This window comes from Eschscholzia californica, unplaced genomic scaffold (genome assembly GCF_041429995.1).
Source record: "Eschscholzia californica isolate CP2 unplaced genomic scaffold, dmEscCali1.0.p SCAF_1, whole genome shotgun sequence".
Classification (NCBI taxonomy): domain Eukaryota; kingdom Viridiplantae; phylum Streptophyta; class Magnoliopsida; order Ranunculales; family Papaveraceae; genus Eschscholzia; species Eschscholzia californica.
This window is the reverse complement of record NW_028238198.1, coordinates 12,359,114-12,430,062: the sequence shown is the minus strand read 5'-3', so window position 1 is coordinate 12,430,062 and position 70,949 is coordinate 12,359,114. Positions and strand designations below refer to the sequence as shown.

The 70,949-nt window shown below is 36.9% G+C and overlaps 5 protein-coding genes, 2 non-coding genes and 1 pseudogene across 13 annotated transcripts; 6 read left to right on the top strand and 2 right to left on the bottom strand.

The window, feature by feature from the left end:
• Nucleotides 1-6,587: 6,587 nt before the first annotated feature.
• LOC147564197 (AAA-ATPase At3g28610-like) lies at nt 6,588-7,388 on the bottom strand. Its single transcript, XM_086667707.1, has one exon. The coding sequence runs from the start codon at nt 7,386-7,388 to the stop codon at nt 6,588-6,590; it is 801 nt and encodes a 266-aa protein (XP_086523833.1).
• Nucleotides 7,389-8,081: 693 nt separating this feature from the next.
• LOC147564196 (AAA-ATPase At3g28540 pseudogene) lies at nt 8,082-9,871 on the bottom strand (annotated as a pseudogene). Its single transcript, XR_015236782.1, has one exon. The product of XR_015236782.1 is annotated as an AAA-ATPase At3g28540 pseudogene (transcript).
• A 4,495-nt stretch (nt 9,872-14,366) lies between these two features.
• On the top strand, nt 14,367-30,980 carry LOC147564195 (alanine--tRNA ligase-like). Its single transcript, XM_086644279.1, has 23 exons — nt 14,367-14,601; nt 16,228-16,466; nt 17,639-17,779; nt 19,210-19,356; nt 19,763-19,915; nt 20,546-20,675; nt 20,946-21,042; nt 21,683-21,803; nt 21,988-22,047; nt 23,682-23,732; nt 23,855-23,950; nt 25,041-25,142; nt 26,156-26,278; nt 27,240-27,383; nt 27,472-27,543; nt 27,637-27,712; nt 27,831-27,973; nt 28,079-28,187; nt 28,535-28,722; nt 29,323-29,412; nt 29,527-29,709; nt 29,940-30,119; nt 30,646-30,980. Exons 1-23 carry the CDS (start codon nt 14,448-14,450, stop codon nt 30,718-30,720), a joined length of 2,874 nt encoding a protein of 957 aa, XP_086500405.1. The 5' UTR covers nt 14,367-14,447; the 3' UTR covers nt 30,721-30,980.
• A 1,197-nt stretch (nt 30,981-32,177) lies between these two features.
• Nucleotides 32,178-39,070, top strand: LOC147564192 (eukaryotic translation initiation factor-like). The gene is made up of 9 exons (XM_086644293.1): nt 32,178-32,576; nt 33,636-33,707; nt 34,833-34,928; nt 35,252-35,476; nt 36,419-36,516; nt 36,693-36,780; nt 36,878-37,228; nt 37,340-37,582; nt 37,766-39,070. Exons 1-9 carry the CDS (start codon nt 32,388-32,390, stop codon nt 38,819-38,821), a joined length of 2,418 nt encoding a protein of 805 aa, XP_086500419.1. The 5' UTR covers nt 32,178-32,387; the 3' UTR covers nt 38,822-39,070.
• Nucleotides 33,129-33,235, top strand: LOC147564194 (small nucleolar RNA snoR103). The gene has a single exon (XR_015231660.1). It is a non-coding gene; the product is annotated as a small nucleolar RNA snoR103 (small nucleolar RNA).
• On the top strand, nt 33,396-33,502 carry LOC147564193 (small nucleolar RNA snoR103). Its single transcript, XR_015231661.1, has one exon. It is a non-coding gene; the product is annotated as a small nucleolar RNA snoR103 (small nucleolar RNA).
• Nucleotides 39,071-44,649: 5,579 nt separating the features above from the next.
• MPS1 (multipolar spindle 1) lies at nt 44,650-56,477 on the top strand. 6 transcript variants are annotated; one of them, XR_015226224.1, is made up of 12 exons: nt 44,650-44,874; nt 44,958-45,015; nt 45,099-45,242; nt 45,331-45,390; nt 45,621-45,706; nt 45,795-45,852; nt 46,831-46,944; nt 47,141-47,333; nt 48,438-48,508; nt 49,118-49,329; nt 51,703-51,845; nt 55,124-56,477. XR_015226224.1 is itself a non-coding variant. In XM_086644329.1 (11 exons), the coding sequence occupies exons 1-10, from the start codon at nt 44,752-44,754 to the stop codon at nt 49,300-49,302; spliced, it is 1,092 nt and encodes a 363-aa protein (XP_086500455.1). In that variant the 5' UTR covers nt 44,650-44,751; the 3' UTR covers nt 49,303-49,329; nt 51,703-53,334. The 6 variants fall into 6 exon arrangements, 5 of the variants coding, with proteins under 5 accessions (XP_086500455.1, XP_086500461.1, XP_086500443.1 ...); XM_086644329.1 differs by lacking the exon at nt 55,124-56,477 and having other exon boundaries at nt 51,703-53,334; XM_086644335.1 differs by lacking the exons at nt 51,703-51,845; nt 55,124-56,477 and adding an exon at nt 49,397-49,627.
• LOC147564190 (uncharacterized) lies at nt 55,538-62,299 on the top strand. The gene is made up of 2 exons (XM_086644306.1): nt 55,538-59,795; nt 61,549-62,299. Exon 1 carries the CDS (start codon nt 58,052-58,054, stop codon nt 59,456-59,458), a length of 1,407 nt encoding a protein of 468 aa, XP_086500432.1. The 5' UTR covers nt 55,538-58,051; the 3' UTR covers nt 59,459-59,795; nt 61,549-62,299.
• The last annotated feature ends 8,650 nt before the right edge of the window (nt 62,300-70,949 follow it).

Sequence of the window (70,949 nt, the reverse complement as noted above, 5' to 3'; positions counted from 1 at the left end):
CGATATGGTTTCACTTTCAGGTAAGAACAGATCAAATAGCCACTACCAACCAATGGATCCATGAATGGAAAAATCTAGATGAAGAATTGACCCTACTATACGCCAAAATACTGTGGTTTATATGGAAAGCACGTTGCGAAAATTGCTTCACCACAAAGAAACAATGTCCGAAACAAATGATTGACAGGATAAATACCACCTCTATTACGCCTGTTAAGATTGAATCTATTATCACTAACAAATGCAGAGAAAAAACTAAGCAACAAACATGGAGACCTCCATCGACACCATTCATAAAACTTAACGTCGACGCATCTTTTTCCAATAACACAAAACCAGCCGGCATGGGTTGTATCGTCAGAGATGAAGACTCTGCTTTTATTATCGCAGCAGCGGACTCAGTTCGATGTCAGAATGCAGAAGAATGTGAAAGTATCGCCATATTACTTAGTGTTAAATGGGCCATAGAGTTGAAGATCACCCATGTACACATCGAAAGTGATAATCAAGCCCTCATACTTTTCATCAATGGTCAAAATTTTGGCCTTCACTGGCAATCCAAAAAGATTATGCAACAAGTAAAAGAACTCATAACAAATCTGATTGTATGATATTCACCTTCGTTCTTAGGGATTGCAACGCTCAGGCAGATGCGCTAGCAAAATGGGGTAGAAGATATGGTCATAGAAAAGTGTGGAATGTAATACCCTCTTTTATTCCTGCGTTACGCTAAAACTTTGTATTTGCTTGTTTAGTTATGTTATTTTCCTTCATAAAAAAAAAACTATATCAAGTACATAATGAAAGTGAAAGAGAACAATAGCGTATTTTGTGATTCAATGACTAGCTTAAGAGTTAAGTTTGGGAGGAAGCCAGCTGTTAGTTGGGGACATGGAGTAATCCTCCATAATCCAATCTATTCTTCTTTTTCAAAGTTCATGTGGAGAATAGTTGAAGAGAGTCACGTATGCATGTTAGAAGTCTACTCCACTCGGCTAAACCGAGTGGATTAGTCTATAGTTAGGAAAAGGATTCCTAGTATTATTAGGAATCCTAGTGCTATTAGGATTATTGTATTAGATAGAGTTTAGAGAGTTTTATATTTCTAAATTATATTTCTAAAACTTCTCCAATGTAAAACTATATAAAGAGATCCATGCATAATGTAATATACAAGTTGTAGTGTTAATAAAACCAAGGTATTTACCTATCTCTCTCTCTCACACAATCAACAACTCGCCATCATCATCTTTCGATCTTCAATCAAGAACATCATCAACCTCTCTCGGCTATAACCGAGAGCTTCATCCTTCACTCTCGGTTATAACCGAGAAGCCATAACATCACTCTCGGTTTCACCCGAGAGTTGTCAACCAATCTCTCTCGGCTGTTATACCCGAGAGCAACACCTCTCGGTTGCTATACCCGAGAGTGACATCTCTCTTCCTCTCGGCTCTCAACCGAGACAAGCTAAACTTCATCTCCACTTGGGTATACCCGAGTGTGTTCATCATTCAAAGGTACAACCTTTTCACATGGTATAAGAGCCTTCAATTTTTTTTTGAATCATGACTACTCCCGAAACTTCGGAAACTTCTCAAATTCACACTAATGTCAATAGTGGGCCGTTTGATGTTCACCATTCGGATTCTCCTACTACTATTCTTATCACACCACTTCTAACCGGTGATAATTACTCCTCATGGTCTCGAGGAATGTCAAAAGCTTTAAGGGCAAAAGGTAAACTAGGTTTCGTAGATGGAAGCATCGTTAAACCCACCGATCCTAATGAATTAGAACAATGGGGACGATGTAACGATCTCGTTTCTAGTTGGCTTATTAATTCGGTAGACCCACCGCTTCGATCATCCATCTTATATGATGAGACGGCATCCGATATATGGAAGAATCTCTTTGATAGATTTCATCAAACCAATGTTCCTAAAATCTTTCAATTAAAGAGAGCTATTTCTTGTCTCAAACAAGAGAATTTAGACGTTTCTACGTACTTCACACATCTCAAGGCTCTTCAAGATGAACTTAATTCCTTGCTAATCACCGAGCCTTGTATATGTGGTCATGGTCGCTCCTTGGTTGAAAGAACCAACCAAGATAGAGCTATGGAATTTCTTCAAGGTCTTAATGACCGATTCTCATCAATTCGGAGTCAAATCTTATTGATTGAACCCTTCCCATCAATCCTACGTATTCATTCCCTTATTAAACAAGAAGAGGTTCAACAAAATCTCATTACTCCTATGCATAACGACTCCAACAACGCTGCCCTTGCCGTTGGTAATAATGAATATAATCAAAACCGTTACAACGGTTCGGAAAGGCAACGCACAAAAAGACCTCGACCCTTTTGTGACAATTGCAAGATTCACGGTCATGATGTTACCTCATGCTATAAGATACATGGTTATCCACCCAATTATGGTCAACGCAATCGAAATCGCAATCGAGAAGACCCTAGGGCCAACTCGGTTTTAGATCAAAGTATGGGGGTGCCTACAGCAACTTCATTAACCAATGAACAATACCAAAACGTCCTTGCTCTCTTGGAACGATCCCAACAGCCCACATCTACTAATTCTAATGGCACCAACAAGGATCCTCTTGTCAACTTAACGGGTACGTATTCTTCCTCTTATCATCCTCCTTGGGTCATTGATTCGGGAGCCGCTAAGCATATTTGTTCAAATCTTTCTCGATTTTCTTCTTATTCCCTTGCACCACCGGATTTCTATGTTCGATTACCGGATGGTTCCCGAATCAAGGTTGATCATATTGGTACAATTTATTTCACAAATAAATTTTATTTACAAGATGTGCTTCATATTCCATCTTTTCAATTTAATCTCTTATCTATTTCTCAAATATCTAAATCACTTCGTTGTACCGTCCTATTTGACCGCAATTTGTGTGTTTTTCAGGACCGAACAACGAGGACGGAGATTGGGCATGGTAGTCTTCATGATGATCTTTACTTCCTTCGCACGGAGCGTCCCATCCTTTCGGTTTCAAGTTTAGATAGTTCTAGTCAAGAGTCTTTTCTTTTATGGCATTCCCGCTTGGGACATCCATCTTTTAGTCGTTTTCAATTTTTTAATTCTAAACTTCCATGTTTGAATCTTAAGTTTTTATCTAATAAAGTACCGTGCGATGTTTGTCCACTTTCTAAACAAACTAGGCTACCCTTTCCACTTAGTACTTCTTCTTCCTCTCATATATTTGAGTTGGTCCATGCGGATGTATGGGGACCTTTTCCGGTCCCATCCACCTCCGGATGTAGATATTTTTTAACCCTCGTCGACGATTTTTCACGTTGTACTTGGATTTTTCTTATGGATTCCAAATCTAGTGCTAGCAAATTCATCACTAGTTTTTTTGATTATGTCTCCACGCAATTCAATTGCAAAATCAAAACCTTAAGATCGGACAATGGATCCGAATTCATGAATACATATTTACAAAATTGGTTCATTGATAAAGGAATCGTACACCAACGTAGTTGTACTTACACACCTCAACAAAACGGGGTGGTTGAACGAAAACACCGCCACATTCTTGAAGTGGCCCGTTCAATACGCCTTCAAGCGAATCTTCCTCTCCTTTTTTGGGGGGAATGTGTGTTAACGGCCGTTTATTTGATAAACAAATTACCAACACCTAACCTAAAAGGTAAGTCTCCTCATGAAATCATACTTGGATCTCCTCCAAATCTTTCCCACCTTCGTGTGTTTGGTTGCCTTTGTTTTGCCCGAATTCCTTTGGTCAAAACAAAGATGGATGCCCGCTCTTCCGCTGGTATATTTCTTGGTTATCCTAGTGGACAGAAAGGATATCGTATTTACGACATCTCGACAAAACGAATTTTTATTTCACGAGATATAACGTTTGTAGAGACTCGGTTTCCGATGTCATCTTCTCCTCCGGTAGCACCGTCCTCTCATTACCCGACGCCACATCTGTCCATTGATGACAATGGAACTTTCGACTTTCCGGTCAACGTCCCTAAGGACACTGTCCAGACGACGAACAGCAGCTCGGATGAAGCTGCTGTTCCTGTCGGATCTGGACAGGATGACGAAACAGGGGTGCCTACAGACACCCCTGCTAGTTCTCCTTCGGGTTCTCTACAGACCACCCCTCCTTCGGGGGTGCCTGCAGAGTCCACCGAAGAGCTCCCTGATCCGGGAGCGCCTTCATCATCGGTGCCTTCCGACGCCTCCTCGTCGTCTCCATCACCGACCGTCGCTCCCGCTTCAGATTCGGCCGACGAGAACTCCGGTCGACCCAAAAGGGATCGCCGGCCACCAGCTCACCTTGCGGACTATGTATGTTCCAACACGAGTTTAATCAAGTATCCACTTGAAAATTACTTCTCAATCAACTCGTTTTCCACTTCTCATCAACAATTTCTCTCTTCGGTTTTAACGACAACTGAACCAACCTCTTTCACTCAGGCCATGAAGTCCTCTCATTGGAAAGAAGCCATGGCCAAAGAAATTTCGGCCTTAGATGAAAATAATACTTGGACAATTACAAGTTTACCACCTGGCAAGAAACCCATCGGTTGTAAATGGGTATACAAAATCAAATTCAAATCCGATGGCTCCATTGAACGCTATAAAGCACGATTGGTAGCCAAAGGCTACACCCAAATCGAAGGATTAGATTACAATGACACTTTTGCTCCAGTCGCTAAACTAGTTACTGTTCGTGTCCTTCTCTCTCTCGCCGCCATTAAAGGGTGGACTCTCCATCAATTGGATGTCAATAACGCCTTTCTTCAAGGCGACCTTCATGAAGAAGTTTACATGAAATTACCCCCCGGTTTTTCATCTCAGGGGGAGTCTAAAGTATGTCGTCTCCATAAATCTCTCTATGGCCTCAAACAGGCCTCTCGACAATGGTTTTCAAAATTTTCCTCCGTTCTCATCGAACGGGGCTTTTCTCAGTCTAAAAGTGACTATTCTCTTTTTACTTTTAGATCTCACTCCACTCAAATCTATGTCCTCGTCTACGTAGACGACATAATTATCACGGGAAATAATGATCATGCTATTTCCCAGTTGAAAATATTTCTTAACAAGGCATTCTCCTTAAAAGATTTGGGCCGCCTACAGTACTTCCTCGGAATTGAAGTATCTCGCTCTTCTCAAGGCATATTTCTATGTCAACGAAAATATGCACTTGACATTCTAAAAGATTCTGGACTAACCGCTGCACGTCCTTCGGAGTTCCCTATGGAACAAAAACTCCGACTCTCTCCAACCGACGGGATACCATTGGCCGATCCGTCAATTTACCGTCGTCTCATTGGTCGACTACTTTATCTAACGGTCACAAGACCGGACATAACTTTTGCAGTAAATAACCTCAGTCAATTCATGCAAACACCCAGTCAAGTACACCTAGACGCTGCTCATCGCGTACTACGATACTTGAAAGGAACACTTGATAAAGGAGTCTTCTTATCCGCAAACAGCTCTCTCCACATTACAGGATACTGTGATTCAGATTGAGCTGGTTGTCCTTCAACCCGTAGATCAACTACAGGATATTTTACAATGATTGGGTCCAGTCCCCTTTCCTGGAAATCAAAGAAACAACCTACAGTTGCCAAATCTTCGGCAGAAGCAGAATATCGAGCTTTAGCCATTCTTACATGTGAATTACAATGGCTCAAGTATTTATTACTTGACTTTGGAATTGATCACTCTAACCCGATGACAGTTTACTGTGACAATCGGGCTGCTCTCCACATTGCTGACAACCCCGTCTTCCACGAACGTACCAAACATATTGAGATAGATTGCCACATCGTTCGTGAAAAGATCAAAGACAACGTCATTGCCACGCGCTTCACCAGTTCAGATAATCAGTTAGCGGATATCTTCACAAAGCCACTTGGGGCAGAACCGTTCAAGAACATTATTGGCAAGTTAGGCGTTACTTCCATTCCCGCTCTAACTTGAGGGGGAGTGTTAGAAGTCTACTCCACTCGGCTAAACCGAGTGGATTAGTCTATAGTTAGGAAAAGGATTCCTAGTATTATTAGGAATCCTAGTGCTATTAGGATTATTGTATTAGATAGAGTTTAGAGAGTTTTATATTTCTAAATTATATTTCTAAAACTTCTCCAATGTAAAACTATATAAAGAGATCCATGCATAATGTAATATACAAGTTGTAGTGTTAATAAAACCAAGGTATTTACCTATCTCTCTCTCTCACACAATCAACAACTCGCCATCATCATCTTTCGATCTTCAATCAAGAACATCATCAACCTCTCTCGGCTATAACCGAGAGCTTCATCCTTCACTCTCGGTTATAACCGAGAAGCCATAACATCACTCTCGGTTTCACCCGAGAGTTGTCAACCAATCTCTCTCGGCTGTTATACCCGAGAGCAACACCTCTCGGTTGCTATACCCGAGAGTGACATCTCTCTTCCTCTCGGCTCTCAACCGAGACAAGCTAAACTTCATCTCCACTTGGGTATACCCGAGTGTGTTCATCATTCAAAGGTACAACCTTTTCACAATGCATACTGTATAGTCCAAGTTGCCCCGATACTACGCATTTTCTTTGCTATCTTTGAAGTCAATAAACTCCACTTCCTCCCCTGTTGTTGAACTGCCTTTCTCCTTTTTTGCTTCATCATCTTCGTTTTGCTTCTTTTCTTTCTCAGCCTTTAGTAGTGCTTGTTCTTCTTTCTTTTTCTCAAGAACTTCAATTAAAGTCTTCAAACAAGTTTCGGTCAGATCTTCATCAATGTTTTTAGGCATCAAATTCTCAGCAACATCAGCAGGAGTTATTTCAGTCTCACTAATCAAACACTTAATATCGTCGAACAAAATATGAGAATCAATATCCAAATAGTTCTTTGCCAATACCTTAAACCCTTCAAAACAACAATATGACATTTCAATATGCATATCCATTCTACCTCTTCGAATAAGAGCAGGATCGAGTCTTTCTATATGATTAGTAGTAAAAATGATCATTCGCTCACTACCACAAGTCGACCATAACCCATCGATGAAATTCAAAAGCCCAGATAGTGTCACTCCTGTCGAAATTTTTTGTTTCTCATATTTATCATCCTTATCATCTTTTTTGAACTTTTTGTTACGATCATTAGTAAGACTAATAGTACAATCAATATCTTCAATAACTACAACAGACTTATTCGATGTTTCAAGTAAAAGTTTTCGAAGTTCATTATTACCTTTGACTGAAGTCAATTCAAGGTCATAAATATCATAGTTCAAGAAATTAGCAATGGAAGCAACCATAGTAGATTTTCCTGTTCCAGGAGGACCATATAAGAGATAACCCTTTTTTTTGGAAATTGACCGATCAATGGTAGTCATTACATTTGGCATTGATACATCAAAGATGTGATAAACTCGATAACCGCCTATTCAAACTCTTACAAGACCGGACCTATAGCCCAACTAAATTATGGTCTAAAGCTCAACTACATTATTTATACCTAATAATCCCAATTCAAATAACCAAAGATTCCATCTTCTCTTGGATTCGAACCTGGGACTCGTTATTAAACACTCCGGCAATAAGAAGATGACTAGAGAAAAAACTGTTTGAACTAAAACTCATACACCACAAACCAAATTCTTAGTCAATCACTTCGTCTACTTTACCTCTTCTGTATTAGAGTTACTCATGATTTTGGTCACTAACATTGGGCCAAACATCACAAACCAACTATGAAGTCATTAAAGAGGGTTAAAGCATGGTGAAGTAGTCAAGTATTCTGTGCTTTCTCTATGACATCCTGGAAATCTACTACCATATATACCAAACAAAATTAGAAATCTATACTATAACTTCAACTTTGCACATGGTAGCAGAAACTCCTAATATAGATGAGGCACAAAGGAAGAGATGAATTCACTTCAAAAGAACAATTTGAAGAAATAACACTCCACCGCACCGGTAAAATAAACCTCAACTCTATGTATTCCTCTATCGGTAGAGTACATTGAATGTACAAAAATGGGTATACCAGAGTTTCTGTTATTCGTATAAAAGAATTAATATAACTTCTAAGAAAATTATAGATACCAGAGTTCTACTTTAACATTGATGAGATTGCAAGAACAAAAACATAAATAAGAGATAAACATTAAAGGGAAACGATAAACATAAAGGAATTCTTATCTAGGATATATTTGTTTCTTCTTTCGACTCAAATTTTTCTTCCTCTGGGTTTTCTTCTTCGCTTGGTCTCTTACATTATTACCTTCACTCCAAGTCGCCTCGACACTACGCATTTTCTTTTCTATCTTTGAAGTCAATAAACTCCACTTCCTCCCCTGTTGTTGAACTGACTTTCTCCTTTTTTGCTTCATCATCTTCGTTTTGTTTCTTTTCTTTCTCAGCCTTTAGTATTGCTTGTTCTTCTTTCTTTTTCTCAAGAACTTCAATTAAAGTCTTCAAACAAGTTTCAGTCAGATCTTCGTCAATGTTTTTAGGCATCAAATTCTCAGCAACATCAGCAGGAGTTATTTCAGTCTCACTAATCAAACACTTAATATCGTCGAACAATATATGAGAATCGACATTCAAATAGTTCTTCGCCAGTACCTTAAACCCTTCGAAACAACAATATGACATTTCAATATGCATATCCATTCTACCTCTTCGAATAAGAGCAGGATCAAGTCTTTCTACATGATTAGTAGTAAAAACAATAATTCGTTCACTACCACAACTCGACCATAACCCATCTATGAAATTCAAAAGCCCAGATAGTGTCACTCCTGTCGAAAATCTTGGTTTCTCGTATTTATTATCATCCTTATCATCTTTTTTGAACTTTTTGTTACGGTCAATTGTAAGACCGATTGTACAATCAATATCTTCAATAACTATAACCGACTTATTAGATGTTTCAAGTAAAAGTTTTCGAAGTTCATTATTACCTATCACTGAAGCTAATTCAAGATCATAAATATCATAGTTCAAGAAATTAGCAATGGAAGCAACCATAGTAGATTTCCCTGTTCCAGGAGGACCATATAAGAGGTACCCACGTTTCCAAGCCTTACCAATCTTCGTATAATAATCCTTTCCTTTACTAAAAGCAATAAGATCGTTGATAATTTGCTTCTTCTTGATTGGATTCATTGCTAGATTATCAAACGAAGCAGGATGATCTAAAACCACATGATTCCATAACACGGTCTTGGAATAAGAATATTCTGAACTGTTACAATACAACTTTCTTTTTCGATTTCTCTCTAAAAGTTCCTTCCCTTTTTCTATAACTTCATTCAAATATAACTCTGTGACTATATCGCGATATTGCTCGTGAAATTTCAGAACGAAATATCGTTTGTCATCTGATACAGTAGAAGAAGAAGAAGATCTGGACCCGGTTTCACGACTAGTTTTGGATACCCTCCAGAGTAACTTAACTCCTTGAAACTCATCAGTAATATCTTCAGAGTCATCCAGGGTAAGAATAAGTTTCTTGTTCTTCCCAACTTCAGCTTTGAGACGCTTTGCTTTTTTCGGAGATTTAGTACTAAGGTAGGCTTCAATTGTTACATAAGCTTGGTTTCTTTTTCGGTCGAAATCATCTGTGAATTCTTTGATGGTTATTATAATATCATGATCCCTGCTATAACCCAAAATTTTGTGAATATAAGATTCAATGAAGTCTCGAAGACGTTGAGGGATGAATTTTTCCAACATAGTGTAATAAACCATATAGGTTGCCAATCTTGTTCCAACTTCTTTGAAGATCTCCCCCATCCCCATTATTGACATCTTCAAGCTCTTGCTTACTTCTCTATCTCTCTTTTATCTCACAGTTTCTTTGCTAGTTATTGATGTTTAATGGGTGGAAAATTGGGTTTATTTATAGGTTTAGAAACTTTTGAAACAGGGAAGTTCCTAAAAATCCGTTATGTATATCTAGCGAGTGTTCTGTAGTGAGAAGGACACCAACGATTAATGTCGGTAGTGTATTTCTATAGTTTAAAACTCACTAGTTTTTTATTTTAGAAACGTTTCTGCATGAATTCATTAGTTTCCCCTTTTCTTGTTTAAACCTATACCTTTTTAATGCAAATAGGCCTCAAACATTACACTGTGCTCCACGTTATTTGAAAAAAAAAATTACGTGTTAAGATCATAAAACAACACTAAGTGAGGGTGCGTGTGAGAATTTTATATGAAAGAAAGGCGATCAAAAATATAATGTCTAGGTACTCTATGCTCATTGTTAATTGAAATTTAATCAGATGCCCACAAACTTAACATGGTGTCGAAGCTACGCCTACACGCAATAGGCTTGAAAGCCACACGTGTTCCACGTCACTTAAAAAAAAACGTGTGTTAAGCTAGAAAAACGTCACATGTAAGGGAGCTGGTGAGAATAGTCCCATATGGATTAAATAACTAGGAATATAATGTCTAGTCATTCCCACTCTTTGCCGATTGGTTTTGAGTCTAATGACCATAAACTTAAACAATGTTTAGTACAATAAGGAGAGTTACTTCCCTGCCATAAATTATGTTGTGTTTGATATCTCCTATTTCCATGGAAAATAAAAGAGTTTCCGTAGAATAGATATTTCCACCGTTTGATAGCAAGTTTATTTCGATGGCTTCAATTTTCGTGGGAACTTATTTTCGTGAAATACACCATTTTTAATTCCTTGCTCCACCCTAGGAATTAGATTCTGCAGAAACCAAAGAAATAGTGTTTCAATATATTTGGATACTTGAAACCTATATGTATTACTATATTTTTTGTAAAAAAAATAATCCTAATATTTATGTTCATATTTTTCCTCACCTTTACACATAAATAATGGAAGTAATTTCGATATTGCTTTAAGCACATTTTTTGTGGAAGGATGTTAACTTTTTTTTTTTTTTTTTAATTTTGCTGGATAGTGTTTATATACTTAAGGTAAGCTCTGACTTCCAGTTTTATATTCTTAGTAATTAGGGTAAATTTTGTGGACTTATATTTTTGTTCGTTTCATTGAAGAATATAGAGTATATCATAATCAATTCTACGGAAATTAGTTCTCAACTAAACAATAACATTTTACGATTCCACGAAATAACAAATAACAACTAAACAAAAAGAATTTGTATTTCTGTGGAACACATTCCATGGAAATATTTCCGTGGAAACTCTTTTATTTCTATGGAATTGTTTCCTTAAAATCAAAAACAACCTTAGATATACTATGGTTGAAAGACAACTTCGTTAGATTATGTGTTACAATATTTTCTTTCCTTGTGACCGATAATAGTAGGACATCCTCTCAACAAAAAATAATAATAGTAGGATATCTTTATTAGTTTTGATGGTCCCTTAGATATCCAAGATATAGTAGCTCAACTTTTCTAAGGTGTCGAGAAATTAACAAATGGGAAGTTTTAAAAGCAACGCGTGTTTTTCTATAAAGCTAACGTAATTTGCTGTCAAGACTTGGTCAAAATAAGTTGATTACGTACAGTTAGAGGCAATGTCACCTCTTTCTTTTCTAGCAAAGATCGTCCGCCGGCGACCTCCGGCCAGCAACCTAACAAAAAAAAAATCTCTTTCTCCTCCTTCCTCCTCCTCCTTCCTCTTCTACCTCTTCTCTTATTTATACTCTCTCCCCTCTGTTTTCGGCGAAGGACAAAAGCTTCATCGCCGTAAATGTCTGGTTTCCAGACGAAACTAGATCTGGTTTCTTCTGGAAACCATACTCCGTTCGAAGGTCCTCTCCTTCATCGAAAACAAAATAGAGAGAGATGATAGAGAAGAAGAAGAATAAGAAGAAGGCGAAGATTTCTTTTTTTTTTTTTAAAGTTAGGACGTCAGTCGGAGGTTGTCCCGATGACTTGACGCCATTAAATCAAACTCTGATTTAGACATTGGCTCTTAAGCACACATTGTCTTTAACCAAACTAAAGATTGTCTTTAGAGAGATTGCCTATAACATATTCGATTATTGCCTTTAAAATCTCCCTTAATAAATTACATCCTCTAATTGTATTGCCTGACCAAGTTTGTGTGCTAGGGTCGGTCCTAGTTTCACTTCCATTGCCTCTATTTCCATGGCCGAGTTTATTAGAAGGTTTTATATAACGCGTCCGTCGAATACCCCATCAAAAACCTTGCAACTGTTGTTGTTGCCCCCTACCATTTTCAAATGCCCGATTACTATTTACAACACGCCTAGGGAGACCTCCAAATGGGACACCCACATGAACCGTCCTTACCATTTCTAGAAAAGGACAAAAATACTTTCTAGAGAGAGAAAGTAAATTAATTTTTGTCCTTTTCTAAGTAGGGTAAGAACGGTTCATTGGGAGTCCCAATTGCGGGCTCCCAATACTTATTGTACTATTTATTTTGATTATCGTAGATGGTGGTGCTTTCCGCTTCACCGTACATGTACAGATGTGCCTGGAATGCTACTTGGGTTAGCTTATTGCTACTGGGTCATCTCAAACTATTTATAAGGATTTTCAACAACTATTCTGAAATTTCTTTTGGAGTTAAAATCCAAGCGGCTCCGGAAATTTACATACCCTACAAAATAAAATGTAGGGTTTCCATTTGAAAGTTTTATTGGATTTGCACTAATCAATCCAAATGAACTTCTACACCAGGCTATGGACAGTCACATCATCACTATTTATAACATCTTGACCTAAATCTGTAACAACTGATACGACATTGAGGTTTCTACTGAAAACACTAGAGATCGACCATGAAAAATATAATCCCCAAATATAATTTAGTTACTCAGTCACAAAATCGTCTATGAAATAGTACACCAATTTTTGGTGCAGCGGTTGGACACCCTTCTTAAGACCATGAGGTCGTGGGACCGAATCTAGGTGGAAGGTACTTTCACTAATACGGACTCCAAAGTCATTACTTTTTTTTTTTTTTGAATAATCTCAATTAAACAAAGTTTGTGAGTCATAAGAAAGAGGGGGTTTAGAGCATGTCCAACCCCAGCCGGGGACAGTCACATCATCACTATTTAGACATCAATGAATTCGATAACCAAAGTTATATGGAAATGTTGTCCCCTAATTCTACTTACCCGTCGGCTCAATTAGGAGTTGATGATTATGAAGTATGTGAGGATTCTTGTGTGCAAGGAGGGACGTCTTCGACAAAGATAACTAAACGGGAACCGTATAAGCCGGATGAAGATATTTTACTTACTAATTATTATTTGAAAATCACATTTGATGCGGTTGTCGGAAATAGCCAAAAATATAAAGTATTTTGGCAAAAAATATCGGATGAATATAATGCGAGTGCAAAGTTTCAACGCACAGTTAGAAGTTGTAAATCTCGTTTCAGTGAGATAAGCTCGGAATGTCAAAGTTTTATATCGACTTTGAGGATAATAAATAAAGTTCCAAAAAGCGGAGAAAACGATTATGACCGGGTAATTGTTTCTAACTTTTTAATTTCTTTTTTCTATCTTTTCACTTCATTCGTATAATATACTTATATATATATTTTGTTTATTTTAGTTACAAAGAGCTATCGAATTGTATAAAAAAATCATCAAGGTAAAGGGTTTAGGTTCCTACATGTTTACAAAATTTTGATGACACACAACAAGTGGATGGCAGACATGCCAAGAGAGTCAACATCCGGTAAAAGAGATTCTAATACCAATCCATCGGAAGAAAGACCAATTGGCCGTAAACAAGCCAAAGCAAATGCAAGAGTTGGCGAACCATCCATACATTCTACCGCTTCAAAAACTCCCAGTGAGGGATATTGGGAAAAAAGAGACGAAGATTCCCAACAAAGATCAATAACTTTGAGTGAAGCAGTACGGGTTCAACAAGAGACCCTAAAGGTGCAACAAGATTTTCTACGGGTGCAAACGGAGGTGGCGAACCGACAATATGCGATGGACTTAATGAAGATTGATATTAGGTCTCTCGACGAACATGCTCAACAAATGCTTTTAGCGGCGCGAGAGGCTTGGTTCAACGGTGCACCACGAGACCCAAGAAACCCCTTCTAGTTATTTTTAATTAATTTTTCTAGTGTTGTTTAGTCGTATTTAAGTAGTTTTAAATTTTTAATCAATTATTAGTTGTAATCGATGTTTTTTAAATTGAATTTTATTAGTAAATTTTATTAGAGGCTGGGGCTGGAGGCCAATAATTTTAGGTGAAAAAGTGATTTTTTCGGCCTAAGACAGGCTGAGATTGGACTTGCTCTTATATGGATGGGTTATCGGAGCTGGCGGCGTTGTAGTAGTGGGAGTGCCGCTGCTTTTACTACTGGTATTTCGCTATTTTCTATCTCTAACCATCTCCTCTCTAGGGTTAGGGTTCTAGCGAATACCACCTTCTGTTCCTTCGCATCGAGCAGTTCAGTTTCTCTCTCTAGCTCCATTACCACTAACAGCATGGCAGGTATCGAGTCTCAGTCGACGACGGAATGGCCGGCAAGAAGAGTAAGAGAAACTTTCATCAAGTTCTTTGAAGGAAAGAATCATACTAACTGGATTTCTAGTCCTGTTGTTCCTGTAAATGATCCGACTCTTCTATTCGCAAATGCTGGTAGGTTTTTCTCTCTTTCTCTCTCTTCTCTCAGTGATTGTAGGATTTCATTTAGCTCCTGAATACCTTATTATTTTTCTTACTTTCACCATGAGGAAGTTCCAATTTTGAATAGCAAATGGTTAATGTTATAATTTGTCATGACTACTGTTCAATATAAAATGAGTTTCTATGTGCTATTAAGCTTGATTACTTGATACTGAGTTTTCAAACTGATTCAAATTCCTTTTGAAAAAGTTTGATTTTGAATATTAATTTGTTAGAGCATCTCCAGTGTGAAACTTATTTGTCAAGTGTCAATTGAAATTCTCTTTCGTATGTGGGAGAATAGGCATCACCTAAATTTTTTGTGTCTCTCTAAAAAGTACTTTATTTGATAGAAAAAAGTAGTTTTTTTTGGACAAAGATAGAATAATTAGTTATTAAAAAATTATGGAGGAAAATTTACTATTGGTCAAAAATCAAAATACAAAGAGCGATGATGACTAATACAATTAGAGATCCTCAAGAGGGCACTCTAAATTTACTGTGTCTTCTTGGGGATCTCTAAAATAACTACCTCTGTGTCATGACGAGTTCCAAATAGAGTCTTGAATTAGACTACTGGAGATGGTTTAAACAAAAAAAAAAAAAAACTCTAAAAATTCTATATTTTATGGATTGAGCCTCGGCCTCCCATTTGAGATGCTCTTAGATATGTAGCATTTTTGTTGTTAAGATAATCCCAAATGATTAAATGCCAAATTGCCAATGAGCTTCAAGCAAACAAACACAAATTCTAAGTTTTTGAATTTCACTATGGTAGAGTTGGTTAAAAATTTTTGATGGTTGATGAACTGATAATGTAGTATTCAGACTGGGTTTGCAGTGTTATTAACTTATTATGTGGTTACGCTATTTCAGTGTAATGTACCAGGCCTATGTCGTTCCTTCAATTCGTATGATAAGTCTTTATTACACTCATAAACACATATGTATATAGGACAATTATTAACTAAATCTGTGGACAACCTGTTCCGACTGATCCTCAACTAGTCAGGCTGAGTACTTAGCTCTTGTTGACCAACTATCTCCAACATCGCGATTAGCTACATACATTAGGTGCAAATAGGGAATTTGAGTAACTTTATATACCAAGGTCGAGATAGGAATCACTTCTGAAATAATTTGGTAAAATTTTTCAAACCGCGTCAAGTTGACCGCCCCCTTTATTGTATTATTGGTACTAGTTGTGCAAGTAAATTGTTGATGGAGATTCTAAAACAAGAAGTTGAGAAGGAAAAAATGTAGTACAAAGCAGTTCTAACCATTCCTTTTTGGCTTTCAGCTTTATTATTATTATTACATTTTCTTTTTGCACTTTCTATTTGTCAAGAAATTTAGATGATGATACGGTTAATCCAATGTTTCAAGCAACAAAGCCATAGCATTGCATGTCTTCAGTGTAATTATGTAGGTGGTTTAGAACTCAATGAACTTTGTCACACAATCATGTATATATGAGTGCTGTCTATCTTATTTCTTTAATATGGCGTTTTTAATGGTCTCGTTCTTCAATTTTCTTTCATTTCTTCTGATATCAACACGTTGTATAAGTTACAAAGTAACAAATTAGTTTGTTCACAGGAATGAACCAATACAAGCCAATTTTTCTTGGAACTGTTGATCCTAGCACTCCGTTGAGTAAGCTCACTCGTGCATGCAATACGCAAAAGTGCATTCGGGCTGGTGGAAAGCACAATGATCTCGATGATGTCGGGAAAGATACTTACCACCATACCTTCTTTGAGATGCTTGGAAACTGGTCATTTGGAGATTACTTCAAAGCAGAAGCCATTTCATGGGCATGGGATCTTCTCACAAAGGTTTGTTGGCACAAAATAGTGTTGTCTTCGAATTTTGAGCTATGTATATTCCTTTTCAATATCTATTCACATCTATGATAGTTGGATGTTGGATAGTCCGCCACTCCAGTTGGATAGTGGATACTCTGTCTCGTAGTTACTTCTACGCTTTTGATGGGAAATGTGCATCTTGAATGTACTTGCACAAAATTGTCTTAGGTTATAAAAATGATACTCTAGTTCAGCGGTTTTGTGTGACATGTAGCAACTGTTGATTCAAAGGTAATAATAACTAATACGAGTCAAAATGTGTTTGGGAATACTATTTTTGAGTGTTTGCCATCGTTGCATCCATCACCTTGGACAAATGCAGGATTCTGGTACCCATTCTTGTAACTACGAACTACGAACGTAACTTCCAAATCTCGGATCTTTTTCTGTCCAGTTCATGTGGAAAAGGATGTCTCTGTGATCTAGTTTTGTTGTTTCTGTATTATTTAATGTACTGAATTTTACTGGGCGAACCCGTCACTGGAAAATGCATCTGAAAAGGATGCACTTGTAGTCATTATCAAATTACATTTCTCTAGCTTGCACTTGTTGTTACTCATGTATGTTTGATTTATTTTAATTGTTTCAACAACTAGAGGCCTGGAGTCACATAGTATACTTGATTTAGCCATCGGCTTTGTAGGACATTTTCTTGTGATGCAGTTCAATTGTCTTCTTGTGTTGTAAAGTCTGTATTACTACTCTCTGGATGGTGAAGGATTTCAAGAAAAAAAATCATCGTGGTCATGATTGGACCCTCCAAACCTGAATAGGTGTCTACTTGAAGAAGTTAGTTTTGACTTTGCTTCCTCTGGTCATGCCTTAAGATGTATGTGACGTGTCACTCGGAAAAGTTAGTGGTCACCTGGCTTACTTACCTCAACACTTAAACCTGTATTTGATTAATGAGTTGGCTAAGATTCATTCTTTTTTAAAAACATATGATATTTATTAATGTCTCGTCCTATGTAAAATGGATGAATTGCACGCAAGTAGATTCAATACGACGGTGGTGATTGCTGGCATAGGTTTTGCAAATTTGTTACTTGAACTTCAATCTGTGACGTGTGTTAGTTTTCCAGTTTTTCCTAATGCTTAATCTATGTGTATTTATTTCTGAACTAGTTCTTTTTGGTCCACAGGTCTACAGGTTACCCACGGATCGGATATATGCTACCTATTTTGGTGGTGATGAAAAATTGGGCCTTCCTCCTGATAACGAAGCAAGAGACATGTGGCTGAACTTTTTACCACCTGGGCGTGTGCTTCCTTTTGGTTGTAAGGTATTTTTACTTGGACATGTGATTTAGTAATTAAAAGTTAAAATCTCTCGCTTGACGGCGAATTCTTCTCGTGGGGAATATATGTAAAGTAAATTAGGAACATAATTATTCTCTTACAGCAATAAATAAGAGCTTCACATTCTCCAATCAACATCCGAGTGTTGGTCTCTTAAGATGAAACCAAAAGAGCTGAGAGAAAGTTATGCTGGAAAATAACCTTCATTTTAACTTGATTATGGAGAAGAGTTAGTTGAACAGGGATGTGCCCCTTTTATAATACTTCATTTCAACATTTACCATTCCTAGTCAGCTATTAGGCTCTTCAAACTCTAGTTCTACATTTTCTAGGAAGCAAGTATTCTTAATGACTTCCCAATGTCCCAATAGTACCATTTGACTAACTTATTTTTTTGACAGTCCAGATATATTCTTCATACTGCTTTCTAGAACTAAATAATTAATAGCCATAATTATGTGAACCGTACCATTAGGGGACTCCCGAGCATGGGATCCTACTTTAAACAACGTTAAAGAAGACCTGCTTTTTCTTAAATATTCTTCAAGATAGTTGCTAACTCTTTCGCATTGCATTTAGATAAAATTTTCATTTCATTATTTTGCAGACTCTACAAGAATTAGGAATATAAATTGTGGAACTGAAGAACAGTCTACCTTTATAATAGGGCAGCGAATCCCCTAAAATGTTGGAATTTTAGTTCGTTTACGTTTTAATAGTTAGTGTAGATCGAGAGAGAAAGTTAGTGAAGGGCCGGCACATATTGGGAGCTTTTTTGTTGTTTAAATATCATTTCAAACTTAAAAAATTATTTTTGGATATAGTTTTTTTTCTGTTATTTCAGCTATCTTAAACCTCCCAGTTCCACCAATGCATTTATGTCACTTGGTGCAATTTAAGAGCTCCCACTTCTGCATGATAGTCTTTTAGACAATATTACTCCGCTCTGTATCCTGAAAATTTGTGCAAATACCACATCTCGTTTATGCATCGGTGATGTTTATTTAAGTGCTCCCATATGGACTAATTTCTAGTTAGCCTAATGAATTTGGAAAAAAGACGTGCGAACGCTTGTCTGAAAATACAAATGTCATTCTCTATTTTGCAAATTCATGTCGGCTAACTACAAACTAGTTTCTACGGTACCACACAACCAAGGAAAAAACGGTGTGGTAATTTGCAACTTTATGCGGTTACGAACTAGAGCCTATACTTCTCCATCGAAGGACAGAATGTGGGAGAAAAGGTCTTGATTTCTGTGGTTATTTAATAATTTTCATTCCTTCCCCCCTGAATAATTGTCGTACTGTGTCCTTTTATATATGGCAAACTTAATTATCTCTAATGCTCTATTATCTTATCCATCAATAAATTACTATATTGAATGAAAAACGAAGTTTGTATGCATCAATAGGACAACTTCTGGGAGATGGGTGATACTGGTCCTTGCGGGCCTTGCACAGAAATACATTTTGATAGAATTGGTAACCGAGATGCTGCTGCGTTGGTCAATAACGACGATCCAACATGCATTGAGATATGGAATCTTGTATTTATTCAGGTATGGAGTTTGTTAACTGGACCATTCTTCAATGTTTTTTTGGAAAGTGACTATTAAAGTCATTACATCAAAGATGTGATAAGCACGATAACCGCCGAGTTAAACCTTGAAAGAAACGGGCCTAAAGTCCAACTAAACTACTGGCCTAAAGGCCAACGAAATAAATGGCCTAAATCCCATCTAACTACGTTACTTATATCTTTAATTAACCCAAGTTCAATAAAACCTGGGACCTCCAGGGTTTAGGAGTTTATGTCAACACTATCAACCACTTGGGCTGTTGGGCAATCAAGTGTTGACCATTCTTCAATATTTAATTATTATATCAGTTCTCTTTTTCCTGGTATGAGATGTATGTCGTGATCCTTTTATCTGATTTAACTTGTTCTTTCGGTCCTTTCGGCAGTTCAATCGCGAAACTGATGGTGCTCTGAAACCTCTCCCTTCAAAACATGTTGACACTGGGATGGGTTTTGAGCGCTTAACTTCGATTCTACAAAACAAAATGAGCAACTATGACACCGATGTCTTCATGCCTATTTTCCATGCTATTCAACAGGTATGATGATTATGCATCCACTAAACTTGTTTCTGTACTTAATATATCTACTTCGTGTTTGAGTCTCTTGAGTCTAAGGCTGTTGATCTGTTTGTCTTTCTTTATTGTTACACTACAAATGCATGTTAGTCAATTCAGATATTGGCTTGACTCTGACATTTGGGCTGGAATGATGACACATGTAACCATTTCGTAGGCTAAGGTTTCTTATATCGGCAGAGTGAAGCTTGGGACGGGAATCGGGGAGATCAGTGTCATGCACATTCCACAGACACCGACACAAACAGAACATACACATGCACGCATATTTCCGTGTATATCACATATGCATATATATATATATAAATACGCACACACACACACACACACACACACACACACACACACACACACACACACACACACACACACATATATATTAGCTTTCTCTTATAAATTCTCTAAAAGGAACTTGTTTTACTCCCGCATGTCTTATATGTAGCTGGGCTTTGTACTAATGGGCTACTACTACCTGATGTTTTCTGTTGACAAGCATCAGCTCTTGATATTGTTTAGTTGTTCAATTAATTTCGGTTATGATGGAGTCCCGGCTATTCTTTGCGAAGTAACTTTTTGCCGGTCTCTTTGCAGGCAACAGGGGCTCGACCATATTCTGGAAAAGTTGGAGCCGATGATGTGGATAACATTGACATGGCTTATAGGGTTGTGGCTGATCACATACGAACTCTTTCTTTTGCCATTGCTGACGGGTCTCGTCCAGGTGAACACTATATTAAAAATGCTTTAACTGTATCTTCTTTTATTTTATATTCTCTGCCTTTCGGTTGACCCTTGACGTTTTTTTATTTCCAAAATCATATCAGGGGCTTCCTCTAATGAGGTTTCAATTGTTCCTAAGTAATGTACAGACTGTACAGTACTACTGCTACAGTCAAATCTTAGTTATCATTCGATCTTATATATTTGCGCTGCCTATGTTCATATGTTGTGACCCGTTGTCTCTAAAATTTTTTCAACTTGTTGATTGTAGGTAATGAGGGTCGTGAATATGTTTTAAGGCGCATTCTTAGACGAGCTGTTCGTTACGGGAATGAAGTCCTAAAAGCTCAACAGGGTTTCTTCAGCAGGTAGGAGTTAAAATCTCCGCAGATGCCTGTCTATTCATGGAGATTATAGCTTGTTCTGTTATTTGCTTTCTATTTAACTTGCACTTCTTTCACGCGAGATAGTATGTATTTAATTGACAAATCGGCGGAAATAGTCATGTTGCCAAATGCTCCACCAGAGCTCTAAAATAATCTATTATTTATTTTGATGCTCTAGCTTTCTGATTTAGCGTCTTTCTCGAGTAGCCAGAAAAAAAAAAGAGACTGGTACGGCCATTATGATGTTATTATGGTATCATGCTGGTTATCATTGACAGATGAAGTTAATTTTTGTAGATCTGAAGATTCTGAAGTCTGAACTAGTAGATGGTTCTAATTCTCGATACTAAATTTGTGTAGTGTCTGATATATCTGTACTGTTAACTCTTTAAACACTCGATACTTCTTACATGTAGTTGTTGAAAGCTTTCCTATGGAGTAACTTTTCCTGGTCTTTGGAAGGGTTGAACCATATTCATGCTTGTATGCTTTGATTTCTCAATTTGGTCTTGTACATGTCTTGATGAACACTTCAGAAGTGATGTTTGTTTGTAAGTGAATGACTCGTAGGGTTATTGCCTTTCATCTTTAACATTTATCTTATTTTTGTCTCCATGTCTAGGCTTGTACATATTATGGTGGAAGTGATGGCAGATGTATTTCCAGAACTGAGGCAACATGAAACCAATATCAGAGAAATTATTGCAGAAGAAGAAACAAGTTTTGGAAGGACATTACTTAAGGTATATTTGATGAGTTAGTCATTTCATTCACTTTTCTCAATCCTTTTTCTTTCTTGCTTCTTTACTGTCTAGACACCCACCTTGTATTAGCTCGCTGCCTCGTTTTAGCGTTGAACTGTATAATGTATACTTAACAAAGCTTTCAAAAAAGTAGAAAGTTATCTGACATGTGATCATACTCCAGGGAATTGAAAAGTTTAAGAAGGCTGCTCAGGATGTTCAAGGGACAGTACTTAGTGGACAGGTGGATGATTTTTTACCTATTGCTTACTTTTTACCATATAGGACTTTTGCATGCTTTTGAATTGTGATACTGGTTTTCCCTCGGGCCTTATGTAACAATCTTTTATGTCCTCAGTTTGATACTTCCATACGTAGTTTTAGCTCTGGACTTGGTTTGGTGTGAAAAGATACTCAGCATGTATAATCATGCAATGAATGATCACTATCGTAAATGTTAATTTTCTAAATATAGGAACAGAGTAGTACTTTATTTTGTCCTCACTCCTGAAAGGTAGTCAAACCGAATGAATGGAGCGCCATTTCGTGGATCTTTGAGTACCAAAATACAAAGTTAGAAGGAAGCGACTAGAGAGATTCTTTCCCTCCTCAGCTCGTTGATAGCTCCCAGATTCCATTAGCTACTTTCCTAAGTTGAATGGGGATTTCTGGTTAGTTTGTTTTTCGGTTTACGTGGTTATCATAGTTGTAAAGAAAAACATGTGTGGGCAATTCACGCAAGTTTGAGGAACCATTTAGTGCCAGTTATGAGGATATTTGATTGAGAAGCTCTTGTTAAGTCAAGGTGCAATGAAGGTACGCTCTTTTTAAATTAAGGATGGTTTCCAAAGACCAATTATTGTTGGATTGGGAATCATAGAAAAATTAGGGAAGTTAAAAAATAATTCTGGAATATCTTATTAAGTAACGAATCGAAATTTTATATTAAACGAATTATGTACCGAATAAGTATACCCCCCACGTACCGGATACACTCTAATAGGCGTACCGCGTACCCGTTTTCGTACCGCGTACCGGAACGTACCGCGAATCTGGTAACCTTGGTGCAGTCTTCATTTCCCTATTAGCCCTAGACCATAGACCCTTTATATGACTGTGGCTCTCAATTAGACTTGGAGCTGATATGCTGAATGTTGGGTAATAGAGCCGTTCTTCCATGTTTGCTATGTTAAATCATAAATGCGAACTGTTTTCCATGTGACAATTGCTGCACATCAATCATTGAGTATTTGGGCCTCCTCTTGATGGAATGCGCGTGATACAATTTGCTTTAGAGGTCATTTGAAAAATTTGGGTCCCAAATACACAGGGGGAAAGTGATTCAATATAATTGCCAAGTTGATGTTAATTGCTCAGATCTTTGACGTGTATTTTTGCCTAATGATGGGCTAAATTTTGGTTTAGACTAGAGGGTGTATGTGATGATGTTATTTAGCACATACATGGGTAAGGCTTATATGTATGCTTTTCTATTTTCTATCTGTTTATTTGGGGTAGGAAAGTCATGGCTTGATTTGGGGATGTTGGTAATTTGGATCAAACCGTCAAGTAGCTTTTGGACGAATTTTTTCTGTCCATCAGTATGTCTTTTATTTCTATTTTCTATTTAAGTTCTAATATATTTTGATGTATCCATTTTGGAATATCTGCCTTAGAGATCAACAGAAATTACGGCAGCTTCTTCTCTTCATGTTTTTATACTACTTACCTTGTGAACATTTAAGTTTGCAATTGGTTAGCGTTTCTTGAACTTCTCTAGATTATGATTGAAATCCTTTGTTGTTATTATCCTAGTATTAATAATCATTACTCTCGTAACCTGATTTTTGATGTCTCACCCTGAATTTTTTGTTGCAGGATGCATTTGTCTTGTGGGATACTTATGGATTTCCTTTGGATCTGACTCAGGTTTATTAAGCGTTTCATAGGTTTCCTCGAGTCATTTTCCCTTTCATAGTTTTCCATCTGAGCTATGTAGATGCAAAAATGTTAGTCTAACCATCACAAAATCATCTTCTTGTGTCCACCAGCTGATGGCAGAAGAACAAGGCCTTGCAGTTGATGTAGAGGGTTTCAATATTGCCATGCAGGAGGCAAGGGAGAGATCTAGGAGTGGTCAGACTAAGGTATTCTATCTATCTTTCTATTTATCTTGTGCATTTATTTTCTTTCTTATCTTGATTGTTGTACTATGCAACAAAGATTGAATTCTAAGATAGTTCATTAACCGCCGCTGCGATTCCATGAAATCGAATTTTTCGGAGTACGAATTGGTAAAAGGGAATTTATTGCTTTAAAAATGGGTGAATTATTAAGTATAACTTCCCCTTCGCATATTTATGTGGACTAAGTACTAATTGAGGTATACAGCTGCAACTGAAGAGAAATCACCCAACCATGAGTCCATGACACAGCTGTAACTAGGGCTATAAACATTTGTAAAATCGAGATCCTACTTGCTTGATTAAAAGATAACATCAGAAGATAGTGGTTGAGAGCAATTGGCCTTGTTTTTTTTTTTTGGAATTCGACTACGATCTACGTATGTCGTTACATTTGGCATTGATACATCAAAGATGTGATACGCTCAATAACTGCCCACTCAAACTGAAACTAGACAGGGCCTATAGCCCAACATGTCAATGGCCTAAAGCCTAACTACATTATTTACACCCTAATAATCTCAAATCAAATAACCAAAGATTCCACCTTCTCTGGGATTCGAACCTGAGACCTCCAGGGATTTCTGGAGTTTATGTCAACACCTTGGAACCGCTTGGGCTACCAACTGTTGACAATTGGCCTTGTTGTTACCACCGCAATAATCAATAATGAGGGTATTTGTCATTACTCGCTAGCTTTTATTGGCACGTGATGACATGAATAACTAGTCGTGTGGAGGAAGTACTTACTTATTTTGAAACTTAGTACTTACTTATCTTAGAATGAAAATTCCGTTTCCGTTAAGATCAAACAGTTTCTTTTCCTGTTCAATCACAAAAAGAGGTTCTTCGAGCCGGATGAAACTTTTATTTGCTCAGATTTAAAATCGTCCTAATGGTTCGTTCTCTGTTGAGATTTCATAAGGGCAAATGAAATCCTTCTGTAAAATGCTAATCTCCGAACTTCTTTTTGCTTCTAACTCGACATGTAAGAATTGTTCTTCGAACTGGTTTTTACCATACTGTTTTTCCAAACTTGCGTTGATTTTTGCAGAAAGTTGGTGGTGCTATTGTCATGGATGCTGATGCGACCTCAGTGTTGCAAAAGAAGGGAGTGGCTCCTACAGATGATAGCTACAAGTTTATTTGGAACCAGGTTAGTTGAATTCTAAATTTGCAGGTTTTATCTGAAGAACATTAAGACATGATTTCTCTCAAAAACAAATAAATGTTGTGATGAAAAGTTTATTTACTGGGCATTGAGGCTCACCAATTACAAGTTTACGACATACCTTGATATGTCAGAAGGAAAAGCTTAGCTTACTTAGAATATTAGGCTATTACATGCCTAAACTCGAAAAATCGGGGAAAATGGCCTAGGGGGCCATCTGGGGACTAGCTTACTTAGAATATTAGGTTGCTAATATATTAGCAATTATATTTATAGGCATATTTGGACTAATAAAGTCAAACCATCCGAAGAAAGGAAATTTGAGTTCCTGCTAAGATCAGAAATTTGAAGGAAAAAATGTGACGCAGAAGAAGAACAAAGTAATGAAACCATAAGAGTGAAAAAACAAGTTACTAACCACTAGACAAGAGAGATAGAGGAAGAATGAGTTAGAGAGAGAGACTTAGTGAGAAAAATTTACAAGCAAGTGGTAATGGAGGTTGAAACCTTCAAATCTTGAAAAAGAATAAGTGAGAAAGGGGTATAGAGAGAAGTTTGGTTGAGTGGGAGAGGTAAGAAACCCTTGAATAAGATAAAGTTGACTTTGAAAAATATAATTAAAGTTGTTGATCCCGAACCGATTTAGTCGGCACCTAGTGCCTAGCTGTTTCGGTACTAGGCGGCTCGTGGGCACCGACTAAGTCGACTTCCTAAATCGAATAGTGCTAAAAGCTCTAGTTGATCGCGTATGTGCTCGAGATTTTTAATGCTTAGCTACATACTTTTACGTGAAGAAGGGACTAATTTCCATAGACAACAAAATGAAATAGTTTTTTTCTTTGTTAAGCACGAAGTATAAAATTGTGGATTATTTTTATTCGAGTCCTCAAGATTGGTTCCTTCATTAACAGAATATTTTTCTCACATTTGTTCAAGGTTATGGTGATAATGTCAATTACACCATAGGTAATTCATTAAATTTTCTGTAATAATGTCAGGATCATGACAGTGAAATAAAAGCTATCTACAATGGGGCACAATTCTTGGAGAGTGCTTCTGCTGGTGAAGAAGTTGGCATTGTTATGAAATCCACAAGCTTCTATGCGGAACAAGGTGGTCAGGTACTTAATAACCGAAATGTTTCGGACTTTATCTTTGCTTAGGCCTATGTGTACCATATCTGCCATCATGATCAGATCTTCTAATGCTAGTGTCTAAACCTGATCCATGGTGTTTCACCAGTTTCTTCAAACTATGGATTATAGCTCATAACAATCCAGAATGTGATCTGAACTTCAGAGTCTCTAAACTAACTATAACAAATAGCTTATAGAGTAACACTATATGCTGTAAAAACTTTTAGGCCGTTGCTCTGCTTGCACCTTTCCCTTGCCATCTGTTTAAAAACCATTTTAAAAGCATCGTTTTCATAATTAAACTGTTATAAACAACAAAATACTGCCGATGCGAAAAATTACCAAATTACCTACAGATGGTTAAACCCTGAGAAACATATGGAAGTGTCGGAGGATATAGAAGATAAAATTTTAGCAGTTTCATGTGCAAATGAAGGGCCTTATCTCAGTTGTGTACAATAATTAAATTAATCATTCATGACTCATATTTATTCTCTGGATGATTTAGCAGACTGACATTCATTTTGGATTGAAATGCGATAGATGGCGATAGTGTAATAATCATCGCATAGGAGTTACCTTAGCCACCAGCATACATGTGATGGTTGTCTGATGGAGGTTTCTGCTATAATGTTTGTCTGTTCAGACCTCTTGAAAATCTTAAAAAACTGTTAGCATGCTTCTTGACTGAGTTCTCAGAGTCAACAGTAAGACTTTTGTATCCAAATGCCTAGTCTTTACTATGGTTGCTGAACCATCAGGCTGGGGTTGGTTTCAAATGACTTACACCACTAAACCTTAAAGAAAATATTATAAGCCTGAATCATGTGTTGCAGTTTTTATGTATATTTTCACATATTCTGATACTTATTGACATTTCTCTGTTTCCAAGAAACGAATTTCATATGCCTTGAGATTTCTCTTGCCTAACTTCAACTGTTCTCAGATATTTGATACTGGCTCACTTGAGTGCTCCTTTGGATTATTTCAAGTTTGTAATGTTCAAGTATATGGAGGGTTTGTTATCCATATTGGTACAATTGTTGGCGAGAGTGGTGTAATTTCGTTGGGTGATAAAGTAACATGCAAAGTAAGGCTAATCACTCTTAGCCCCTTTTCTCGATCTTGTGGCTTTATATATCTTGTTGATTCTTCCCAGCCATTGATGACATGAACAGGTTGACTACGAGAGGCGTGGACTAATTGCTCCCAATCATACTTGCACCCACATGCTAAACTTTGCTTTGAGGGTACACACTTTTTTTCACCACGAGTTTAAGAAATCATTTATTCCAGCTAATCATTTGGTTAATTGGTTTACAAGTACTTCAACGTGAATGCAGGAAGTACTTGGTGATCATGTTGATCAGAAAGGATCAATTGTTCTTCCTGAAAAGTTGCGTTTTGATTTCTCACATGGTATGACTTGTTCTTCCTGAAAAGTTGCGATTTGATTTCTCACATGGTATGATATCTCACATGGTATCATATTGATGCTGTACATGTAAAATTCATTTTTAACTATGTTATTGAACAGGGAAGCCCATTCATCCTGATGATTTGAGAAAAATTGAGTCAATTGTGAACAAGCAGATTAAAGATGAACTTGATGTATTTGGAAAAGAGGCCACACTTGCCGATGCCCAGAGAATAGTTGGTTTAAGAGCTGTTTTTGGAGAAGTAAGCTGCTTTTCATTTCCCATGAAAGTTGATAAAGTTTTATTGGGTTTTGCTTTCCTGAGATCTAGATCCTCAATGCTTTTCTCTTTTCCTGTTTGGATGCAGCTCTACCCTGACCCTGTTAGGGTAGTGGCAATTGGACGGAGGGTGGAGGATCTCCTGGCTAATCCCGATAACAAGGAATGGTTGTCCGTCTCCACAGAATTTTGCGGAGGTAGGTGTAACTGCAAAATCACATAATCATAGCTGTTCTCCACTGCTCACTATCAATGAAGTAGGGAATTACGTAAAAGGCAGCGATCCTTGAAGTAGGAGTGGTCTAATCAGAACGTAAAGTTCTTGTATTTGTTCTCTGTTCGCGATATAAAACAAATTAGAGCTAACATAACTGTCGTAAACAGTGTTGGCGGAAGGAATAACTGCAGTCTCCTAGTGATGGTTACATCCTTCAGAGTTCAGAGATTGCAGTAGAATCCTGAAACAAGGATCATTATATGCCCAGTCTGATGGCCTTCTTGTTATATGTGTAATTATGTTCTAAGAGTTGTTTTTATTAATTAGGTACCCATATCTCAAATACTCGAGAAGCTAAAGCATTTGCTCTTTTATCGGAGGAGGGAATTGCTAAGGGCACACGAAGAATTACTGCTGTTACCACTGATTGTGCTTTCAAGGCAATGGAATTGGCGTGCTCTCTCGATGAAGAAATAAGTGAGGCATCCAAGACAGAGGGGAGCACTCTAGAGACGGTACTTGGATTTTCTTTCTGCTCCTATGTTCTTTATTTTTCTTTCAAGTTTGTGTAGTAACTTAATTAATAATTCTCTCTCCTTTCATCCATGGTTCACTCGGAATCCAGTCATCTGGATTTCTCTTTTAATAATTTCAAACTGTTAGGAAGCAGGTGGCAATTAAGAAACACATGAATTAAAGAGAAAGATGTCTTTCAAGATTTAGGTCCATTGCAGAGATAAAATGATGCAAAACAACTAAAATTACACATGAAATCATATCAAGTGGCAGATTTATAAAAATACAAGCACAACTTAAGTGTACAATATTCTTTGTGTAAAAACTAAGTCAGTCGTGCAGAAGATCGATACTGCTGTCATCTTAGTAGAAGTTAGCATGCCATCTTTTGATCTGCATTGTCATAACCCTGGTTATGTAATTGTGGTAAGTAGCACCAGATAAGCATCAGTGAATGAAATTCTGGTTTCCTCTCGAAATCTGTTAAAGTGTTAGAGATGCTGTACAATGTCATATGATCATCTTCTAAGTGCCTGCTTTTTGTCATTAAGAGTTTTTCTTTAGAGTACAAAAGGGTTTCAAATTTGTTATACTTGCAGAAAGTCAATTCTCTTAAAAGTCGTGTTGATGCTGCCACAATTCCAGCACCCACAAAAGCAGATTTGAGAGGCAAAATCTCTCAACTTCAGGTATTCTGGCTAAAAGCTTAAATTAAGCTTTCTAAGGAGTTTATATTCTTCTCTTCACAGAGTGTCTTTGTTTTTGATGAATCAAGGTTAAAAGAATATACTTCATTTTATCAGGATCAAATTAGAAAGGCACAAAAGAAGATAGCAGAAGAAAATACCCAGAACGCTATCAAGGTTGCGAGTGAGATGGCAGAGATTGCTATTAAAGATGGAAAGGCGTTCTGCATTGCTGATATTAATGTGGGTCTCGACCCAAGTGCTGCTCAAAAAGCAGTAGTGAAAGTTTTGGAAAAGAAGGTTGGTTACTCTTTTTGATCTTCCAATTTCAAACGTTCTTTCATCGTATACTAAAAGGTATTTATTTTCAGCAGAAGATTATTAATTGGAACTAAAATTGATGAACTGGAAATATCCACAACTGATGTGGGTAGAAAAGAAATCCATGTGTCATGGACACCCATAAAACGAATTCGCACTCATCCATGTGAGCATGTTATAACAAGCTTATATGAATTTTCTGATGATAGGGACTACCAATTATGGTGTTCAGCAAGGATGAAATTAAAAATAAGGCTGTCGTATATGCTGGGGTACCCGTGAAAGGAGACAAAAGCGTGGATTTAGAGGTTTCCGAGTGGTTGACGGCTGCTCTTGCCCCTCTCAAAGGGAAGTGTGGGAAAGGAAAAGGAGGTCTTGCTCAAGGCCAGGTAGGCAATTTCATTGTCATTATCAGTTTGATTGTTTGAAAACTTCACCTATGTTTGATTTGTCATCTAGATACAAAATCATTTATTTGAAAACAAGAAGATTTTGTCATGGTTTGTACTGTAAATCATGCACACTTATTTCACATATGGTTCGTCAGTTATACCTCTATATATATCGGGTTTAAGACCCGCATCATCAATGAAAATTTGTCTGATCAGGTTCTGCAGAGCTGATCGGTGAGAAAGCTGAAATATCATTTCTCAACGTGAAAATAGTCCAAACCATACCCACTAGAAAAAAGAAGCAAAACTCTGTACATAAAAAATTAGAAAAAAAAAAACTTCTTGTGTTCCAGAGTCCAGTGAACTTATTATATCGATTTTCAGTCACTTAAGTTTTTGATTTAATACCCGATTTCTTTCTTGATGAAATTCTCTTTAGATTTTTGGTTTGTATCGTTTGTTGTTGGTAACATGAAATTCTTGCAGTATTACCCTGGTTGATGTAAATTTTATCTAATTTCAGGGTTTGGATATTTCAAACATTAAGGAGGCCATGGACATAGCAACGAAATTTGCATCTATGAAGTTGACACGATAAATCCTACTTTTTTTGTCGCTTGCGGGTGAGAACTCATCCATGGTGATTCCTCTATTCTCTATTTATGATTCACATTTGGATTTTTGAATCGATTGAAGAAAGTAATTTTAGTACGAGGATGCGGAAATTAGATTATAGATTTAGAATATTTTTGTTGAAAATGAAACCAAATCCTAATTTAGCATGATATTTATGTTTTTTTTAATAAGGATATTTATGTTATTGATTGAAAAATAAAAAACTTGAGATTATTACTTAAACTTTGTATTGCCAATCTCTGCAGCTATTTCTGTTGTAATAGTTTGAAGTGTCTTTTGATGTTCTCTCTTCCACATTGTTTAGAAATTTCTCCAGACTCACATAAAACACAAGGTTGTTTGGGCAAAACTGAGGTCTGGTTGAATCAGGGCAAAGGGATCGTGAAAACGAATATTTTTTCTCTATTTTTTTCCTTCTTTCCTATTTTCTTCTTTCTAACAATAAAGAAAAAACAAGATAGTCCCTCACCTCACCAAACCCAGTTAGGGGTCCAATTTGGTATTTTCCAAGGGAGCTATCGGAACGAATTGGAATGTAATATCATATAGAGCTAAAGGTTTTCTATTAATTCAAACGTTGTACCTGTGAGATAAAACTTAACTACTTTTTGATGAGCGACAGACTACTTAAAACCTGTTGATAGTAGCTAAAACGTGTTGTTATTTGCGAAAGTTCAGGGTTTGCTCAACCATCGACCGGGGTATAAAATGTGCAATGAGACCGTGGTTTCCTCACACTTAATTTTTTGTTTTCACTTTGACATCATCACGCGTGGTGTGAGGTTTTGTTCCGCCTTCCGTGTATTGATAACTCAAAATTCTTGCCCTACACTTAATAGTCTCTGCCATACACTTATAGTTATAACTGTCAAACTAGAAACAAGTACACTTAATTCTGGCCATCACTTCAAAATCAAGGTAGCGGCTGTAGCAAGAGATTGGAGAGGTTCAATTTGAGAGGTTGCTCCCAACATCTAGACAATCACTTATAAGGGTTGAATCCTGAGGTTTCCATCAAGGAATCTAGTCCCACAAACTTGGAATGAAAAAATTGCATTATTCAGGGCGATGCCAAAATCATAAATGACGCAATTACGGGGCAGGAAAACAAAATTCCATGAGAAGTGCGGCCTATAATATTGGATACGGGATATAGGTCGGTGGAGTTCCATTCAATTCATTTTCTTTTTGTTATCGTAATTGTAATACTATGACTCATGATCTAGCAACATATGCTGATATGCCACTATAAGCAAGTATGATGACATGGAGAGAGTTGGCACATAATTGTCAAATGTTAGGAAATATATTGGTGTGCCAATATCATAATGGATATCGGGTTAGCAAGTTAGGACGTGCCCCTAAAATCTCTTGATCTTTGACTCTTACATAAAGGGTTTCTTTCCGCCTCAACTCATTGTACTTTTTTTCCTCTTTGCAGCAGCGAAGAGAGAGAAAAAAAAGCGGAATAGATATCCCCCTAGAGAGAGAGACTGAAAAACGTCTCCTCTATCTCTTTCTTCACTTTCTATATCTCTACTTTCGGCGTTTCCAAATCGCCGGATTTAGTTCACTTTGTACGCCCGACGCCGGAGTTTATTCATCTTCAGAGAGAGAGAAAACTGAGGTATGCAGGCAGATCAGACGGTGTTGAGTTTAAGGCCTGGAGGTGGAGGCAATCGAGGAAGCAGATTTCTTGCATCTCGTTTTGAATCTGCTCTTGGTGGTTCAAGTGGTGCTGCTGCTGGTTCTTCGTTCTCTTCTTCATCAGCAGATAATTTCCAACTTCGTCCTCATGCTGGTCTTTCATCTCTCAAGGTTTGCTTATCAATTTCTTTTTTCTTTTTCATAAAAAACGTAACTTTTCTATCTAAGATCTAGGGATTCATTCTGTTTCAGTGAATTTTGTTTCTTGATTTATAAAGTTTTGGACTTTTTTACTTGATTATTGATTTTCCCTTGTTCTTTCGTGTTGGTCGATTTGTTTTAGTTGTTTTTATCGATTATGGATTAGCTCTGGATTTGATTTTTCATGGTTTGAACATATGAAGGACTACATTTGAATTTTTTGGTTATTTGGGGAATTTTGGTGCACCGCAAGATCGATTAAAATGTCGGTGGTGTTGAAAAGATTGCTTTAATCTTAAGTGTTTCAATAGTAAGATCAATCTATGACACTAAATTTTGATAATCAAGGGATAATAAACAAGAATTAGCAAGAATTAGATTATTTTGAATGCCCTTTCTTGACTGCAGAAATTAATTTTTGTTTGTTATCTTTGGCATGCTCATTCAATTGAGTCCATGCCTCCATGGTGGTTTAAACTTTAGAGGTTGAGGGGGGTACTGTCCTGATTCTTGGCATGTCGCTTAAAAGATGCGTACTTTGCTGTAAATATGGACAAACAACAATATTGTTTGCTTTAGGTGGGCATAGTTTGAGTTTTCTGGTGCCCATAAAGGACCTACATATATGGAGTCATCGGTATAGCCATTATTTTGATATTTTAGTTTTTAAGTGTAGATTTGTTTAACGTGAAAAGCTGGCAAATATAATCATATAAGTATATTTCATGGCTTGAGATCTGGATGGGTAGAAGTTTGCTAAGGACCCTTGTCCTAATTCTTGGCAGGGCATTTAAAAACTATGTCATGCTGTAAATATGGACAAACAGTGATTTGTGTAGGATATTAGGTGGCCATCTATGAGTTGTGTGTTGGCGATGAAGGACCTACGCACATTGAATTTCATTTGAGTTGGATTGAGAAACTAGGTTTATCATATTTTCTACGATAGTTTTTTCATTGAAGTGCAATTTTTTTTATTCCCCTGACTTCCAATTGTTTTAACTTGAATACATTGTTTTGCTGTTGCAGAGTGGAGATTCTCGGTTTGAGGGTCGGGAGCGTGTACGGTATACGCGGGACCAACTGCTGCATTTAAGAGAGGTAATTGACATGAACATTGATGCACGTGTCTGCTTTAGCTTAGTCAGTGATTCTTTTTCCCTCAAGAATGGAGATAAGATTACATGTCAATTAATTTATTTTTACTGCTCATTCCCCAAATGGAAACTAATTGGGACCTTATAGCTATCTCTGCACTTACTTCCTTCATCCCTGCACGCTCATTTTGGGGCCTCAGCTGGTGATTTTGGCATTTCCTTCTCGACAATGAAGCCCTATAGTCTCACTGGTGGACCTTGATCGCTGTATGTTGGGGTGATATCTACTTATCTAGTATTCAGAGTTTGAATTGATTTGGTACAGCTTAGGCCACACTTAAATAGTGCTTTACCCCTAGATGTCCAGTCAACTGTTGTGCAATCTCATATCAATAACTCCCATTCAATTCTTTGCTTTTATTGACAATTTGACATTTCACTTGCATCGCCATTTCATTAGCTTATTATGTTTGAATATTACCTCCTATGTTGTCAAAGGCGCGCATAAGCGACGCTTTGGCGAGCAAGGCGCAAGGTTGAAGAACAGCTCGCCTCGCCTGAAAAAATTTGAGGCGATTTCAGAGAGAGAAGAAGAACTGTCGAGAAGATGAAGTTTTTAGGGTTTTAGTTGGTCCCCTTTCGATTTTTTAGGAGGAGAAGGTGTACCCAGCTGTAAAAAGAGGTGGGACCCACTCTTGACCAAGTTTATTTATAGTGTAGGTAGGGAGGATTGTCCTCCTTTCTGATATTAAACTTAAAAAGGAGGATAATACACCCTTTTAAAAAGAGAGGACAGGAAGTTTTATCTTCTCCCTTTTAGGGTTTCCTCAGATCGACATCTGCTTCTCTTTTTTTACCTTTTTCTTCTCTGTAAACCCTAGTTCTTCTGCTGCCATGGAGATCTGAAGCGCTCGCCAAGGCGCGCCAAGGCGAGGCAAGGCGACTCGACAGCCTCATCGCTTCGCCGCGCTTCTCGCCTCAAACAACATAGATTACCTCCTTGTTAATTTATTTTCAAAGCTACTTTTGTAAGAACTTAAGATATTTTATTGTTGAACAAGATAGCATCTCGTTGCATATGATTTTTTTTGGTGTTATTATTTATATTACTCTATTACATGTTTCTTAGGTTGTCAACGTTCCTGAACCCATACTGAAAATCAAACAAGAACTTGATGCTGAAATCTTTGGCGAGGATCAAGCATGGGGCCGTGGAGAGGCCAATGTAAGTTTTTTCCTATCGTTTGGATTAATAGTTTATTGTCATGTTCATTTACAAGTTATTTCTTTATCTAGTATGCTGTGTTTGCTTATCCTTTTATCTGATTTGGGTCTTCTAATGTCCCAGTGGAAGTAAGTTGCATTTCTCTGTAAAATTGTATATTTCTCATGCTGACCCTCAATAGGCTTCTAGCCTGTTCTTGATCTGGACATTCGATCCTGCCTAAAGGGTTGGAACAGAATCTTTTTTGGATGGGAAATGTATTATTAGTTTGATTTGATTTCTAGTTTGTTCTTGGACTTGTTCTGAATATTTATTCACATTAGGTGCAACCACCAACCCAAAGTCGTTACTCAGAGCCAGACAACCGTGATTGGCGTGGGCGGTCGGCCCCATTACCTACTTCTGGAGAGGAGAGGTGGGATGCAGCTCGAGATACCAAGGACTTCTCTGGTAGATCCGAGTCAAGACAGCAGGAAGGGAACCAGTATAATCGTCAAGATCAATTAAACTCGCACTTTTCAAGGGCTCAGATATCTTCCAACCAAGGGGTATTCACTACTTACTTTCAGTTTCTACCTCATTTGTGTATGTAACTCTTGTTATTGAATGTCCATTTTGTTTTGCAATCTTATGTGGAAGCTGAACTACATGTTGAAGGGTGTAGCTTGGTTAGGAGTTACATACGATGTATAAATTCAGCCAGAGGAACAAAACAAATAATGTTTGGTGAGACAAGGAAGATTTTGTTTCTGGAACTGCCTGTATCTGCATTTAGTGGTTCTGTTAATCTGTCCTCCGCATTATGCTGTTTTTCTTCTGGTTCACCAATAATGAAGTCATTACTCTTGAGAGTTGCTAGGTTGCAGCCTATTTTAATTTGGTGTACAGTTTTTATAACTTAGTTATTTCTCGGTTTTGATTTAAGACATGCAAAATGATTTACTACTTGTGAGTTCCTCGTGTATAAACTCTTTCCACACAGTGATTACTACCTATGAATTCCTCTTATGTTTAAACTCTATCCACTCAGTGAACCCATGTATTTGAATTTCAAACTTTGGTAGTTTCTCTTCGAAAATCTATAATAATGAGGCATCTATAGGGTGTATGCACCGAAACAACTGTTAAGAGAGTATGTCGTACAAATTATGCACTATACCTGTAACTTTCATTGGAAGTGGACTATTCATCGCTTTGGTGTGAAGAGCTTGAGCCAAATTGTTGGATGGAAGGATGCCGTTGTTGACTGTTTATGGTTGCATCTGTGTATAGAAAGGGCTGCAGTTTACCAAATATACAAGTATTGTAGTAAGATAAAGCTTAGCTGCACAGTCTGCTCCAATTTGTCAAGTTACTCCATTTTTATCTTTTATTTTCATCATGTCGTATTTGAGTTGTCCTATAATGTGTTGGTCTTGATATTGGATGTTCTTAGAGGCATTTCCGTTGATCTGACTTCGTTTATATTTTCTCTTTCTTACTTTGTTCAGGTAGGACCTGCCCCTGCTCTCGTCAAGGCTGAGGTTCCTTGGTCTGTCCGAAGAGGGAGTCTCTCAGATAAAGACAAGGTGTTGAAGACTGTTAAAGGGTAATCCTATTAAAATTTCTGTATCTCTTGTGCTGCCATTTAGTTTTTATTATAACCTGGATGGAACTTAGAGGTGCTTCATATATTTATATTTAATTTAATAATATAAAAACGCGTCTGTTTGGTGTTATTTTTCTACTTGATGTCTATTAAGCGAGTAATTACTTCTATTGCAGTATATTGAACAAGCTGACACCAGAGAAGTTTGATCTCCTTAAGGGCCAACTGGTTGATTCTGGAATCACAACCCCAGATATTTTGAAGGTTCGCCTCATTGCTGCCTCCGTGTGACTTATTTTTCCGATATATTTCAGGTTCTCGGGTTTCAACTGGGATTCACTTAATTTGTTTTTAAATGCAGGGTGTTATTTCACTGATATTTGAGAAGGCTGTGCTTGAACCCACTTTTTGCCCCATGTATGCTCTTCTGTGCTCTGATCTGAATGAAAAGCTTCCTCCATTCCCTTCTGATGAACCTGGAGGAAAAGAAATCACGTTCAAACGTATCCTGTTAAATAACTGCCAAGAAGCATTTGAAGGTGCTGAAAATCTGAGAGCAGAAATCAGGCAAATGACTGCTCCTGATCAAGAATTGGAACGTAGGGATAAAGAGAGAATGGTGAAACTGCGTACTCTGGGAAATATCCGTCTTATTGGGGAACTTCTCAAGCAGAAAATGGTGCCAGAAAAGATTGTTCATCACATTGTTCAGGTTGTTAAAGCTCATTCTTAGCAGTTCCTTGCTCTCTAAGATTTATGAAGTTCAAAAAAAAGTTTCCTTTAGTACTGGATGACTAATACCCTGCTTGATTATGTGAAACAGGAGTTGTTGGGACACGATCCTCAGACTTGTCCAGATGAGGAAAATGTTGAGGCTATATGTCAGTTCTTCGTTACAATTGGTAAGCAGCTGGACGAGAGCCCCAAGTCCCGCCGTGTCAATGATATCTACTTCACTCGTTTAAGGGATCTGACTACGCATCCTCAATTGGCACCACGTGTGAAGTTCATGGTCCGCAATGTTCTTGATCTTCGGGCAAACAACTGGGTCCCCAGACGCGAAGAGGCAAGTTCACTTATTTTCTTGATCTATTTGGGTTTTGGTATTGGTTGTTTAATTTTCTTAAAATGCAAATGTTGTTGTTTTTTTCGATATTCGTGGCATCCCATATTTCTCAGCTGATATCCACAGCTAAGATATTAGTTCTCAGATTTTTGAGTCTGATTATTGTTCGTCCATATTTTACAGGTTAAGGCCAAGACAATTACTGAAATCCATTCAGAAGCAGAGAAAAATCTTGGCCTCCGTCCAGGTGCAACTGCGAATATGAGAAATCGTAATAATGCAAGTGGTTCAGGGAGTACGAGTGCAGGAGGATTTCCTATTAACCGACCTGGCTCTGGTGGTATGATGCCTGGAATGCCCGGGACCAGAAAAATGCCGGGAATGCCTGGAATTGATAACGACAACTGGGAAATACCTCGTCAACGATCAATGCCGAAAGGTGGTCCGATGGCTATGCAAGCTTCTGGACGTGGCTTTCAGCCTCCCATGATGAACAAATCTGCATCTGTCAACCCAAGGTTGTTACCTCAAGGTAGTGGTGGCATAATAACTGGTAAAACCAGTGCACTGCTTCAGGGAGCTGGTGGTGCACCACCAATACGACCCTCAAGTTTCAGTCCAGGTGTAGGCCCAGTAGCATGGAACCAAGAACCCGCCAAACCCACTCCTCCAGTTGCTTCAGAGGTTCCTTTGCTAGAGAAAAGAGCAGTTCCTGCAACAAAACTGAACGCAGGTGATCTTCATAAGAAGACTGTTTCTCTTTTAACGGAGTATTTCGGTATCCTCATTCTCGATGAAGCATTACAAAGCATAGAAGAGCTGAAAGCTCCAGAATATTACCCAGAGGTTGTAAAAGAAGCCATTGCGCTTGGATTGGATCAGAGCAAACCGTGTGTAGAACCAATCACAAAACTCTTGGAGTACTTATTCGGCAAGAAGGTATTGACTGCTCAAGATATTGGAACAGGATGTCTCCTCTATGGCTCAATGTTGGATGATATTGGTATCGATATCCCAAAAGCACCAAGCAACTTTGGTGAGATTGTGGGAAAGCTTATCCTTGCCGGGCCTCTAGATTTCAAGTTGGTGAAACAAGTTCTTGAAAAAGTTGAGGATTCCATGTTCCAGAAAGCTATCTATAATGGAACAATGGGTAGTATAAGTTCGAGCCCTTCGGGTCAGGTAGTTTTGGGTGAACATGGAGCTGATATTGAGGCCTGCCAGAGCTTGCTCTCTTGATTTAACTGTGAGGGTGTGTAGTTTCTGTAAAACCAGGTATCTAAACATTTTTGTTTTCCTTATCTTTTCTTTTTAAATCTCTACCATCATCTACCCTTTCGAGGTGAAAAACCTGTTTTACTATTTATGATAAAAACCATCTCTGAGAAGAGTTAATTTATTTGAGTGTATATTTCGTGAGATCGTATTGCTGACTATGAATGTGTTTTGTTAGAAAGAACGAAAAAGAATGTATGAGTTTTTCTCAAAGCTTAGCATCTTGTATGGTTGTTAGTAATTTGTTTCTCGTAGCATTATTTTTTTCTTTTCCGCGTAGATCAGCATACTTGAGGGAGCCTGAACAAAAGAAAGCAGCTGCAAGACGCCAAGACCATTAAGGTCCATTCAGATCCCTCTCCATAGTGGCCATACCCCTCCCACTTGCAACAAGAAACAAATAGCCCCTAGACATACTCGAACTACACCCTGCTTGTTGTGCGAGACGTGTGACATGGTCTAACTTCGCCACTCCCAAAAGTTATGAATACCTACGTTTTTTCTCCTTTGGCAACACTACACCATTTCAAGCTTTTTTGGCGGTAGGAACATCTAGAAAACCACAGTATTATCCTCCACATTATCTTCAAGTTTTTTTTTGTTAAGGAAAGTTGAAATTCTTGTTTTGATTCAAAAAATGATAAAGACATAAAAATAACCAACCAAAAAGATGTAATCTTTGTTTGAAATATTTTTTTTTCAACGAAAGTGGTGGATTAGTTGGAACTGAGAAAATATCACGAAGGTAACCTATCAGACACACAAGTCCGACAGGTACATAGACTCTTTGACACGAAGTTGCGGATGGTTAAGTTAATATATCCTTGAGCTAGCTAGACACTGATATATGGTAGAACCAATCAGTGAGTATCTACACTAATTGGTTAACAACCCACCTTAAAATACTGAACAAGTGCTAATTGTTTTTTTTCCAAATCTTATAAGATGATTACTTCAAACGTTCCACGCACTTAGAGCATCTCCAATGGGACACTCAATCTCTAACACTTAGAGTGCCACATATGACTTTTTGGAGTTTTTAATAAAAAACCATCTCCAATGGAACACTTTGTTAGACAATCTAATATGAGGTGGACACATTTATTATAGAGTGTCTAGAGAGAGAAACTCTAAAATGAGAGTGTCTATTTGTGCCTCTCTAAGTGTTACTTTAAAATTTCAACCAATAGAAAACCTTGTTTTTCAACTACTTTTTATTTATTAGATTGAAGAGGGACATGTGTATTTAAGTATAGAGACTTTAGAGATCTCCATTGGAGACCAACAAAAATTAGAGTGATTCTCTATATTGACATTTAAGAAAGAGAATCTCTTTTGACCCTTGACACTTAGGATTTTTAGAGTGTTTGTTAAGTGTCCCATTGGATATGTTCTTAGTTTTCTGTTTTGGGTAGGGACTCCATCGATACTGTTAGTGAAGAATATTCAAACGAGGAGACTAATAAGTAAATCAATCTTCAAACGAGGAGGCTAATAAGTAAATCAATCTCCGCTTGCATATCTTCAAGGGAAATACTATGCAAGTGGATGTATATGAAAGTTGGACGAGGAGGCTAATAAGTAAATCAACGCGATGTATATGAAAGTTGGACGAGGAGGCTAATAAGTAAATCAACGCGGAGACTCTTGCATGTCTTCAAGGGAAACAATATGCAAGTGCCAATGTTCCAGAGAGGGTTGGATTTATATGAAAGTTGGGTCGACAATAAAAGTTTGTTCATCGACCAAGATATTGTTTTTTTTTTTTAAGTGTCCACTAAGTTGTTAATAGAAATGTGCACAGGGGCGTGGAAGAGGGGGTGTAACCGGTGCCGTCGCACTGGCCCCCTTCTTTCTAGGGCTCCACTTTTGGTATTATTATGTATGAGTATACATAAAATAAAGAGTTAATTCCTATATGGCCCCCTACTTTGTGACCAGCTTCCTTTATGGCCCCCTTTTTTCGTAAATTCAAATATGGCCCCCTATTTTCATGGAAATGTCCTAACTACCCTTCCTTTAAATCTTTTTTCAAAATAAAATAAAAAAAACAAACATAATTCCACCTCACTTCCCTCTCCACCACTTATCTCTCCACCTCACCTCTCTTCCCAAATCATCTTTCTCTCTCTCCAACTCACCTCTCTCTCTCTCCAACTCACCTCTCTCTCTCTCCAACTCACCTCTCTCTCTCCACCTCACTCTATCTTCTCCGATGAAGGTCGCCGGCCGGAAAATTATCCGGCCGGCGACCTTCATCGGAGAAGATAGTGTGAGGTGGAGAGAGAGAGAGGTGAGGTGGAGAGAGAGAGAGAGGTGAGTTGGAGAGAGAGAAAGATGATTTGGAAAGAGAGGTGAGGTGGAGAGAGATAAGTGGTGGAGAGGGAAGTGAGGTGGAATTATGTTTGTTTTTTTTATTTTATTTTGAAAAAAGATTTAAAGGAAGGGTAGTTAGGACATTTTCATGAAAATAGGGGGCCATATTTGAATTTACGAAAAAAAGGGGGCCATAAAGGAAGCTGGTCACAAAGTAGGGGGCCATATAGGAATTAACTCTAAAATAAATGTTGTTATATAGGACACAAGAGCCAGCAGTTCAGTTGGTATTCAACCTTGTCAAGTGCGTATTAAGTCATGTGTTTGAATCCAAACCCTGGTGACCAATAACATATGAGTTAATTCCTATATGGCCCCCTACTTTGTGACCAGCTTCCTTTATGGCCCCCTTTTTTTCGTAAATTCAAATATGGCCCCCTTTTCTTAACACCGTCAGTCAACTTTTAAGGTTAATCTTTTTGTTTCCATATTTACCCTTCTTATAAGAATGATTTCAAAATTCAAAATTGACCCCCTTTTGAATTTGGGTCAATTTCCAAAAACTTATAGCTACTTTAGAAAAAATTAGGGGGCCAAAATAGAATACATATAAAAAAATTTAAAAACACCTCATCTCTCCCTCTCTCTCCTCCACATCATGTATTCCGTCACCTCATCATCTTCTCCGATGAAGGTCGCCGGCCGGCCAAATTTTCCGGCGACCTTCAAAATTTTTTTCTTTTTTTATCTTTCTCTAACCAATCTCTCTCTTTCTCTCACTCCCATCTCTCTCTCTCTCTTATTTCTCTCTCTCTCATCTCACTATAATTCCGGCGAAGGGGAGGAGCCCCTTCGTCGGAATAACCAGACCTTCAAGGTCTGGTTATTCCGGCGAAGGGGCTCCTCCCCTTCGCCGGAATTATAGAGAGGTGAGAGAGAGAAATGAGAGAGAGAGATGGGAGAGAGAGAGAAATGAGAGAGAGAGAGAGATGGGAGTGAGAGAGAGAGAGATGAGAGAGAGATTAGTTGGAGAAAGATAAAAAAAAAATTGAAGGTCGCCGGAAAATTTTGCTGGCCGGCGACCTTCATCGGAGAAGATGATGAGGTGGCGAGATACATGATGTGGAGGAGAGAGGCGATGAGATGGAGGAGAGAGAGGGAGAGATGAGGTGTTTTTAAAATTTTTTTATATGTATTCTATTTTGGCCCCCTAGTTTTTTCTAAAGTAGTTATAAGTTTTTGGAAATGGACCCAAATTCAAAAGGGGGTCAATTTTGAATTTTGAAATCATTCTTATAAGAAGGGTAAATATGGAAACAAAAAGATTAACCATAAAAGTTGACTAACGGTGTTAAGAAAAGGGGGCCATATTTGAATTTACGAAAAAAAGGGGGCCATAAAGGAAGCTGGTCACAAAGTAGGGGGCCATATAGGAATTAACTCATAACATATTTATTTTAAAATCCTTTATATAGGATTCAAATGTCTAAGGGCACCCCATACCAACATTTAAGACTTATTTTTATGATTTTATCAGTCTAATCTTCATTTTAAAGACATCTCTAATCTCTTTCCTTTTTGCTTCTTTATATTTTTATTTTTTTCGTCTCTATTATTTTTTGTTTTTTCTCTCGTACTTCCTCTATTTCTCTTTGATCCTCTTCTTTGTTTTTCTTTTCTTTTCTCTTTATCTTAACTGTATATGTCTGTCTTTTTGTTTCTAAATGTGTATATTTTCTTTGTCTTCTAATTAATTTCTTATGCGACTAGTTTCTTATGCAAACAATATTAGCTTTTGTTGTTGACTTCGAATTTTCGGCTATACAAATACTTCTTTGTTTCATATAATTGTGTCTTTTAAATATTCAGTTAAATTGTGTTCTTGGATATATTTAAGGGTTATTTCCCTAATGGCCCCCAACTTTGTGACCAGCTTCCCGCCTGACCCCCTACTTTACGAGAAATATCTATATGGCCTCCTATTACCGTTAACTTTAACTTTCCGTCACTCTCTCTCCTCAATCTCTTTATCTCTCTCTGCCATGTCACGCCACCTCATCACCTTCTCCGGCAGAGGTCGCCGGCCGGCCAAATTTCCGGCCGACGACCTTCAAACAAAAAAAAAAAAATTTTTTTTTTTTATCTCCCTTCGCCGGAGTTCTTAGAGAGAGAGGAGAGAGATAAAAAAAAACTTTTTTTTTTTAGTTTGAAGGTCGCCGGTCGGAAATTTGGCCGGTCGGCGACCTCTGCCGGAGAAGGTGATGAGGTGGCCTAACAGATGAGGTGGCGTGACATGGCAGAGAGAGAAAAAGAGATGGAGGAGAGAGAGTGACGGAAAGTTAAAGTTAACGGTAATAGGGGGTCATATGGGTATTTCTCGTAAAGTATGGGGCCAGACGGGAAGCTGGTCACAAAGTTGGGGGCCATTAAGAAAATAACCCTATATTTAATTACATCAATATATTTTACATATTCTTATCAGCATTACATAATCATTGCATGCGTTAACACTTTTGTATAAATATATTTTAGTCACAATAATATCCTGATCAATTAAATTGTTTGAATATTTATAATACGGTACATGTAAATTTTTTTTTTTCGTTCTCACTATAAAGGGTCCTAGTTAAAATTCCGCACCGGGCCCCAAAATCTCAGCCACACAAATGAATGTGCACATTTTCCTCATTTATTCTATTACCAAAGTTATATACAAGCAAATGTTTTTCAATTTACAATTGATTTTTAGTTCAACAAAAAAAAAAATTTACAATTGATTTTGAATGAAAAATTCATCTTTTTGGGTCTATACTATAGTTTGCTTTCTAATATTTTTTTTCACATTGTTCTAGCTTTTTAGGCGGGGAGGATGAGTATCCGTGAACAAAAAATAAAATTGAACATCTTTCCGATTTAGTTCATATGGTCGGTTGCCGTCTTATCGACAGATAGCGAGAGCTACATATTACTCTCGGGTTTGCATCGATAACATGTGTACCAATGTCCGAACATCATATTTGGACGCATCTTTCCTCCTTTGTTCACATGCCAAATTTGATCGTCTGAACCCACGAAAAACATAGAGCTACCTTTATAAAATATTGTTCTCAATTTTCCATCATGAGTACCGACAACCGTACATTTAAATTAGAGTCATCTTTTTCAGTTTAGTTCAAATAACGTCGATAATTATCTTATTGAGAAAGACTTTTGAGGAAATGTACGTTATTTGAAAAGCGAGCATAGGAAGGCACAAATGGATCCTAACAATGAGTATGAGATAATTCCATGGAAGTGAAAATTCAAGCAATATTGAACTTTTTTTTTTTTTTGTTGAACTAAGCAATATTGAACTTGAATATAATAAAATAATTTTTATGGGTTGTAGACCCTTTAATTTCGTCAGATTTTAAGCCGTTTAATTTCGTCAGGCTTTAGGTCATTAATATTTCGGCAGTTATCGTGTTTATCACATCGTATCAATATATGGATGCCTTTCTAATAATGTCTCCCGCAGTCAATGTTACAAAAAAAAATTGATTTGCAACTCGCGCGTTTAGACTTGTACCGCGAGAGAGATGGATTCAGATCAATCCATGAAAGTTGCCATAGCAATCGCTCTTCTCCGATCGAAGCTACTCAAAAATCCTTCCGGTACTTCTTCCTCTGAATCCTCCGATGCTCAGCGTTGGAAGAAAAAGGTTCTTCTCCCTTTCTCTTACCCTCATTACTTCAAAGATTCTATTGAAAACCTAATTTCACAGTTTCATTTCTTGATCTTCAGGCGAAGGAGAGAAAACAAGAGGTTCTCAGGCTCAAAGAGGAACTCAAACATCTTGAAGGTGTTTATTTCGTGTTTCACTTCTTCCTTTTTTATCGTTTTGAGTGGAAATTTAGTACGATTTTTCTTGTTATGTTGTTGTAGATGGAACGCAGTACGATCTCTACCCCCAAATTGCTTCGTGCAAGTGTTTTTTCTTCGATAATGTAGGGAAATTAAGCCCTAATTTAGTTGGTGATCGTGATAATCGGTTTAATGAGGTTTTGCGTAGGAGATTCCTTCGACAAGGTTTTGTTTTTGTTTTCTCAACTCTTCATCTTCTTGTTTTAATTAGATTAATTACTTGAGAAATTGATTAAGATGCCTTTTATTTCAGTACGTTTGAAAGAAAGAAGGAAAAGATCAAGTGATTCTACCAGGCGGAGATCTGGTTTAGGTTAGTAGTTGTAAACTTGTAACAACTAATTGGAACTTACTTATGATCAACTTCATCTTTTATTAGAATTCTGGTATTAGAGCATCTAGGTTTTCCTTGAGCTATCAATGGATTAAGTATTCGCAGAACTTTAAGTAGAAATATTTGCGAGATGTGCCATAGTTCAGCTAAATTCTGAAATATTTCGTTATTATTAGATTTTTCTTGTTTATTTCTTAAAATTGTGGCAGAGTTAAATGTTGAAGATCAAATAGAGCAACTTAGTACGTCGGTAGATTTCTTAGTTGAGCAATGCAAGACCCTTTCTTTGGTGACGGTGAGAGTGTTTAATCTTTCTTTTTTTTTTTCCTTTGTATGACTCTTGGCCTAGAATCTTTAAATGCCATAGTGTTTTTTTATTGTAGGTGAGGAGTGACGCTTCTTTTACCAATTGGTCACACCAAGCTGTTGATTTCATTTTAGGTAGTACGGTTATATTCATGTCTGTTATTTTTTTAATATTTGACCTTGGGACTAGAACCCCAGAAGTAGATATACGTAGTGTCATAGTCTAGTTAATTATGAAATATCTTGAGTCTTGACTATCAGTTAAGATTTGAGTTTCAAGTGTTGGAACTGTTCAGACAAATATTGATTCGTTTTACTCCTATTTATACTTAGTGTCATAGTCTAGTTAATTGTGCAATATCTCGAGCCCTGACGGTCGGTTAGGAAGTGAATTTCAAGTGTTGGACCTGTTCAGACAAATATTTAATCCTATTTAGATAAATTTTATCGTGTATAGGCGATCAACTCATGAGTGCTCTGCTAAGCATTTAATCCGAATGCACTTTGACGATATCCTCCCGGCCAGCATTTCTTTACATTTTAAACCATCAAACTCTAGCATTTTATTCTTGATCAATTAATGCCTCAAATGGCTGAGTTTTGGATTACATCAATGTTTGGTGAGATAGATACTAGATAGCATGCATCCATATTTCTTTGATTTTTAAAGATGATGAGTGTCATTTCTTTGTCCTGGACATCTTTATCTCTATCCTGGTCATCCACACATAGGAGTTTCAGTAATTTTTGGGAGTCTGTATCTGCTGTAGTGATAAGAAATGACAATTAACTTGTTTAGCTTGATTTATCATACTATGGTTTACATCTTCAGTTCAACTTTTCAATTATCTCTCCTCTAGTCCTGGTGTATGAACTATGACACGAAGGAATTCCGCCGCTTTCTTATATTGCTTCCCTTGCGGATTCTCCTAAAGTTACTTGTGAATTCTGTCCTAGAACGTAAGGTTTCAACAACTTTTCCTTTTAAGTGCTGATTGTGAAGCTACACTTTTATATCTAAATTATGCATAATTTGCTCACAAGTATCCACCTAGTCCATCTCTTTCAGTGACTAAAATTTTCACTATTGACTTGTATTTTAATTATTTGAAGCTTCATTGAAGAATTTGCTCGCGAAGGAAAGCAACGAGGAACATATTGAAGGGATAGTGAGTAGCTTGATTACGAGATTGGTTGGAATGATGTGTATTTCCTCACAAAATGATGGTAATAGCTGATTACGAGTACTTGAAATGACACCTTTTAGAGAATATGGTTGCAGTATAAGTGCTTCTTGTTCTTGACCATGAAATGCAAAGTTCAAGTTTTAGTATTTACATGTCACATCAAATATCTTTTATGTTGCCTCTAGGTTTCTTCAGTATATCTCTTCTCGTCTCATTAAAGATTTCATTTGTTGCAGACCCATCATCTTCTGGTTATGATGCCGAATTCTATGTTCAGCACTTAGTTCGTAAGCTTGGAAGTGATCCATATGTTGGTCAACGTACTTTGCTTGCAGTTTCTCAGAGGATTTCAGCGTTATCAGAGAACTTGCTTTTCATGGACCCATTTGATGATGCTTTCCCAGACACCCATAGTTGCATGTTTGTATTGTAAGTAACTAAATTTAAAACTGCAGAAGTAGAGAGCATTTTTTTTTTAAATTATGGTTCAATATGAGCAGTTACGTGAACAGCCAAATCTTTATTCTTTCATTGCAACTTATAATATTTTTGAGTAAAGCTGTCATTGGAAAAATTATATACTTTACTAGCTACCTCTTGTTGAAAAAAGAAAGGTCATCTGCTAGATTCACTGTGGTATCCCAATTTCTGTTTCTTGTTGCACAATATAATTACTCATTAACCAATCTGTTAAGTACAAAAAGTTGATAGTATAGTACTTGTCTTTTCTTAGTAATAAGTAGTTTGGCGATTATTGAGAAAACTAGAAATCTTTGGCTGTACATCTATGTTACGTGGGAACCAGTTCATGTATCAGTATCTGTCACCTGTGTGAAGTATCGGATATGGCGAGTGTAGAAAGTTACTAGGTTAGTAAAGGGATATAACTATGTGGTAGTTATAAGGTCAGTTGTGTTTACTTACGAGTTTTGTAGTTTTAGACCAACCGTTGTTACATTGTGCACATGAGACATCAACAGCTCGAAATACAGTGGTATTTTATGGTCCTAAAACAATTATCTGCAAGTTGACAGAAGATACATACAGAACATTATTACACATACTGAAATGACCCAAGTACCTGACAAGAGTATAGGAGTGTTCAATAAGAGTATCTTATATAGTTAAAATAAGGAGTATCTATGTTACGTAGATCCAAAGTTAAAATTCTATTTTGAGGTCTCATTAGTGAATGGATCTTATGTGGAAGGGATATCTTGTGAATTCCTTTCCTGGAAAACCTGGTAGCGGGAAGGATGTTTCATCTTGAATGGGTATGCTTCCAATGGTTATCTCATCAATAATCGAGTGATCATCTTCATATTTTATCAACATAACTTAAGTTTGGGCTTGACCAGTCAGTGCCAGAAATGAAATTGTGGTTGTTCTTCCGCATATTTGTCTAAACATGAGAAAATTCCAAAAACAACAACGCGTTTCTTCTTAGGATTGAAATCTGACTTCAAGATTTGGTGATATTTGATTTCAACTCTCAAGTGTATAATTTTTACCTGAATAAATATATGATGGCAGGATCCAGCTAATTGAGTTTCTGATATTAGACTATACACAAAGTTGGACAAGCAATGAAGGTTTTGAAAGCAGTAAGTTTTATCATCACATTCTCAGTCACTAGATAATATCTACTGTTTCTGTATTTTTCAAAGAAAGAAGGGAAAGAGGAGGTCTACAGGTAATGGGAATATACTGAAACAAGTAAGGAATATGTACAGAAAAAATGACATGTCATGATAAGTTAGTGAACCCTCATTTTCCGAAAAGTCCCTTCTTTTGCCATGTTGTGTCCTTAGAACTGTTATAACGACCATCTTTTTACCATTATGACCATTTTTCCGCTTTCTTCTGTACTCTGTTTTGATGAAAAGAGCAATGGCGATGGTCCTACACCTGTGCACAACCATTTTACCATTCCTTAAACATGGTTTCAAGCTTGTGTCTGTCCGTTAAGATGATCACATCCACAATGCCATGAATCTTATGTACGCAAATTGTGAGACATCTGAGAACATGCAAACGGTTTTGTTCAAAACAAAGATGCAAATGGTTGAACATTTGTTCATTGACGTTAATGACTGTCAGAAGTCAGAATGTTTAATAGTCTGTAACTGAATCTTGAGTTCTTGACTTATCATAAGTACTCTCTGAAAATGGATCTTTCCCATGATGTTAATTACGATTCGCTGTTGATGCAGTTCTATTTGAAGAGTGTGTGAGATCTGTTCTTCTAGCACGCAAGTCACTAGGCCTCCTAGAGAGCAGGAACGGACTATATATTCTTTACATGGATCGAGTAACAGGGGAGCTGGCTAACCAAATCAGCAAGACTTCTTGTCTCACTACACTCAGCCCAGATATCGTCGAGAATCTATACAGCTGAGATTCCTGATCACACTCAGTCATTTAGGTATGCCAGCATTTCAACTTGCTTTATCCTCTATAAAATGTTAAATACATACATCATCTCTATGCAGGTAACTTTTTAGAAATCTCATCTCGATAAGTTTCCAAGTTGAGAAATGCTTTCCTTCTACCACTTTTAGTTTCTCAATAATGGAGATAATCTTCACCTAAAATTGTCTCGTTCGGAAATTTCAATTATATGTCTACCTTCCACTAGCTGTACAAAATGGTGAATAACATGATACAACCATCCTAATGATTGAGTTAAAAGTTATGGAATGAAAATATTTCAGTTAGGAGGATCTTCGTTATGAGAAAAACATTATCTGGAAAGATCAGCCTTTAGTTCATCCAGATATGGACCTGGAAAAACTACCCTAGACTTAATACTTGTAGCTAACTACAAGGGAACTTAGGGGGTACCATGAGTTTTACTAAGCCAGCCGCCTGCAAACAGTTAAAAGGCAAACCACCCAAAATACCCGCAGTTACAATTCCACAGACCTCCAGTCCCCAGTTTGAAAAAAAAAAAAAATTGTTAAGGTGATGGCTAACATCAGCAACCCTTGGTTAGAGTTGTTAAAAAGTTGGTTTCCACCCTATAGGTCTCGGGTTCGAGATATGGATACTATAGTACCTTTTTAAAAAAATAAAAGAAGGTAGCGGCTAAAGGCAACACTTGCCACCAACAGAAGAGAGTTGAAGATGACATGAAGAACAAGTTCCTCCTTCCCTTCCCCAGATGCAATGAAGGGGAACTCCCCCTTTCTCGACATCTAGCAGAGTGAAACTCTCTCTTTCATCAGCAAAGAAATTTCCCCTTCTCTATTAGATGAATAGGATTTTTCACCAGATGTTGCGAAGGGAAGGGTTCCACCCGTTGGATTTGGGCACTAATGTAATGAAGGACCTCATGTTTCGGATTTTGTATCTCAACTTCAAAAAAAGAATTAATATTCTTAACAGATATATAACATGATTTAAGATGTAGTTTAGTGGTTAATTGCTTAAATTGTGGGCAAGAGGTCAAGTGTTCAAATCATCTGAAAATACAAGTAAAACTAGTTATCACCTAGAAGGACAAAAAATGGAGGGTTATTTTGCAGAAGGGTCGTACATAAGTACCGTATTTTGCGAAAGGGGCATGATCGTTTATTATTTTGCAAAGGGGTCGTGGACTAGGATTGACCAGTTAAGTTTTAACGCCATTAAGTTTTAACACCGTTAAATATTAACACCATTTATTCTAATTACATTACTTAAAAATTTATGTTATATTTAAGTAAACTTGCCTAATCTCACATTTGTTTTAAATGAAAATAACTTATTCAGTTCATCTTTTTTCCTTTTTATTTCTTCAACTTTTGATTTTTGACGGATAATGAAGAGCTGTTGCCGATTGATAGAACTTGCTTAACCCTTGATTTTCTTTCTTCAAAAAAAGTCGACAACTTCCTTGGTCGAAATCAGTAAGTACGAAAAGAGTTTTTTACTGTACACTTTAGGGTTTTTTACTTCGTATTTTAGGGTATATTATTTTGTATCTTAGAGTTTTTTACTTTGTCTTTAGGATTTTCTTGATTATTCTTTTTTTAATTTTTACCAAACTTCTTTAGACTTCTTAATTTTCCAACTCTATAAATTGAGCAAACATAAAGTTTACTTGAATATTAACCATAACTTTTTAAGTAATATAGTTAGAATAGTGTTAATATTTAACGGTGTTAAAACTTAATGACATTAAAACTTAACTGGTCAAGCTTAGTCCACGACCCCTTTACAAAATAATAAACAGTCATGCCCCTTTCGCAAAACCCGGTACTTATATACGACTCTTTCGCAAAATAACCTGAAAATGGAGGGTAAATTCGGTCTCAATCCAGGAAAGACAAAATTCGCAACAGGTCCAAATGTCAGAGAAAGTACAAAATAATAAACGGTGATGCCCCTTCACAAAATAATAAATGGTCATGCCCCTTTCACAAAACCCGGTACTTATATACGACTCTTTCGCAAAATAACCTAAAAATGGGGGGTAAATTCGGTTTCAATCCAGGGAAGACAAAATTCGCAACAGGTCCAAATGTCAGAGAAGTACAACTTTTTTTTTTCCCCTCTTGCCCTTGGACGGGACATTTCCAGCTTTTCTGACAATTTGACGCGATGACGGCAAGAACATTAATTCCGTCCATTATTTTAATTCTCTCTAAAACATTCAGATCTCTTTCTCTCTCAAATTTTGATATGTGAAGCCATTTTTTTTTTTTAAATTTGGCCGAAATTTTGGGATTCCGCCCATTATTTTGTTTCAATTCCTTCTTATATATACATCCAAAGGTCTTAAACATCTAAAACTTTTTTGTTCTTCTTTTTCCAGGTGAATGGTTTCCTTTAATGTTTCTTTTTCAGGATCGATATTTTGAGTTTCTTTCTCTCTCTAAAAGAATATCGAAGATCGACTTCATATGGTTCGGAAGATCAAGGATTGTTGATGATATATGATCAGTTTCGTATAGTAAGGTTATTCTTCAGAGATTTCTGAATGAAATCTTTTGATTCATTTTTTGGGTTATTTCCCGAATAGCCCCGACTTTATGACCAACTTCCTGCCTAGCCCCCTACTTTATCAAAAATACCAGATGGCCCCCTTTTTCAGTTACCGTTAACTAGGCATCACCTCTCTCCTCAATCTCATCACCTCTCTCTTCCACCTCATCCTCTTCACCGACGCGGCTACTTTTCCGGCCGACAACCTTCAAACATATTAAAAAAAAACTTTTTTCTCTCACTTCCTCTCTCTTATCACTCTCTTTCTCTATACTGGTCGGCAAAGGGGTGAGCCCTTCGCCGACCATCGATTTGGGAAAGCAGGAAAAAGAAAACTGCAGCCACGGTTGAAGTTAGCACCCACTGGTTTTTACAGACGTCGAAGAGCATGGAAGGAAACAAGGGTTTTCTGACTTTTTATAAATCTGATTTGACGAAGGTGTTATTAATAAAGAAGACGAACCAAGTGATCATTGTTTCAAATTTCTATGAAATTGAATTATGACAGTTTTCATGGTAATGAGTAGATCTTAAGTAAGTCCTAAAACCAAACCCTAAAATCACATTTTTAACTAGTCCCTCTATGAAATATGAATCACAAAATGTATATCCATCATCTCACTCTTCAGCACCATTTCCCCTTCTTCTTTTCCATCAATCAATCTAACAAAAACAAATATCAGACATTGGATTCACTACTGAAATAAAAAGGAAATCAGATTTGGATTCTTTAAGAAAATGAATTTGAAAGAGAAATGATAATCAGTTCGAAAATGAAAATTAGGGTAAGTGTGAAGGAGAAAGCCTTTAGGGTTAGGGTTTCAACTTTTCAACCGTGGCTGCAGTTTTGCCATTTTTATTTGGTTTCCCAAATAGCTCCCAACTTTATGCCAGCTTCCTACCTAGCCCCCTACTTTATCAAAAATACATAGGTAGTTCTCTTTTTCCGTTACCGTTAAATGCCCGTTACTCTCTCTCTTCCATCTCATCACCTCTCTCTACCACGTCATTTATTACGCCATATCATCATCTCCTCAGATAGGTCGCCGACCGATCAAAAATACCGGCGATCGATAAATTTTTTTTCTCTCTGTCTCTCCAGCTCACCTCTCTCTTCTCCGACGAAAGTCGTAGGCCGGAAAATTTTCCGGCCGGCAACCTTGAAACATTAAAAAAAAATTCCGACGACCTTCGTCGGAGAAGAGAGAGAATTTTTTTTAAGGTAGCTTTTAGCTTATTTTAAACATTCCTAAACAAGACATTAATCTTAAATTTAATGCATTTCTAATTCAATGTTTGTATGTTGCATCTAATAATTTGTATAATGTATATTTTAATCCATACTAGTTGTAGTCACTATATTCTAAGCATTTGAAAAATTAGGTTATTAGCTATTAGAAATACTGAACACATAAATGACTTTGTATGAATCTTATATGTAATGCATTTCTAATTCAATTTGTATATTGCATCTCGTAGTTTGTACAATGCATTTTTAAGTGGGTAATCCATCCTAGTATGTTACTTTAATTCCATGATCCCACATACATTATCGGAGTCCGGATGAGAAAGTTATAGACTTAATAAGATTTAAGTGATTCAGGACAAAAATATGACACATGATCGCACTCTGGAAGGCGTCACTACTTAATTCCGTGATCTCGCGTACATTATAGCCACTATTCCAAAACCTTAATGGACAAAGCACCAGATTCCCTCTCTAATTGCTTAGAGCCGACAAGTGTCCCAATATTTCCTCTTTTCACCACTAGTCCTACAAGAAATTACGGAATTACCACCCATTGGTTCCCACTTGATTTGTATAGCCAACAAGTGTCAACTTCTTGGAGATAAAGTAACCACAACTTCTCATTTTAGCCCTTTATATCTTATCTTTCAAAACCTAGCCACCAACCCATGTAAAATAAACCTCTTTCTCCCTCATTAAGACTTAGACTTGATATTCCTCTCATTTTCTCTTATCTATATCTTCTCATTCTCTCTCTCTCTTCTTTGGTTCTAATTCTAAAATCCATCTGCTTCTACTTTCTTTAGCCACCTTCATCTCTTCTTCTCAATTTTTTTTACTTCTAATTTCTATTTCTAACCTATTTCTTTCTCTCATTTCTTTTCTACAACCTATTTCTCTCCAATTTCTCTTCTGAACCTCTCTTCTTTCACCTATTCTCAAGCAATAAAAAGTGCTATTATTTGGATTTGGAGCATAACTTGTATCATATTTGGGAGCAAGGATTTGATTTCTTCGGTGACTTTTTTTTTGTCTCATTTATTTCCATGTATGGTGATTTATCAATGAGTATGTCTTTAATTTCAATGAGTAGCTAATTTCATATCTAGGATTGTAGAGGAAACCATATTTGATCTTTCTTGAGATATCTTATTGATTGATTGAATCCTTTAATTGAGTTTTAATGTCTATTAATTGTCTTTTCCATTTAGATTTTATTTTGTTTTCTTTGTTCATGCTTCATCATTAGATATCTCATACTTTCGTTAAGTTGTTAGATGAAATATGCTTGTTAGATCATGAATAATAGTTAAAAATGTATAGTCTTTATATGGTAGTCAATTAGAAATACATGATTATGAACTGAGTTTATCAAGAGTATCTCCCGAAATTTAAATAGTCCATTATATTAGATTTCAGGTTATATGAAAAAAGGATTAGTTAATTATGCATGTTTTAGGGAGTGAATTTATATGGTGGAATCGAAAATCCTTTATCATTTCTCATATTGGTTTCATTCTTCTTAGTTTATTTTCGTTTACTTATGAAAATCGTTTTCAACAACAAAAATTAATTTTACGAAAGGGTTATTGATTTAAAATTTAAACCAAAATTACTTATCCTTGAGGATCGATTCCGGACTTCCAGATTTACTATAACCTGACCATGTATACTTGCAAGAATAAATCCATTTTGGGCTTATCACTAAGCATCTGAAAATGAGGTTATAAACTATTTGAAATGTTGAATGCGTAAATGACTTTGTTTGAATCTTAGACAAAATGCATTTTTAATTCAATATTTGTATATTGCATTTGATAGTCTGTACAATGTATTTTTAAGTGTGTAATCCATTTTAGTCAGTGACTTTAGGTTCTTGGCATCTGAAAAGTAAGGTTATAAGTGATGTGACACGAAAATGTCACATTTGGAGAGCCTAACTTAGACTAATTAGTCATTTTCGAGTGTTATCAATAATATTTTATGTGTTTTTCTTGTTTAGGTACCATATTTGGAGCTAAACATGGAATTCGGAATAAAGGGGGCGAATTATCACTATCATTTCATGTGCCCAAAATGAGAGAAAAAAACTTCAAGCAAATCATATGAGAAGAGGAGTCAAAGACGAGCCCAACGGTGAAAACGGAAGTCAATTCCGAGTTCGGACGGGGAAGTTGTGAAAGAAAGAAGTCGAGGTTCGGTCTTAAAACAAGGATTCTATGAAGGCACCCTCCTTTGGTTATAATTGTAGAAGGCACCCTCTTGATTTCCAAGTGAAGTCTAAAACCCAAGCCCAAAGAAGATGAAAGAAGGAAAAGATTTTGGAGGCACCCAATGGACTCAAGTTTGAGTCAAAGTCAAGGTTGACTATGTCTAGGGTTTGAGTCAAATACACTATTCATCTTCTTCCTTCTTCATTCTAACAATACCAAGTAAGAGAGAGAGAAAAGGGAGGCAAGGGGCTAGGGTTCTTCATCACCAAAAGAAGAGCTTGAAGTTAGAGAGTTTGAAGAGAAAGACAAGAGAGAAGAAGGAGGAGTGCCGGCCAACTTTGGCCGGCACACCAAGGTCGCGGGAGCAGCCGAGCTGCTGCTCGGGAAGCTTCCCGAGCTCGAACAGGAGCTCGGACGGAAGCTTCCAGCAGCAGCGTCTCGGGCCAGGACGGAAGCTTCCATGAGATGGCCGGCACGGGACGCATCCTCAGTAGCACGGGACGCAAGCAGCAACGGGACGCGAGCTCCATAGCTGCTGGCCGGGATCTTCAAGTGCTCGGATCTGCTCATCTTGCACGGGACGGCTCGGGTATAGCACGGGACGGCTAGGGACAGTAGCTCTCGGCCCGGATCTTGCTATGTTTGGCCGGAACTTCATCATTTGGCCGGATTTGTTCTCAACTTGGCCGGACTTTTTACGACTTTTCCGGCAACCTTTTTGATCCGAAACCTTAGGGCTTTTGTTCCTCTCATCCTTGGCTTGCTTCCCATGTGGTTTGATTTGATTTTGGGTGAAAAATCTCTAGAGAGAGAAAGCTTGGTGAAGCTTTAATGGTGGATGTTCTTGAGATGGAGAAGATGATGATGGGTGCTATGGGGAAATCTGATTTTTACTCGGGGACACCCAAAGTTCACTATTAAAGGGAAATCCAGAAAATTGCTACGGGGAGATCGACTACACTTAGAGACTCATTTTTCTCGACGAACCTAGCCTCGAATCACATCGAAAAAGGGGGATTTCTCATCATCTTCTTTTCATTTATTACTTATTCACCATGTTTAGCTAAATCAAGTGTGTCGATTATATGAGATGAAATGTGATAAATTCTTGATTATGTTTAATATGATTTCATGTTTTGATTATGAATTGATTTTCATTTGATTCGATTATCGTTTCGATCGTATTTTCATGTGTCTTGTCATGCATTTCACATAGTTAGGCGACTAGACGACGATTTCGACGACTCGGGATTAACCGAATTAGGACGTTTATTTGACTAAGTATAATTTCCGGATATACGTAGTACTTATAGACATCACCTTAGGAGTCGAACATCGCTTGTATTTGACACATTAAATCGGACAATGCATAGTTGTAGATTTATCATTATGGATTTCCGGATTTCGATACATGAACTCTCGTATTTGGATACTCTTGAAGTATGATTTGGATGTGATGATTGGCTTATTATTTGTTTACATGTGAGTTTAATTGTCTTCGTCTAGTTTTATAAACTAGAAGCCTCGATCTTAATCGTCTAATTGACATGAAGTTCGATAATGTGTACTTAGTGGATAATCGATACTTAGTGACGTTTGATCGATTACACTTAATTGGACATATTATGCTTATTAGTGTCATACTTGTTCATTCTCAATCCATTAGATAGTGTGTGTAAGTTTGATAGTCGATGCCTATTGCTTGTCATGTCATGTTGAATCTATGATCTCTTTCTCATTCATGCATTATAATTAGATATTTCATGCTTTTATTAAGTTATTAGATGGATATGATTTTTAGATAATGAATGATAGTTTAGGAATTTAGATTCAAATGATAGTCAATCAAACATTCTTGATTTTGAAATGTGTTTTTAAAGAATATCTTCCGAAATCTAAATAGTTCATTATGTTAGATTTCGAGTTATATATGACACCTAGGATTGTCAATGTGGGTGAAGTTAATTACATTTTCATGCGAATAAATACATAGTATTTGTCATTGTTAATCCTGTGGATCGAAGTATCCGTCTCACTTAACTTTTGCCCGAATCAACTCTTGCCGTCTCCCGACTCTTGTTCCTCCGACTCTTCTCTCGAATCTCTCTCGCCCGTTTTACTTAGATAGTTTAGTTAGTTCTTTTTGTTTTCTTATCTCTTACAAATCAATCATCAAACTTATAAAGTGGGGTGTGTGTGTTAGTCTAAGTTAGCTATTGACATTTTGATTATTGGGCTAAACTCGCCGTCAATATCCGAAATTGCCTACTTATCCCTTGGGACGATACTCGACTTATTATAAATACTATAACTTGACCCCGTATACTTGCGGGAATAGACCTATTTTTAGGCCTATCAAGTTTTTGGCGCCGCTGCCGGGGATAGGTTTAGTAATTAGGATATAGTTTGCTTGTTTTGTTCATTAGTTTAGTGTTATTTGTTAACTTAGACGTTTTTCTTTCTTTATTTTTGTAGTTTCTTATCTTTTCTTTTTTTTAGGTACCACTTTAAGAGAAAAGCCAAAAAAAAAAAAACAGGAACATAGGAGCGAAGGGGAACAAAAGAATCAGAAAGGAATCGGAAGGAAGAACGAAACGAGAGGAGCATCCGCTAGTATCGTATTCTATCTCTTTCTTTCTTACTTGTGTGTGATTGGTTGGATAAGTTTTGATTTGCATTGATAGCTTGTTTGTTAGTTCCTTGAGCATTGTGAGATCATGGCCCGTTCTTATAACGGTTGGCCATTTGATGTTGATGATGATGAGCTTATTTCGAGGATTCCTCGCACTAACCGACCTGATATGACCTTAGGTGAATACCAAAGGATGTGTAGGGATGTTTCGATTAGTGAGGGGAATAGACCATTTGAGTTTGACCGATCTCGTATGACCCTAGGAGAATACCGACGGATGTGTAGAGATGGTCAAATTAGTGATGGATATGGTCCGACATCAAATTTGTATGAGAGACCTTACATTCCACACTATTCTGAGACCGATGATTTTAGAGGCAGGTATGATCCTAGTATGTACATTGGGAGTTATTATCAAGAGTCTTCATTTAATTATACTTGTGAGCCTTATCATGAAGAGACTCTTGAAGATAGATCTCAATTAGAGTTTGCGAGTCGTCTGACTGAAATGATGTTACAACATGAAGAGACACAGATTCAAATGCAACAGGAGTTACAACAGAGGTTTGAGTCTCTAAATCATCAGTTTGAGTCTCTAAATCATCAATTAGAATCTCTAGATCATCCATTAGAGATGATGATATCACAGTTATTAGCCGACGAGGAAGGGGTTTTACCACCCCAAACTCAAGAGGGTACTAGGTCCGATGGCGAGGGTAATACGTCATACCCTAGTACTAAGTTAAATGTCGACGAATCAACTGAGAGGGCTCAAGAGCTTGAACAAACTGATAACCTTGTTGTCTCGTTTTCTCACCATGTGTCATCTCATCATGATAGCACTACATTAGACTTTGAGATTCAGGATGATGGCTCTACGAGCAAGTTTGAGGATGACACGATTCCAAACTATCCAATTTTTTACACTTGTAAGGAGTCAATCTTAGATGCAATGCTAGGAAGGCCTGATATTATAACTGACTGCGAGGCCCCAGATGTCTTTGAGGATATTGATGATGTAGTAGTTAGAGACATGTTGGATAGTTTGTCAGACTATTTACCTAAGGAAACCATGGACCTTGACTTGGTCCCCGAGCATACTGCCTTACCCTTAGAGTCTAGTTCGACTTTCCACATGATCTCAAACTCGGTTGTTGATCCCTTTTGGGACATTTCAGACGTCTTTCCAAAGACGTCTATGGACATAGTGGATATTCTGTCCACTAAGCTTCCAGATGATTTTTTGCCTTCGACTGATATTTTGACTCTTCACATGTATGTCGATCCTTTTGATGATTTCTTTGTTGTCGTTCCTTCTATTTATACCTACTTAGTGGACTGTGCACCCACTGAGTTTGGGGATGGCTTGTTTTCTTTTATCGTCTCATGTGCACTTCGTATTCTTTATCTTTTTTTGAGACGATTAACACCTGCATATAGCTTTCTTTGGGTTGACCCCCAAATTTTTCGTCTTTTGCTTTATGATCGTTAGGCCGATTAATGGGTCTTGATGTTTGTGGGTATCATCTCTGGAAACCCTCCACGAGACATAACTCGTGTTCTTGTGTGAAATCAAGAGAACTAAAGGCTAATTGCATAGCTCAATGCAATCGTGTATACCCGCGTTAGTGGTAGATTTTGTATGTGGTCATGTCTTTTATGTGATTCATTCTCATGATATTTGTTGATATTTTAGGAGCAATTCTTATATGTTTTACTTCTAAGGCGTAGTTTGTTCCAAGTTTGGGGATGGCGCGAGCTTGGCATCAACTTGGAACCTCTTTATGCATGAGCCTTGGCAGTATCATCTTTTATCTCCTTCGGTTATGGTAATATCTCTCCACTCTTCTCTTTAGATTGACGTGCCTCTTTATCTTTTGGTGAGTGTATGCTTAGAACATTGAGGACAATGTTAGTTTTAAGTTTGGGGATGCGGGATATGACCAATGCATGACCATGGGTTTTAAAGACAAAAGGGTTCAAATTAGCCAAAATTTGAAAAAATTTTGAACATTTTGAGTAGATTTACATGTGATTGTAGTGATAGTTTTAAAAATGTTGATGCATATGTGTCGAGTTGATGAGTTTTGTGATTGCTAATGGTCTTTGCATGAAAGTCGAGTCCTTGAGTGTTTGTGTTATACTATGGGAGTAACATCTTAGTGAAGAAGAAACATCTCTAAGAGACCTAGAGTAGTCATTAGTGGAGACTTAACCCATGTGAGAGCTCAAAGCCTAAATTGTCCTTCGAGTGTACTCTTCCGCGCTAACTCCGAGTAGAATGAAGAGCTACTCAACCTCGTAACTATTAAAAGAGCTCATTTGATCTCGTGTGCTCAACTTTCTTAGCCACTAGGAGTGACATTAGGATAGCGAATTAACCTTGGCCTTGTAGTCCATGAAACCCAATGAGAATGCCAACTAGAGGAAAGCGGATACTCCATCACCATCCATCATCTTATATCCCGAGAATGAAGACATGAGATAAAAGAATGAAGAATGTCAAAAGCGAGTATGAAATGAAAAGTTGATTGCAAGAATAGAGTTGTGCGTTGTATTTTGTTTTAGTTGATTGAATTTGTGTTATGAAAAAAAAAAAAAAAAAATGAAAAAAAAATTTAAAAAAAAAAAAAAAAAAAAGAGTGAAATAAAGTGATTTTTGTGTATGTTTGAGCATGTGTTAGCCCTTTTGTGTGAGTGATGTGATTGTATATATGTGTTGGAGTTTTTGTTCATGAATAAGTATTCGAAGCAAGAAACAATTGTTGAGATGCTTAAGAGGTTCTACCATAATGAAGAGGTCGAAATTCTCGGGAATCCACCACCATCACATCATCTAGTATCCGTTAACCTTTAGAATGCATTTTTAGAGGGTAGAATGGGTGAGAAGGGCGAGTGAGCTTCCCCACTCTATTTAGTGGTTAATTCCTTTTCGAAGATCATTCGTGCCAAAATGTTGTCCTCACCCCTTTTTATGTGTTGAGTCCTAGTTAAGTGATCACACTCACACATACGAGCGAACCATTCTTGAGTGATTTCATTTTTGGAGTGTATGTCCGTGAGGCCGAAGTCGAGGCGAAATGTACCAACTTGGGAATCAAGGTTTTGTGACTTCGGAACATAGATGTGATCATTATGGTATGACACTTGCATTTTAGGGTAAGACCATTAGTGAAGAGATCTTTAGCTTTCACATGAACTTGTTTACTTGATTCATTATGTTTTGACATGCTTAAACCCTTCACTATATCAATCATGCTTATCTACGATTTGGATTTTGGACCCTTGTGTATTTGAAACCATGATGTTTGTGGGTATCATCTATGGAAACCCTCACGAGACCACACTCGTCCACTAGGGCAACCTAGGGGTTTAACGGCTTGTTGCATATGCTAAATGCAACCGGGATTCCTCCGAAAATGAGTTAGGTTTTCATTTTATTTTGTTTGCTCGAGGACTAGCAAAGTTTAAGTTTGGGGATGTTGATGTGACACGAAAATGTCACATTTGGAGAGCCTAACTTAGACTAATTAGTCATTTTCGAGTGTTATCAATAATATTTTATGTGTTTTTCTTGTTTAGGTACCATATTTGGAGCTAAACATGGAATTCGGAATAAAGGGGGCGAATTATCACTATCATTTCATGTGCCCAAAATGAGAGAAAAAAACTTCAAGCAAATCATATGAGAAGAGGAGTCAAAGACGAGCCCAACGGTGAAAACGGAAGTCAATTCCGAGTTCGGACGGGGAAGTTGTGAAAGAAAGAAGTCGAGGTTCGGTCTTAAAACAAGGATTCTATGAAGGCACCCTCCTTTGGTTATAATTGTAGAAGGCACCCTCTTGATTTCCAAGTGAAGTCTAAAACCCAAGCCCAAAGAAGATGAAAGAAGGAAAAGATTTTGGAGGCACCCAATGGACTCAAGTTTGAGTCAAAGTCAAGGTTGACTATGTCTAGGGTTTGAGTCAAATACACTATTCATCTTCTTCCTTCTTCATTCTAACAATACCAAGTAAGAGAGAGAGAAAAGGGAGGCAAGGGGCTAGGGTTCTTCATCACCAAAAGAAGAGCTTGAAGTTAGAGAGTTTGAAGAGAAAGACAAGAGAGAAGAAGGAGGAGTGCCGGCCAATAAGCTACACATAAATGACTTTGTATGAATTTTAAATGTAATGCATTTCTAATTCAATGTTTGTTTATTACATCCGGTAGTTTGTACTTTGTACATTGAATTTTAGGTGTGTAATCCATTTTAGTCAGTCACTTCGGGTTCTTAATATCTGGAAAATTGGGTTACACACTATTTAAAATACTAAACACATAATTGGCTTTGTATGAAGCTTCATGCGTTAGTAATTCAATATTTGTATATTGCATCTGATAGTTTGTACATTGCACTTTAAGTGTGAGTGATACATTTTTTATAAAATTTATGTATAAAAAAACAACCAATTTACTTTACAAATTTGATTCATTTGACTTCACAATAACATCAACACAATCATGTTTGAGGTTAAATTATTTCATTACAAACATCGAACTACACTTCATTAGTGTCCATCCATGTCCCCTCCGTTGACAGTATTCTTTTGGACATGTGGTGGTAACACGGTAGCGATCATTTCTGTTGTGTATCTAAAGCAAATCGATCTGCTCAAAGAAAATTTCAAATCTTACACAACATTGTACACTATATACACTATATAGAACAAGTTATATAATGTATATAATAGTGCTCAATGCACATAGTTTGTAAATTGCATTCTACAATTAAATAATTGGCAATTTTTTTTTACCGAAGCTATAAAAATATAAAGAACATACATTGTATGTAATGTAGGGTACAACTTATACAATGCAACATAGTGGTTAAAACATAAAAGAAGCTTGAAGAACTTACATTGTATTATTGATCCTTAGAAATTCTGAAATATGTACAACTTTATACCATTAAACAATTAGAATATACATTCTAAAAAATGTACAACTAATGCAATGTTACATAAATGGTTAAATTATAAAATACAAATGAAGTATACATTGTATGTAATGTATGGTACAACTAATACAATGCAACAATATTGGTTAAAATATAAGAGAAGCTTGAAGAAAACACATTGTATATCAATCCTTAGACATTCTGAAAAATATAAATATTATATATCATTAGACAATTATAACATACATTCTGAAAAATGTATGCAAAATTATATATAATGTTTGAACAACATGAAGTGTAGAGTGAGAAACAAATACAAAATAGATAAAAAAAACGTACGGATCATCTATTTATGTTTCAAAAACCGTATATATAATTAGAAAACTGGAACCTACATCCTAAAAAATGTACAAACTATCTAAATAATGTACAATAATTCTAAAAATATATGCAGAATTATAGATAATGTTTGAACAACATAAGTGTAGGGAGAGAAACAGACACAAAATAGATCAAAAAAATATATGGTTCATATTTTTATGTTTCAGAAACGTTTCTAATATTAGTTAATGACAATAAATCCAATAAAAAAATAGACATCATCATGCTAAAGTAGAAAAAGATGATGATATGTCAAGAGATGAAGAAGAAGAAGATGATGTTATACCTGAAGAAGATGGAAAAGATAACGATATATGCAGAAATTGATTGAAGATGATAAAGGTGAATGATTTGGGAAGTTCCCTTCACATGCATGTAGAAGATGATGACAATGGTAGCCGAGAGTGGCTTGATTCGAGTGAAGAGAAATAGTAGCTCGATTTGAGAGAAGAGAGAAAGAGGGGTTGGTTTGGGTGAGAGTTGTTTTGTGTGAAGAGATGGAGAGAGTTAATGATTTTAGTTTTGTAGGAGGGAGAGAGAAAGTGATAAATATATATGCATATATAGAGGGGTAAAGTTAAAAGACGGAAAAACAAATTTCCATAGAGATGAGATTTGGTACATTGGGATCTTCATTTGGACTAGATGTTGGTTTATAATTTATTTTTGGGCTTATAATATATTTTGGAGGATGGGTGGACTATTAGCACTATTAGAGGCTTGTGTTTTGACCTTTAGGTCATTTTTTCTTTTCCCTTTTTTGTTACAACACTAATCACCCACTCTAGAGTGTTATTTGGTTGGCCGCGACATTAGGGGAGTAAAGAAAAGGGTTATTTCTCAAATAGCCCCCAACTTTGTGACCGATTTCCTGCCTCCTACTTTATGAAAGACACCCAGATGGCCCCCTTTTTCACTTACCGTTATAACACCGTTAACCAGTCAACATTTCTCTCTCTTTCATCTCATCACCTCTCTCTTCTAGCCACCTCATCGTCTTCTCCGGCAAGGTCGCTGGCCGACCAATTTTCCGGCCAGCAACCTTCAAATATTAAAAAAAACTTTTTATTTTCTCTCTCCTCTCTCTCTCTAAAAAAAATATTTTTTTTTCATCTATCCTCTCTCTCTCTCTACACACTCCGGCGAAGGGAAACCCTTCGCTGGAGTACCTCGATCTGTTCAAGGAACAGACCTTGAAGGTCTGCTCCCTGAACAGATCTTGAAAGTCTGCTCCCTGAACAGATCTTGAAAGTCTGCTCCTTGAACAGATCTCGGTCTGTTCCTTGAACAGATCCCGATCCGTTCAAAGAACAGACCTACTCTGGCAAAGGATTTTCCTTCGCCAAAGTGTGTAAAGAGAGAGGAGAGATGATAAATTTTTTTTTTAGAGAGAAAATAAAAAAAATTAATATTTTTGAAGGTCGCCGGCCGGAAAATTTGTCGGCCGGCCGGCGACCTTGCCGGAGAAGACGATGAGGTGGCGAGAAGATGAGGTGGCAGAGAGAGGTGATGAGATGGAAGAGAGAGAAATGTTGACTAGTTAACGGTGTTATAACGGTAAGTGAAAAAGGGGGCCATCTAGGTATTTTTGACAAAGTAGGGGACGAGGCAGGAAACCGATCACAAAGTTAGGGGCTATTTGGGAAATAACCCTAAAGAAAAATCTTCGGGAATAAATTATGTTTATTCTTCCCCCTCCTCTTTCTTCTCCTACGGAGAAAAACTCATCCATCTTAGTTCCTCCATCACTTCTAGGCAAACTTTTTCTTTTCTCTTCATCACTTGTCTTACTAACTTCTCCAATTCTTCAACCCATACTACTCATAGTTCTCTAAAATCAGAAACAAAGTTAGAGAGATAAAGAGGACAAAAACATTCTAAATCCTAGAAATCATCAAACAAAATCTCTTGAAGCTCTTAATACATCTTTTGTGGGACATCCAAAACAAGTTTCATCCATTAATCCTCCACGAGAGAGATAAATACATTCTAAACCCTAGAAATCAGTTAATTTTGACCCCAACATATTTGGAGATTTTATAGGGGCCTCCCGTTATTGTTAAAAGGGCCCCTCCTTTAAAAGCGCCCTTCAAATCTCCCATTTTGGTTAGAAGGGCCTCTCCAGAAAAAGGTACTTCCCTTTCTCTAGTTTGACCTAACGGCAAAAGTTAACGCCGTTAGGTTAAAAATTCAAACCAACAAAAACTCCCTTAACCGATCAAAAGTCTCACCCCTATTTCATCTTCATCTCTTCGTCATTCTCTTTCTCTGTAATATCTATCACTACCTCCATTTTCATCTTCGTCTCTCTCTCTCTCTCCCTCTTTTAATCTTCATCTCTCCCCTTTTCATCTTTCTTATAACTCTAGGTTTAGTTTTTATTTCGATATTTTGAAACTACATTGTTTGGATACTTGAATCTACGAGTTAGCAACACAAAGAAGAAGATTTACAGACCTTATTTGAAAGCATTTCGTCCGGAAGAGTGTTAAAATCAAGAGAGGAAGAAAACCCCCAAGTGAGATTTCGGTTGCGAATTTTCGGTGGACTCAGACCAAATTTTGCAACATTTTTCGGTGGCCTCAGTCCGAATTATGTAACATAATTCAGACTGAGCACACCGAAAATTGGTCTAGCAGCTCCAATAGCTACTGGACCAATTTTCGGTGGGGTCAGGCTGAATTATGCAATACTTACGGCCCGAGCCCACCGTAGGTAAGAATCCACTACAGCGTTTTTCCATCGATTATATCTTTTTACTAAGAAAAATTCTATTCGGTCTGGTCTCACCGTACCATATTATCATTATTCGGTGGAACCAGACCGAATTGAGGTTCGTGTTGAACGCAAAAAAAATCACACAACCAACAAATAGATCATAAAACATGTAAAAGAAGCGTCAGAAAATGTTCATGTACCTCTTGAGAGACTGAATTTTGTGAGAAATTGATTTTTTGGGATCGTTTGCTATTTTCCCAAATTTTTTAGAAGTTTCTTCATCCATGGATGTTTGCAATAATGAAGATACTTCGTGACTTTAGTGATGAGTGCAAAACAATGTGGGGGTGTTGTACAATTTCGGCTAACTTAACTTGTTATCAATGGTCATCGGTGATGGATGACAATTTCGATGGAAGAAGAGTGGAAGAAGAATGTTTTGGAGAGATTCAGGGTTGAGATATGAAGATTGCTAATGTGGGTGATATACACTCTTAAACTGGATTTTTTTGACCCATTACATGGGAGGCCCCTTCAACCAAACATGGTCAATGACTATTTACCAAGTCAATGTGTACATAGGGGGCCTTTTAACAAAACTGGGGAGGCCCTATAAAACTTCCCACATATTTTTGATTACTTCTAAACGCATTAAGCCTGCTCTCCATGTTTTAGGGTTTAGTAATTAGAAGAAACCATAGCTTTGGAGAAGAACATGAAAAAAGAAGAAACACTTGGAAGGAGTTTAGATCTCTATAAAGATTGTTTAAGTTTATAAAAATTCATTTGAACTTCTTTTATGGGATCTTCTAAAAATTTAATATTTTTTTAACTCCCAAAATTAGAAGTTATATATAGCAACGAAAAAATAAAAAAGTCAATCTCAATTGGCCAATCTTGTATACAAATTTTATTTTCCAAAAATTCTTTTTATTCCTGAAATCCGCATGGACCGCATCCTATCTAATTATATCTCGGTCTTCTTTTTAATTTTGAACATGTTTCACGTTTTGGGGTTGGGTCCCATGTTAATTAAGACGAATAAGGGTCAAGTTTGGCATTTTACCCATGGTGATATTGAGCAGTAGTTGAACAAAATGTCGTTTGTGGGGACATTTTGGTAGTTCAGCTTTTAAAGAGTGAGCCCTATTTTGAAATTAATCAATGGTGTGGACTGTGGTAGTTTTTTTTTTGTGTTGAAAGGTGGACTGTGGTAGTTGATAGATTATAGGTGGGAAGTGCACATTTAAAAATATTGTAGTAATTTAATGTTCTTACTCAACAAAAAAAAAAAAAAAGGTTATCTCTCAAATAGCCCCTAACTTTGTGACCAGCTTTTTGCCTAGCCCCTAGCTTTGTCAAATATTTTCATATGACCCCTTTTTTCAGTTACCGTTAGTACACCGTTAACTAGTCATCACCTTCTCACTTCCATCTCATCTTCTCTCTTTGCCACCTCATCTTCTCGCCACCTCATCGGCTTCACCAGCGAGGGTCGCCGGCCGGCGACTTTCAAACATTAATTTTTTTTTCTCTCCTCTCTCTCTCTAAAAAGTTTATTTTTTTTCTCACCTCTCTCTAGATCTGATTAGAGAGGGAGTGGAGAAAATAAAAATATTTTTTAGAGAGAGAGAGGAGAAAAAAATTAATGTTTGAGGGTCGTCGGTGAAGACGATGAGGTGGCAGAGAGAAAAGATGAGATGGAGGAGAGAAGGTGATGACTAGTTAACGGTGTGCTAACGGTAACTGAAAAAAGGAGTCATATGGAAATATTTGACAAAGTTAGGGGCTAGGCAGGAAGCTGGTCACAAAGTTAGGGGCTATTTGGAAAATAACCCAAAAAAAATTAATGTTCTTGACTTCTTAGAGTAATAGAGTATTTGAACATCTCCAATGCAAAACTCAATCTTAGAAACTCAGAGTGCCACATAAGATTTTTAGAGTTTTTCTTAAAGAATTATCTCCAATGCAAAACTCAATTTAGATCTCAAAGATGATGCGTCGAGGGTGGAATAGAGATATCTCAGGAGGACACTCTATTTCTAGAGTGTCCTCTTGATATATCTCTAATTGGCCAACTCATCAATATTTAAATTTCAACCAATAGAAATCAAGTCTACGTATATTTCCAAATAACTAATTATTTTTTTACAAAATAAACATGCCACACAAGTAAAATAAAAAAGTTCAGAGTTTTGCATTGGAGGCATACAAGAATTGAGGATCTCTATTTTCGCCACCTACGAGTGAGAATCTCAATTGAAACTCGACAAATAGGACGAATAGAGATTCTTTTTTTAGTTTTGCATTGGAGATGCTCTTATTATATTATTTAGAGCATCTCCAATGCAAAAGTCAAACTCTAAATCTTAGAGTGCCACATAAAATATTTTAGAGTTTCTCTCTTCAAAATCCATCTCTAAAATGAGGTGACGGTAGTTATTTTAAGAGATCCTTAAGAGGAAACTCTAAATTTAGAGTGTTCACTTGAGCATCTCTAAGTATCACATAAACAAATCAATTAATTTTACACAAAAATATAGGTATTTAGAGTTTTTCTTGAGTGTTGCATTGGAGAAGACTTTCCAATAGAGTATCTTTAAACTGCCAAATAAGAAAAAGACCATTTGGAGATCCATTTTTCACACTTGACACATAGGATTTTTAGAGTTTTTCTTGAGTCTTGCATTGGAGTTGTTCTTAGATTTTAGATGGGACATGCAAATGTAAAAATATTGTAATAATTTAATGTTCTTGAATTATGTAATAATACAGTAATATTATGATATTATCTTTTTTTTTTTATCAAAATATTCGCAAATATCTATTTTATTTTGAGACATATTTTTCAATAAAAAATTTCAAGTTACACTAAATTGTCTACTAATATGAATCATGCTAGAATATCTTGAAATGTTTGTACTTCCCTGTGCTAAACGAAAGACGAAGATATTTAAATGTCCCAACAAATAACATAAATATTAGAAGACATCTAAAGTTTAAATAATAAATTACACAAATATCAATAAATGTATGGAATGTCCTTCTCAGATAATAGAGATATAATGAGACACATTAAATCTTCGTAACTAATAACATCAAAGTGGAGATGGCAATTGAGTAGATATTATTCAGGGGATGAAGAAAAAGATAAAAGATTAATGTTTTTTGGGGAAGGTTGACTTATCTAACTGCAAGCAAGCTAGTGGGTACGGTGCATTTAAGTGTACGTCTGACTAGTTGGGGTTGGAGGAGCGTGGCTTCGTTCGCCCCTTACTCAAAAATACCGTTAGACAAAAACAACAAATTACAACTTATTTACTACTTCTTTTCTGATGAATTCAAGGATAACATGTGTACTAAGTAGAGATGTTTTAGAGATCTCCATTAGAAACAAAAAAAAATAAAAATTAAAGTGCCTCTATCTTGACACTTAGAAAAGAAAAATCTGAACTCACACTTGATAACTAAGATTTTAGTGTTTTTCGTAGAGTGTTTCTTTGGAGATGCTCTAATTATGATTTATTTGACGATGGGCATCAAATGTGGATTCAAATCTTGTATGTGCCGAATTATGATAGCTTAATTGCATTCATATTAATTAATCACTCTCTAACATAATTAGACATTATATGTTAATGTTGATTATATATAATCAGCGGCGAGTACAGGATTTCGACTAAAGAACACATCCAATGCAAAAGTCAATCTTAGAAATTCGGAGTGCTAAATAAGATTTTCTGAGTTTTTCAAAAACTCATCTCCAATGCAAAACTTAACTAGTATCTCAAAGATGATGTGTCAAGGGTGGAATAGAGATATTTTCAAGAGGACACTCTAATTGTCATCTTCAGATATCTCAATTTGTCCGATTCATAAACATTTAATTTCAACCAATAGAAATCAAGTCTTCGTATATTTCCAAAATAACTAATTGTTTTATTACAAAAATAAGCATGCAAGATAAGTAGAAAAACAAGTTTAGAATTTTGCATTGGAGACATCCAAGAATTGAGGATCTCTATTTTCGCAACCTAGGAGTAAGAGTCTCAACTGTAACTCAATAAATACGACGAATCGAGATGAGTTTTGCATTAGAGATGCTCTTAGAGGTGCAAAGTTATACACCTTATTTCTTCTTGCAACCACAATAATAAACAAAATACTTATATTCATTAATTGTACTAATATATCGAGAATTATAAACTCAATTGACTTCTACGAGAGTTCATATTTTGAAATGTACGTCTAATCAACTCATTGTCAATTTAATTAAAAACCTCTTCATCCGTCTTCCTTCAAATACTACCCACTTTTAATGTTTTTATTTTCTTCTTCTTTCATCTTCGTTACCCACCACGATCAACTTCGACGACACTAATTCCGGTCGTCATCTCTCTCTTTTCTCTCTTTCCTTCTCTTCTCTCTCTTTCCCTCTCTTCAATGGTTCCACTGAAGGAGAACCTCGTTTTGTTTTTCATACAAGGTTGTCTGGTTCTATCCGACAAAGGGTTCCGACAAGGTACCATTTCCTTCGCCAGAACTTAGAGAGAGAAGGATGGAGAAAGGGAGATGGAAAGAGGAGAGAGAGAGTGTGTGTGTGAGTGAGAGAGAGAGATAGAGAGAGAGGATGAGAAGACAACTTTCCACCTTTTTCTCTGAAAACTTTTTTGTTTCCCTGAAACCCCGACCTATATATAGTTACGCCCACAAAATTTTTTTCCCAGCTCATGTTATGTTTGAGAACTTGTAAACTAAATACACACCATATACTATATTAAGATGCAAATAGTCCATAAGAGTTTAAAATATCATTTTGTTATTTGTAATTATAAACGTGTAACCTAAGATGGAATAAACAGACTTTTTTACTCATAGGTGATTGTGGATTCTTAGACTAAATTTTCTATAAAAAGTAAAATTTGAATTACGAGTAGAAACTTTTTTT

What these genes read in the sequence shown, in the direction of transcription:
- LOC147564197 (XM_086667707.1), bottom strand. Translation starts at nt 7,388, where the DNA reads ATGACTACCATTGATCGGTCAATTTCCAAAAAAAAGGGTTATCTCTTA.
- LOC147564195 (XM_086644279.1), top strand. Translation starts at nt 14,448, where the DNA reads ATGGCAGGTATCGAGTCTCAGTCGACGACGGAATGGCCGGCAAGAAGA. An exon ending in GGAATCTTGTATTTATTCAG is followed by an intron (nt 19,357 to 19,762) that starts GTATGGAGTTTG and finishes TCCTTTCGGCAG; the next exon opens with TTCAATCGCGAAACTGATGG. An exon ending in AGGGGAGCACTCTAGAGACG is followed by an intron (nt 28,723 to 29,322) that starts GTACTTGGATTT and finishes TTATACTTGCAG; the next exon opens with AAAGTCAATTCTCTTAAAAG.
- LOC147564192 (XM_086644293.1), top strand. Translation starts at nt 32,388, where the DNA reads ATGCAGGCAGATCAGACGGTGTTGAGTTTAAGGCCTGGAGGTGGAGGC. An exon ending in AGATATCTTCCAACCAAGGG is followed by an intron (nt 35,477 to 36,418) that starts GTATTCACTACT and finishes TACTTTGTTCAG; the next exon opens with GTAGGACCTGCCCCTGCTCT. An exon ending in GTGTTGAAGACTGTTAAAGG is followed by an intron (nt 36,517 to 36,692) that starts GTAATCCTATTA and finishes CTTCTATTGCAG; the next exon opens with TATATTGAACAAGCTGACAC.
- MPS1 (XM_086644329.1), top strand. Translation starts at nt 44,752, where the DNA reads ATGGATTCAGATCAATCCATGAAAGTTGCCATAGCAATCGCTCTTCTC. An exon ending in GGAACTCAAACATCTTGAAG is followed by an intron (nt 45,016 to 45,098) that starts GTGTTTATTTCG and finishes ATGTTGTTGTAG; the next exon opens with ATGGAACGCAGTACGATCTC. An exon ending in TATTTCCTCACAAAATGATG is followed by an intron (nt 46,945 to 47,140) that starts GTAATAGCTGAT and finishes CATTTGTTGCAG; the next exon opens with ACCCATCATCTTCTGGTTAT.
- LOC147564190 (XM_086644306.1), top strand. Translation starts at nt 58,052, where the DNA reads ATGGCCCGTTCTTATAACGGTTGGCCATTTGATGTTGATGATGATGAG.